This window comes from Panthera pardus, unplaced genomic scaffold (genome assembly GCF_024362965.1).
Source record: "Panthera pardus isolate Hobbes unplaced genomic scaffold, ASM2436296v1 HiC_scaffold_25, whole genome shotgun sequence".
Taxonomy (NCBI): Eukaryota; Metazoa; Chordata; class Mammalia; order Carnivora; family Felidae; genus Panthera; species Panthera pardus.
In genome coordinates, this window is record NW_026526821.1 from 24,005,867 (window position 1) to 24,063,036 (window position 57,170).

Here is a 57,170-nt window from a genome sequence, read left to right on the forward strand (position 1 = left end):
AAAGGAGAAGTAATACAACATGCTCGAGACATTAGCAGTACTTAAGGATGGCCAAAACAGAACAGTGGTAGGGAGGGAGATGTGACATGAAGAGGTAGGCAGGAGTCTGATGAAGAGTTTGTCCTCTAATCTAAGGAATTGAGACTTTATCTTGAGGTGATTCTCACCTCTTTCTTTGGTCTCCCTACCACCTATCAGAGTAGGTGCCACCTACTCTAGGAAGCTTTCCCTGACTTCATACTCACAGTTTGAGTTGAATATTCTTTCTGTTCTACTATAGCCCTTTCTTTGGCCTCGTCATAGCCCTTAATTCTTTCCATGATAATTGTCTGCTTAAGCATCTGCCCCACACACCAAAAGCTATAAGATGGCAGGGAATGTATTTTAGCATTTTTGTATCACCAGGCTAGCAGAGTACTTGGCACACAGTAAGTGCTCAATAGATATTTATTGGATGAATGAACAAATAAATAGGACATCCAGGGAAGGAGAAAACTGTGACTCACAAAAGAATTGGCCCTTAAAAATTATCTAATCTTTTTTGTACCTCAGATTTCTCATCTGGAAAATGGGGATAGAATAGAAATTTCTCTCAAAGGGGTTTCATGGGTCTGTGAATTGCTTAACCCCAGATCTTATATTTAGTGTCAAGGATAATTCTCAACATGCAAAAAACATCATTCTCGTACAAATAGACAGGGAGCATGGGTCAAAGTTTCATTTAGCTCGTTAATAAAGGGACTAGCAGGATGACAAAGCCAGTTCAAAATAGAATATAAAAACTGAAGCTTTTATAGTCAATGAAAAAGAAAAAAATGTTGAAAAAATGAGACTGATAAATTATGTACAAAATGGATTAATGTCTTACAGGGTAATAAAACCATAATCTTTGGGATTGTCTTTTCTACAGACAAAAAGGAAATCATCATGCTTTATTACTTTACAGAACTATAAACTGTCTATGCTCTAACCGATTGTGTAAATAATGTAGCATTGAAGATGACTCTTAAATAGACTTGACATTCAAGACTTTATTATGACATTAAAAGGTCACATAATCATCTTTTTATTTTAGTAACACGTTTCAGATGGTTTTTCTTAACACTGGTAAGTTTAATTTAATAGTTGCTGTTATTATTATAACGTCAGTAAATGTTTGCTGGGGGCACTTGGGTGGCTGAGTTGGTTAAGCATCCGACTCTTGGTTTCAGCTCAGGTCATGAGTTTGAGCCCCTAGTTGGGCTCTATGCTGGCAATACGGAGCCTGCTTGGGATTCTCTCTCCCTCTCTCTCTGCTCCCCCTTCACTTGCACTGTCTCTGTCTCTCTCAAAACAAACAAACAAACAAACAAATAAATACAATGTCAATAAATGTTTGCTGAAAGGATTTTCATTGGATTAGACTTTTTCTTTTTCTCCAGCAGCAGAATTTGGGGCCTACAGGGCAGATTGGCCGAAGGGGGATCCCTGCAGGATATCTATATTCTTCCCTCCCTCAAGCTGGGGTGGTATCTGGCTAATTCTGTATCACCAAATAGGCAGAGAGAAGTATCTGGTTTGGACATCAGCGGAGGAGGTACCCCCACCCCCATACGGACATATTTTCTTTGAAAGAAATGGATATTTCCAAAGAGCAGTGAAGTAGACCATGGAAAAGCCAGAAACGTATTAGACCATATCCATTTATTTTTTCCATTGTTTTAATTAAAAAATTGTGGCAAAATACATATAACATAAAATCTACTATTTAACCATTTTAAGTGCACAGTTCAGTGGCGTTAAGTATAGTCACGTTGTGCAATCATTACCACCATCCATCTCCAGAACTCTTCATCTTGCAGAACTAAAATTCTATACCTATTGAACAATAATCCATTTCCCTCATCCCAAGTCCCTGGAAACTACCCTTCTACTTTCTGTCTCTATGAATTTGATTACTCTAGATGCCTCATATAGGTGGTATCTTGCAATATTTTTCTTTTGTGGTTGGCTTATTTAACTTAGCATAATGTCCTCAAGGTTCATCCATGTCGTTGCACATAGAACTTCCTTCCTTTTAAACGGTGAATAATATTCCATTGTATTTATATCACATGTTGTTTATCCATTTGTGCATCAGTGGACACTTGCACCACTCCCACTTTTTACCTATTGCTTCCATTTATTTTATAGTATAGAATTATTATTGTTTTGAATTGCACATCAAGGATGGACACCATTTTCAAGGCTTGAGATCTCAAAGATTGTAATCTGGCCCAGGGCCTGGGACTGACCGAACTACGACACCACCTGTGGTCACTTCTTGACTCTGTACTTTTGCCTAAATACACCCAGGATGGTTAGGTTTCTCTAGGCAAATTTAGCCACGGGTCTGAGTTCACTCAGAACACGAGCATTGTAAAACATGTTCCTAGGGCTCTGACTGAGGAATCAGTGTTCTAAATGCATGGACATGCTGGAGACAGTGGAAATCCAAACATTTCTACAAACAACAGATGGAAAGTTTCCCAGGAATAAAACTAGTTATCTCTTGGCAGACCCAAAGTACGTAGAGCACAAGCTTTTCGCTGGGAGTTGGGAGAATCTGCTTGAACCACATGGCCCCAGATGCTAGAAAAGGAATTCTCAGTGCTTGCTTTGGCAGCACATATACTAAAATAGAAAAGGAATTCCCAGAGACTTTCTTGCTAAAAGTAGTCAAGAGAACCGGGTCAAAAGAGAACTAAAGTGTCTTGACTTCCAGCTTCGGAGAGTTGAACTCTTTTACTCTCACTTTCCAACAAAAAGGAAAGGAATGTTGAATGTAGAATCATATGAAGCTAAGGCAGAAGGGCATTGTAGAAGTCAATCAAATCTCTACTTTTCTATTCTGTATTGGCCTTTTATCTATGCCTTTGTGATTAATTTCATCAATGTAGGATAGACTGGGTCCAAATCTTGCCTCTACCACTTATTCAGTGTGAGGTGGTTGTTACTAAATCTCTCTCCAGTTTTCAAAATCTGTGTTTTTATTTTTTAAAATCTGTAAATGGTGATAATAATACTGTCTCAGAGGGTTGTGGTGATGATTATTGGTGTTGATACATGTAAAGTACTAAGAACAGTGCCTGAAACATAGTAAATTGCTCTATAAGTGATTTCTATTATCAATATATTTTTTAATATAATTTATTGTCAGATTGGTTTCCATACAACACCCAGTGCTCATCCCAACAAGTGCACTCCTCAATGCCCATCACCTACTTTCCTCTCCCTCCCACCCCCCCATCAACCCTCAGTTTATTCTCTTTTAAGAGTCTCTTATGGTTTGCCTCCCTCTCTCTCTGTAACTCTTTTTTCCCCCTTCCCTCCCCCACGGTTTTCTGTTAAGTTTCTCAAGATCCACGTATGAGTGGAAACATATGATATCTGTCTTTCTCTGACTTAGTTCACTTAGCATAATACCCTGAGTTCCATCCATGTTGCTGCAAATGGCATGATTTCATTCTTTCTCATTGCCAATTAGTATTCCATTGTATATATAAACCACATCTTCTTTACCGATTCATCAGTTGATGGACATTTAGGCTCTTTTCATAATTTGGCTATTGTTGAAAGTGCTGCTATAAATATTGGGGTACATGTGCTCCTAGGCACCAGCACTCTTGTATCCCTTGGATAAATTCCTAGCAGTGCTATTGCTTGCTCTGGAAAACAGTGTGAAGGTTCCTCAAAAAATTAAAAATAGAACTCCCCTCCCTATTATCAATATATTTTGGGCATTTTCTTATTAGCATTATTCTGGTTATTATTCAGTTGGAAAATAGTTAAATGCCATTTGGAGTGTTGTCCTACAGTTTTACTCTGCTTTATGATTGTTTCTGGAAGAAAATTCTGCAGCTGATGCATGTGGAATTCTGTTTTCCAACTTTTTTTTTTTTACAGTAACTCTGCATGAATCTGTTAATATTTTCCTTACGCTGAGAGGCAGCCTCATTCTCTAATTTTTCAGATATGAAAACTGAATCCCCACAAGGGAGAACTACTTGCTCAAGATCACACAGAAATGATGGCTAAACCATACAGAACCAAGGGCTTCTGACCACTAGTCCAAAGCCTATTCTGCTTGGCACAGAGACCAAGAACATTCACCTTGGGAACTGATACAATCTGAGCATCCTCAAACTCTACTCACCCACAGGAAGACGTGAACACTCTATAATTCCAAATATTCTCCAATAGACACCTTTCCTTTTTACCCAAATTGCAAGCACTTCAAAAGAAAGGATTGTGGCTTGACTACTTTGGACTTTTCATTGTATGCCACACACTGTCCTTCAAGTTCTTGAGGGCAGAAATTATTGCCTATAACACCTTGGATTAATAAGGGTAGGGGTGCCTGGGTGGCTCAGGTCATGATCTCATGGTTCGTGAGTTTGAGCCCCATGTGGGGCTCTGTGCTGACAGCTCAGAGCCTGGTGCCTTCTTCGGATTCTGTGTCTCCCTCTCTCTCTTACCCTCTTACTCGTGCTCTCTCTCTCTCTCTGTCTCTCTCAAAAAATGAATAAACATAAAAAAAAGGGGGGGCAGATGCTCTGATACTATAAACCCGAACGACTCCACCAAAAAAAACCCTGCTAGAACTGATAAACAAATTCAGTAAAGTCTCAGGATACAAAATCATTGTACAGAAATCTGTTGAATTTTTATACACCAGTATTGATGTCGCAGAGAGAAAAATTAAGGAATCAAATCCATTTACAATTGCATCCAAAATAGTAAGATACTTAGGAATAAACCTAACCAAAGAGGCAAAAGGCCTGTACTTTGAAAACTATAAGACACGGATGAAAGAAATTGAAGATGACACAAAGAAATGGAAAGACATTCCATGCTCATGGATCAGAAGAACAAATATTGTTAAGATATCTATGTTACCCAAAGCAATCTACACATTTAATGCAATCCTTATCAAAATACCAACAGCATTTTTTACAGAGCTAGAACAAACAGTCCTAAAATGTACATGGAACCACAAAAGACCCCGAGTAGCAAAAGCAACCTTGAAAAAGAAAAGCAAAGCTGGAGGCATCACAGTTCTAGACTTCAAGTTATATTACAAAGCTGTAGTAATCAAAATAGTATGGTACTGACACAAAAACAGACACATAGGTCAGTGGAACAGAATGAAAAACGCAGAAATGAACCCACAACTGTGTAGTCAATTAATCTGCAACAAAGCAGTATAGAATATCCAATGGAAAAAAGACTTTCTCCTCCACAAATGGCATTGGAAAAACTGGACAGCAACATGCAAACGAATGGAACTGGACCACTTTCTTACACCGTACACAAAAATAAACTCAAAATGGATTAAAGACCTAAATGTGAGACCTGAAACTATAAAAATCCTTGAAGAGAATGCAGGCAGTAACTTTCTTTTTTTTAAAAGTAGACTCTATGCCCAATGTGAGGCTTAAACTCCTGGCTCCAAGAACAAGAGTCACATGCTCTACCGACTGAGCCAGTCAGGTACTCCAGGCAGTGATACTTGCCATAGCAGCTTCTTTCTAGGTATGTCTCCTGAGGCAAGGGAAACAAAACCAAAAATAAACTATTGGGAAAAATAAACTACATCAAAATCAAAAGCTTCTGGGGTCCCTGGCTGGCTCAGTGTCGGGAGTTTGAGCCCCACCACTGGGTGTAGAGATCATTTAAATAAATAAAACTAAATAAAATAAAACAAAAAGCTTCTGCACAGTGAAGGAAATAATCAACAAAACTAAAAGGCAACCTATAGAATAAGAGAAGATATTTGCAAATGGCATATGTGGTAAAGGCTTAGCATCCAAAATATATAAGGAACTTATAAAACTCAACACCCCAAAAATGAATAATCGAACTTAAAAATGGGCAAAAGACACGAATAGACATTTTTCCAAAGAAGACATACAGATGGCTGACACATGAAAAGATGTTCAACATCACTCATCATCAGGGAAATGCAAATCAAAACTACAATGAGCTGTCACCTCACACCTGTCAGAATGGCTAGAATCAACAACACAAGAAACAAAAGGTATTGGCAAGGATGTGGAGGAAGAGGAATCTTCTTGCACTGTTGGGGGGAATGCAAACTGGTGCAGCCACTTTGAAAAAGAGTATGGAGTTTACTCAAAAAGTTACCTTGTATTACTCAAGTCGAACCTAAATGCAATCACAAGTGTCCTTATAGGAGGCAAGTGGAGGGGGTAGTGAGACACACCCACAGAGAAGGAGACGGTGATGTGAAGACAGAGGCAGAAATTGGGGTGATATGGTCACAGGCCAAAGAATGCCAGCAACTTTCTCTTCTCCAGGAGAAGCTGGAGAGGTAGGGCTCCCCTTGAGCCTCCAGAGGGAATGTGGCCCTGCCAACATTTTGATTTTGGCTCAGTAAAACTGATTTCAGACTTCTGGCCTCCAGAACTGAGAGAGAATCAATTTCTGTTGCTTTAAGTCACCAAGTTTGTGGTAATTTGTGACAGTAGTCACAGGAAACTAATAGAGTGCCCTTGTGCTGTTATCCAAGTCTCAGTTTACTGTTGCCTCCTTTCCCTACCATCTGGCCCTTCCAAGAAGAATTTCCAAAAACATCCTATTTTTTTTTTTTTTTTTTTTTTTTTTTTTTTAGTGTTTCCTCTTCCCGGCACTATGACAAGCACTTTAGCTCACTGAATCCTTATAATCCTGTTGGGAGTGGAGGTACTGATATTATTCCTATTTTACAGATGAGTAAAATGAGGCTCAAAAGACAAAATGATGGGACCACACTCCTAATAGGTGATGGAGCTAGTAGTAACTCCAAGTGAGGTTTGTTCAATCTAAAGCCCACAGTTTAAACCTCTATACTGTACTACCTCAAGCTGTCTCCGTGAAGTCAGAGTTTTAATTTTATTTTTTTAAATGTTTATTTATCTTTGAAAGAGAAACAGAGCACGAGTGGGGAGGAGCAGAGAGAGAGGGAGACATAGAATCTGAAGTAGGGTCCAGGCTCTGAGCTGTCAGCATAGAGCCTGGTGTGTGGCTCGAGTTCACAAACCACGAGATCGTGACCTGAGCTGAAGTTGGACCCTTACGTTACTGAGCCACCCAGGTGCCCCCAGAGTTTTACTTTTCATATCGACTGATGGCATTTGGGGACATCTATCTGAGGGATATTTTTAAGGATGATGGACCAAAGGAGAACAAACTCACCTTCATTCCAACTCAAAGGAACTTAGCTGCCACTTCTATTTGGCTTTTCAGCAAACAGCATGGCCATCCTAGCATCACAGATAGCTCAAGTTAAAATGATCTCATATATCCATTTGCCCAAACTCCTCATTTTTTAGATGAGAAAGCTGGGTCCAGATAAGGGGACAGGCTTGCCCGGGATTACATAGAGGCTGTAAGTGGTAAAGTTGAAATTGAAGTCCAGATCTCACTTCAAATCCAGGACTGATTCTACTGCACATCACACTGCCGAAACTCATGGGTGTTGCTATAAACTAACCATAGTCTGGGAACTGACCAAAATCTGGGAAATTGCCAAAAGGCAAATGGAAAAATTGGTCTCAAACCTCTCAAAGCTGTAGCGCCCCAGGGTCTTCATTCTCATCTGGGATGCTCTAAATGCCTGCAACCACTGAGATGATCCAGGGGTTTGGGAGAGGGAAGCTTCTGAGTTGGGATGGAGACTGAAGAGACCATACTTACGTGACCTCATCCGAAATGGGAGGAAAGAAATGACAAGAATTCGTCAATTCGTAGAACTTAAAGGGATTTCTGGAAATATTGAGTAGCAGCTTTGGACAAATAAATGGAAGTAAGTTGTACCTCACACAATCATCAGGGAACTGCCTTGGGAAACTCAATATGCCTAATAATGGTAATGTCTGAACATTATTCATCCATTCTTTATATACGTCCACTCAACGTTGAGTCCCTGTTGTCCTGTCTTTATGTCTATAAGGAGGTTGGAAAAAAAAATAATGTATTTAAAGTATTCAATACAGTCTTAGTACACAATAAGCGCTTAACAAATGCTGTTACTAAAACATTAATTAATCATAGTATCTGTGGTAGCCACTGTTTTTCAGCCACGTTGATTTCCACTTCAGAGACTGTCCCAAGATACTCTTTGCCGACGTTCCGCCTCCCATTGTATCCTGGGACTTGTAGTCCGGAAGTGGGTGACTGATTTTTTTTTTTTTTTTTTCCCCAGCGCGCAGGCGCAGTGGCGCGGATTCCCGGAACAACCCGCAGAGGCTCCCAGGATGAGCGGGTGGCGGTGGCTGCTACCGCGGCGGCGGCGCTGACAGGACACGGGCTCTATGCCTTTCCCACTGCTTGTCCCGCTCGGCCTCCTGTGCGCGCTGCTGCCCCTGCACCATGGTGCGCCAGGTCCAGGTGGCACCGCGCCCGACCCCGCCCACTACAGGTGAAAGGGGTCAGGCTCCTATCCCTTCCAGAGTTGGGGAAGGGGAAGCGCAGACCCGGTCCCTTTCCTTTCCCAACGTTCTAGGACTCCCCCCGCCCCTCCCCTCCGACACCCCGACCTGCTCAGACCCCGCCACTGGGCTCAGGTGGTGATTCCCATTTTCCGCTCTATTCTTGTCCTTTCCCCTGCCTCATTTTTCATACCCCAAACCAGGGAGCGAGTCAAGGCCATGTTCTACCACGCCTACGACAGCTACCTCGAGAATGCCTTTCCCTACGACGAGCTGCGACCTCTCACCTGTGACGGGCACGACACCTGGGGCAGGTAGTGCGAGTGGAGGAGCAAGGGGGCGGCTGGGGTCTGGCAGTATGGTTCCTAGGCGGGCGGGTCACTTGGGGCCGGTGGCTTCACGGTCTCCTCGCCAATTCCAGAAAAGCTAGCGAGGGTGAGGCTACGTTCCCTCCAATCCACCAGGATCCACCCAGCCTCCTGGAAAGTTGGATCCCACTGTGGAAAAAGCCTGGGTTAGCCTGGTGGACTGGACCTTTGAGCTCCAACCATGACAGTACCAGGCACCAGCCTGGGGACTTGGACAAACCTCTGGAGTCCTAGGCTGTCGAGGAAGGTTTCCAAGAAATCAGAAGACCCAACCCCTTCATTTTGTAATTGGTTAAACTGGCCCAGGAGGGGATGTAACTCTTCAGAGCATTTGTTGGTGTAACTGAAACACACTCCCCCATTGCCCTCACATTACTGACTGCTTCTTGAGATTTCAGCTCAAAATGTCACCTAAGTATTAGCTCCCTTAACTACCCACCCCCTACAGGTCACTCTCACAAATCACCCCTTTTATTTTATTTTTTTATTTATTAGCACTTCTCACTCTCTGATGCTATCATTTTCACTTGTTTGTTTTTCTTACTTCCACTAGAATAAAAACTTATGAGGTGGAATTCTTTGTCTTGTTCCTTGCTGAGTGAAAGATCATTGCGTTTAGCTGAGGATGACATTGATTAAACACTGTGCTAAGCATTTTACTTGTGTTTTCTCATTTAATTCTCTCAACACCCCTAGGGGTTAAGTGTTGTTTTGTCCATTTTACAAATGAGTATGCTAAGGATTGGAGAAGTTAAGTAATCAACAAAATGTGTGCTGGTTTTCTTTCCTTTTTCTTTTTTTTTCTATTTAGTTGGAAAATATATATAAGCAAAAGGCAAATTCAAACAGTAAAAAATCATATACAATAAAGTAAGTCTCTTACATACCCTAGAACTCCAACCACTATTAACTTTCTTGTGTATCCTCCCCAAAATATTTTTGGTTTCTACCATCATATGTGTATGTGTATCTTTTTAAATTAACTCTTTAAAGTCATAACTTACATGTAATAAAATGTGCCCATTTGAAGCATCTAGTAACCACTATCACAGTCAAGATAGAGAACATTTCTGTCATCCTAAAAAGTTCTCTGTGCTGCTTTATAGTTCATTCCTCCACCACCACTGGCCCAAACAACTGCTGATCTGCTTTTTGTCTATGTATCTCTTTTTGAAAATGCAGATATAAACATACCTCACTGCCTATTCTATCCTTTGTCTTTTTTCATTTAACGATATAATTTGAATATTTTAATATTAGCCCATAGAACAATAGATAACAATTTTTTGTTACAACTTCATAGTTTTGCTCTGTTTAAATGTACTACAATTTAATCACTCTTCAACTGGTATATTTTGTGTTATTTCTAGCTTTTTGCTTTTCTAAACAGTACAGCCATGAGCATTCTCAAGCATACAGCTCTGTGCACATTGAGATAAATTCCTAGATGTGGAAAAGCCTGTGCTCTTAGCCACAATCTTATACTGCCTCCCCATGGCAGAGAAGAACGCCAGTGAATATAGGTGATATGTTTAACCACAGTTGAGCTACATCAGCCCATCCTCCCAAGTGCATTAAATGGGTCAGAGCTTCTTGGTAATTTTCACTAGGGTTTTTCTGTTGTGACTGGAAACTGGGACGGGAAGAGTCATCACTGTGCCTCACTTACTAGTTTTGGGGGTATCTGATCTGGGGCAACCTTCATAGCTTGTGTTGATTTTCTTACTAAGCAGCTGGAATTTCTGTCCTTTTACAGTTTTTCTCTGACGCTAATTGATGCCCTGGACACCTTGCTGGTAAGTGTCTTGATTGTTCCTTTACCTCACCATGGTTGTGCAACCAATATCCTTCCTCTTTTGGCAGCTTGACTGTGGGCGAAAAACAAGTTCTTCACTTGGGCCTTTTATTTTCATCTCCGTATTCCGAAGCTTCAGATTCTGGTTGCCCAGCTAGATAGAGGGAAACGATGAATTCCAAATGTATTCAGGGTCATTTATTTAGCAGATGTTTACAGAACACCTGTCATGAACACAGAACTGTGACAGGCCTGTATAACTCTCTGGGGGATACAGAGACTTTGAGACCCTCCTTGTTTTCAGAGACTTACATTCTAAACATAAATGTGGTGTTTTGTTTTTTTTTTTAAGTTTATTTATTTTAGAGAGAGTGAGTGAGTGTGTGCATGCATGCTCAGGGGAGGGGCTGAGGGAGAGAGAGAATCCTAAGCAGGCACCACACTGTCAGCGCGGAGCCCACTGCAGGGCTTGATTTCACGAACTCTGAGATCATGACCTGAGCTGATATCAAGACCCAGGTGCTTAACTGACTGAGCCACCCAGGTGCCCCTTCAGAGGCTTACATTCTAATTGGACATGTTCAGTGATAAAAATAGCAGTGACTAGTTAGTGTGTTATGTGTAGGGCTTGTGCTAAGCACTTTGTGTGTATTATCTTGTTTAACCCTTCTAACAACCCCATAAGGTACATCCTTTACTCCTTCTTCAAGTCAGGAAAGCTATTGCTTAGAAAGGTAAACTGGCAGGGGCGCCTGGGTAGCTTTGTCGGTTAAGAGTCTGACTCTTGGTTTTGGCTCAGGTCATGATCTCGGTTTCGTGGGTTTTAGCCCCACATTGGACTCAGCACTGACATTGCGGAGGCTGCTTGCAATTCTCTGTCTTCCTCTTTCTCTGCTCTTTCCCCACTCATGCTGTCTCTGCCTCTCTCAAAATAAATTTTGAGAAGAAGTAAAATGGCTTGGCCAGGGTCCACAGCTATGAAGTAGCAGAGCTAGGACTTGAGTTTAATTCTGTAGGACTCCAAGTCTTAATCATCTTCCTTAAAAAGGCCACAAGAGAGGATTTAACAACTTTATCCATATTTCACTATTTCTGGTCTGTCACCCCTTCTCATTTTTATATAAATTAATAGTATTTACATGGTTATGATCACCTTGAAGATATAATTTTTCTTTTTTTATTTTTTCTTAAGTTAATTTATTTTGAGAGAGAGAGAGAGAATGAGAGTAGGGGAAGGGCAGAGAGAGAAGAAGGGAGAGAGAATGACACTTAAGTTGGGATCTGAAAGAGAAGCAAGTGTCAACTAGGGAAGTGAGGGAGGACAGAGTGTTCCAGGCAGAGGGAACAGCCTGTACAGCCTGTACAAGGGCCTTATGGCAGGAGAGAGTGTGGCAAAGGCAGTGAATTGAAGCGGGGCCATTATGTCTGGGAGGTGGAGAAGGAAATTCAGGAAGAAAAGTGGAGCCGGGGGTCTGGTTGGGGACCAGATGATGGAAGCCCTTGTTCACTGTGTTAAGGATTTTGATTTCTAATTTAACAGCAATGGAAAGCCACTGAAATATTTGAAGTAGAGGGCAGGAAATGCTGAGATTTCTGTTTTGAGAAGATTACTAACTGCAGTGTGGAAAAAGATTCATGTAATCATTCAGTAAACATTGAGTAATTGCTTCATGGGCTGCGCTTGGCACCCTGGGGGAATGCAGGAAAGAATGAGGCTCCTTCCCAGGCAAGATTCTCTTCATGTGGAAAGAAATAGGTGCCCTAAGAGTTGTGTGGGTAAAGTTATTGGAGTCTTTTAACGGACGAAGAGGGTTCCTTTTAGCTGGAGGGATCAAAGGCTTCCTGGAGACATGACATTTAGACAGTCAAAGATAGATTGGATTTGGAAATGGGCAGACACAGGATGGAGGGATTTCTGGTAAAGGAAAGAGCATGTCTGAAGGCAAGAAAGTGGAAAATAGTGGTTATAGTTTTCCTGAAGTAGATGAAGATAGGTTAGATGAAGATGAACAGCGAGAGACATGGTCAGAAAGGTAGTTTGAGTCCAAATCATCGAGAGCCTTGAATGCTGAGACAGGATTGTTTTGGTTCCTTGTTCAAACCAATATAGACAAAGAAGGGAATTTACTGAGTCAGATAACTAAAAAGTCCAGGTAAAGGCTGGCCTCAGAATCAGCTGGATCCAGGCACATGAACAAGTCTTCACGAATCTTTCCATCTCCTATCTCTGCCTTCTTTGTTAGCTGTGTTCTCAGGCGCTCCTTATGCTGGCAGAGTAGCCATCAGTAGTTCCAAACTTACTTCCCACTCAGTCAGGAACCTGTGTGGGGGGGAGGAATCAGCCCTTTTGAATTAATTCCCGAAGTTGAGTCTCATTGATCTGGCTTGGGTCACACACTCATTCGTGAACCAGTCACTGGCCAAGGGATACAGTCCAGTGGTCCAGATCAAGTACCCATTCTTGCTACTGAAGGACTGGGATCAGCCTCTCCCAAACTGCAAGAGTGACTGTGGAAAAAGAGTGATATCTCAAATTGAGGCACTACTATCAGAATAAAAGATATCAGAATTGCATTTGGCTGATGGTTTAAATGAAAAGGGTTTAATTTTCTCAAGTAAAAGAAAGTCTGGAGGTAATTTCTAGCATTGGGTTGGCTGTTCAGTGATGCCGTCAGAGACCCAAGCTCTTTGTATCTTTCCATTCTACTATCATTAGAGTATTGGCTTTCATTCTGATGCTTAGTACCTCATGGTCTAAAATGGCTGCCACAGCTCTAGATGTAGTCTGCTTTCAAGGCAGAAAGAAGAAGAGTAAACACCATGCCAGCGGTATCTGTCCCTTTTTATTAGGAAAACACAATCTTTCCCCAGAAGTACCCCCAGTAGACTTCTCAAGGCTTAGCATTGGCTGGGTAACACATTCACCTCTAGCAGCAAAGGAGGCTGAGAAAGCAAGTATCTGGATTTTCAGCCACCACCCTGGGAACCTACCAGGGTAAAGGAGATTGGGAATCTGTGTTGGGCCAACCAACCTTCAGTGTTTTCCACAAGGATGAACGTGACCAGAGAAGTTTAAAAACAACAGATATCTGCTGCAAATGTCAAAACTATGCAGTCTACAGTCTCTATTGTTTCCACTAAATGGGTACATAAGGACTCTTGAATTGGTAACTAAGAATTGACTTAACCAGTCTCTTGGTATTGGCTCTCCATGGTTTCTAGATCTCACTGTTTCCTTCTCCTGTCACCAGTACTAGAACAGAAACTATAGATCTTAGTTGAATAAGTGATGGCCACACCAGCATAGGATCCCAGACTCTCGATTTTCAGTGCCTTCAAGCCTCAGAGAGCCTCACTGTCAAGACCTTCTTCTCTTCCAGATTTTGGGGAATGTCTCAGAATTCCAAAGAGTGGTTGAAGTGCTCCAGGACAATGTAGACTTTGATATTGATGTGAATGCCTCCGTGTTTGAAACCAACATCCGAGGTGAGGGCTGCCTGCTGGGGTTTTGGAAGAAAAGAGTGTGGAGTTTTTGCCTCTGTGTAAACCAAGAGGTGGTAAATAGAATCTTAAGGGTCAACTCTGCCAGGGCACTTGGCCAAAACCAGTGACTGAAGAGAGATCTTTTTTCCTCCTAGAGGGTGGGGTGTGGAGGTCTCAGGATCCCCCATCAGCTTCAGACATGAGCAGGGGGCAGAGAAGAGACTGGAAAGAGATGTGCCAGAATTACTCACTTATTTAACATGTATTTGGTGCTAGGCATACAGCCATGAACAAGAAAGATGTAATCCTCGCCTTCTTGGAACTTATTGCCTAAGAAGCGCTACCCAATAGAACTTTCTGTGATGACGGAAATATTTTATATCTGTGTTGTCCAGTGTTGTAGCCAGTAGCTGCACCTGGCTAGTGAACATTTGAAATGTGTCTACTGCAACTGAGGAACTGAATATTTAATTTCATTTAATTTTAACAAATTTAAATTTAAATAGCGACGTGGTTCACGGTTCATGATTATATTATGTAGTGCAAGTCTAGGGCATTAGTTTCCAAAACTTGCTGCCCATCAGAACTATTTGGGACCTTTTAAAAAGTTGAATTGTGGGGCACCTGGGTGGCTCAGTTGGTTGAGCATCTGACTTTGGCTCAGGTCATGATCTCATAGCTTGTGAGTTCGAGCCCCACGTCGGGCTCTGTGCTGACAGCTCAGAGCCTGGAGCCTGCTTCTGCTTCTGCTTCTGTGTCTCCCTCTCTCTCTGCCCTTAACCCACTTGCATTCTATCTCTGTCTCTCTCAAAAATAAATTAAAATTTAAAATAAATAAATAATAAATAAATAAATAAATAAAAGTTGAATTGTCTAGGTTTCAGTCTAAACCTAATGAATTTGGATTTCTGGGTTGGGTCCTAGAATCAATATTTTTAGCAGGTTTCCAGTGATTCTCATAAAGCTACTACAACCCTTATTTGCAGTGAACTCCTAGACCACCAGTGGCTTAACAAACTGTCACTTCTGGAGGCTGTTATTTTTTGCTCCCTCATTTTGCTCATCTTTATTTTGTACGTATTTTGCAATGAAACTTGTATTACAGACATGTGATAACAGTTTTTTAAAAAATTAAGGAACAAAGACAGCATGATATAAAATCCTGGTTTAGGGATCAGATGGGAGTTTGAGGCCATGCTCACTGCTGGCCTCAAATTTTCTTCAGAGCCCAATTTATCTTCTGTAAGCTAAGATTGCCTTATACCTTTGTTATACCTTATACCTTTGTTGCTGATATGAATATTTCTTTATTGCTGATATGAATATACCAGCATATGTACATGTATACATATATGCTGGTATATTCATATCATATGTATATAATTATATATATTTATATAATTATACCAGCTTTCTTTTGGTTGGCATTTGACTGGTATCTTTTTCTACTCTTTTACTTTCAATCTTTCTGTATTTTTATGATCAGATATATCTTTTATAAATTATATATTATATTTTGTTTGTTTACCCATCCTGACGATCTTTTAACTCAAGCATTTAATCCATTTACATTTACTATAATAACTTAGGTATTTGCATTCATTTCTGTGGTTTTATTTTGTGCTATTTGTCCCATCTTCTGTGTTCTTTTCATCCTCTTTTGTGTGTGTGTGTGTGTGTGTGTGTGTGTGTGTGTGCACGTGCCTTCTTTAGGTTGACTTTTCTCCCCCTTATCCATTTTCCTCTTATTAATGACTATGCTCAGTATCTGACTTTTTAAATAGTTTCCTGGAAAATTTAACAAACATTACAAATTTAACAAACATTACGGAATTAATGAAAATCTTTATTTTCCTGAATAGTACAAAACCTGGCTCTGAGAATATCCTGACCCACATGCTATAGATTATGTATTTTAGTTTTTTATCTTAAGCCCTCCATACATTATTGCTGTTCTATACATTTGATGTTTTAGATTTACTTCTATATTTACTTGTATATTTCTATATTTATTTCTTTGGCCATCTTTCCTACCTGTGTCTCAGACTTTACATCTGTGATCCCTTTCCTTCTATCTGAAGTACTTCCTTTAGAATGTCCTCTAGTGCACGTGTGTTCTTGGAAGATTTTCTCAGCTTTTGTTTGTATAAAATGTCTTTTTTTTTTAAGCTTATTTACTTATTTTGAGAGGGGGCCGTGGGGGAGAGAGGTACAGAGAGGGAGGGAGAGAGAATCTCAAGCAGGCTCTGAGCTGATGTGGGGTTCCATCTCACAAACCATGAGATCATGACCTGAGCCTACATCAAGAATTGGACACTTAACCGACTGAGCCACCCAGGAGCCCCTATATAAAATGTCTTTATCTCACTGCCTTTGTTTGGTCTTTGAGGGATAACGTTGCAGGACATATGGTTCTAACTTGATAGTATTTTCTCTTAGCACACTGAAGAAATCTTTCCATTGTCTTCTCATTTCATTGTCGTTATTAAGAAGTAATCTGTCAATCTAATTGTTACTTTGCAAATGATTGGTTTTATTTATGCTGGCTGTTCCTTCATTTTAAAAACTTTTATTATGGAAGTTTTAAAATATATATAAAAGTAGAGAAAATATATATAATAAACTGGGTTACCCACCACTTAGCCTTAACAATCATTATTACACAGACTCTGCTTTTGAAATCTTTTTTTTCTTTGGTGTTCTGCAGTTTTACTGTGACGTGCATAAATGTGGATTTCTTTTTATTATCTTGCTTGGGATTCCTGCATCTAAGAATTTGTGTCATTCATTAGTTTTCAAAAGTTCGTAACTATTTTCTCTTCAGGTATTGCCTCTCCCCATTTCCTCCCTCTTCTCTTTTTAGAACTCTAGCCAGATATTTGTTATACCTTCTTACTATATCCTCCAAATCTCTTTGGTATGTTTTAAAAATAATTTTGTTTCTCTGTGTTGCATTCTGGGTAATTTTTTGAAATCTGTTTTCAAGTCTACTAATTCTCTCTTCAGATCTATTTTATTTGCTAATAAACCTATCTATGTAGAAATGCCCTGCTGGCTCAGAAGAGTGTGTGACTCTTGATCTCGGGGTCATGAGTTCGAGCTCCATGTTGGTGTAGACATTACTTAAAAAAAAAACAGTAAACTTGGGGTGCCTGAATGGCTTAGTCGGTTAAATGTCCAACTTCGGCTCAGGTCATGGTCTTACTGTCTGTGAGTTTGAGCCCTGCATCAGGCTTTGTGCTGGCAGCTCAGAGCCTGGAGCCTGCTTCAGATTCTGTGTCTCCCTCTATCTCTGCCCCTCCTGCTCACACTCTGTCTCTCTCTCTCAAAAATAAAAAAAAACATTTAAAAAATTTTTTTAAAAATGAGTAAACTTAAAAAGAAAAACATGCCTATGTAATTAAAAAAAAATTTTTTTTAACATTTATTCATTTTTTGAGAGAGTGAGACACAGAGTATGACCTGCGCCAAAGTCAGGCACTTAACTGACTGAGCCACCCAGGCGGCCCTAGGCTTGGTCATTTTTATAATTTCTTGCTACTTACTCATCTATTCCAAGCCTTTCTTTTATTTCTTTAAACATTTCTACATAATTACTTTGTATTCTGTGTCTGATAGTTCCAGTATTTGATGTGTTGGTAAGTCTTGTTCTACTGTCATTTTTGCTGGCTCGTACTCCTAATGCTTTGTTTCTTCGTATGTCTTGTGATTTATTTAGATTTTAATGTGCACTCATTCCCTAGACTTTATCCCTGGGCTTCTTTGAGGCCTAGATTGAAGGTGAATTCTTTCAGCTAGAGTTTTTGTTTACTTCTTCCATGTGGCTGAGGCATTGTCTACCAAAAACTGACTTATGCTAAAGGTTTGAGTTTTCCTGGACTACTTAGTTGGTATGAATTCAGGTTGTAAACCTTAGTACCATCCTGTAGTTATTAATTCTTAGTGGAGATTTGTTTGTTTGTTTGTTTGTTTTTCTTCCCTTTACTTGGCATCAAGATTTGAGGCCTGCAGTTTTCCTTAACTGTATGCTAGGGGAGGTGGGTAGGGTTTATTCTGATCCATCCTTACACAGAGTATGTAATTCTTTCAGATCCCAACTTTATGGAGGTTATCTTTTATCAGACTCTCCACTTTGGTAGGTCTTGCCTTTGTCTCTTGTTCCCCCTCTGCCAAGAGGAGGGGAAAGCTGAAGCTCAAGGTCACAAGATTTTTTTGCAATGAGAGGGCCATTCAGGATATCTATTTAGCCATGTTTCCAGATACAGAACATTTATGGCTTTTTACAAGTCCTAAGTATTGTGTAACAAATTCAAATAGGTTAATTAATACAATGAAGGTAATAACTACTCTGCCCCTCACCCCAGGTCTTAGGGGGATTGGGAGACAGAGTGACTGAGTGGAATGAGCACAGGCTTTGTAGTCAGACAGACCTGGCCCTACCACTTACTAGATGGATGACCCAGGGCAAGTCACTTTACCTCTCTGAACCTCAGTATCTTCATTTGAAGAGACAGTAGTACCTAGTGCTTGGTATACAGTAGGGACTTTAAAAAAAAGTGATAGCCATTGTTTTTGTGACCCACCAAGAAGAAGAGAATTTGTGAACTTAACACTGCACCAATATGTGGGATTAAGGGATTCTTTCACTAGGTGGCTCTAGCCCCTTCCCAGCAAGCCGCTCAACAGAGTATGTAGGTTTAATTGACACAAGGGAAAAACTGGTCCTTGGGACTCTGACACTTGTGTTTTGTGCCATCTGTAGTGGTAGGAGGGCTTCTGTCTGCTCACCTGCTATCAAAGAAGGCTGGAGTGGAAGTAGAGGCCGGATGGCCCTGCTCTGGACCTCTCCTGAGGATGGCTGAGGAGGCAGCCCGAAAACTCCTCCCAGGTAAGACCCACACTGACATGCGGGAGAAATGCAGTCCACTGGATCCTGCTTCTCTTGCTGGAGACAAGAGTGGCAATGCCGAGCTATTTTCTTCTGTTCCTCATCCAAACAGTTAGTATTTCTACCTCTGGCCACCCACCATGGAAGTCAGGAGAGTCCTGGGCATTTTGAGGGCTTGTCAGACCATGGCCCAGGATGGATGAGCTGATCTCATTACTGTTTGCAGGAGAGGGCTGAAGGCCGGCCTGGTGGGTGGAAGATTCTTGTTCCTATTTGAGTGAGCCCTTTTGCCCCCTCTCAGGCCCACACACTGCTGGAATAAAAGGGTTCCAGAGAAAAGCCTTGAGCTGCACATTAGGAGCCCCCAGTTCTGAACTAGCCAATGTCTTGACCAAGCCATTCTTCTCTCCTTGGCTCAGTTTTCCCATCTCTGAAAAGGGATTCATAATTCCTGCTTGCATGCCACATTGGCTTTTTGGGAGGCAGAAAATGAGGTCAGAAAGGAGAAAGTGCCTGGAGAACCTCAAACGCCACTGAAATGGGAGGGACACGTTTTGGAGCTAAGCTGTGTCCAGGGCAGCAGGTCAAGCCTCAGTGTGTTTGTCTGGTGGGGCAGCAGCTGGGCTCGATAGCATCAGCTGGACACTGTGTTCTCTTCAGGGCGTGGTGGAGACTCTGGGGCTGTTCACACCCAAACACATCACTCTGTGCTTTCACCAGCCTCTGGGCCATCACTGTTCTCCCTTTCTGGAGATGACTGGAGGACAGTGAGTGAGCTGGGTTCGGATCCACTCACGGCTCACGGCTCATGGCCTGAGTGTCTCCTTCCAAACATCATATCCTGTGTGAGTCATCCATAGAGCACACTGCTTAGTTGCTCCTTTTTTTTTTTTTTTTTTTTTTTGAATCATTAAAAAACATTTTGTATTGAGAAATGTACATACTGGAAAGTACATATTGGAGCAAGCCCCAGGGTATCTGCCATTCAGGTAAAGAAATAGGATTTTGTCACTCCCCCTCCTTTTTTTTTTTTTTTAACTTTTTTTTTTTCGTGTTTATTTATTTTTGAGAGAGACAGAGACAGAGCATGAGCTGTCAGCACAGAGCCTGACGTGGGGCTCAAACCCACAAACCGTGAGATTATGACCTGAGCTGAAGTCGGATGTTTAACCGACTGGGCCACCCAGGCGCCCCTGTCACTCCCCCTCTTTTTAACACTGCCTGACTTTTCTGAAATATTCTTTGAGCCCTTCTTGGTTGTGACTTGCATTCTCCTTCCTTGCCACTGGTGCCTGCCACTCAGCAAATTTATCACTTACAAGAGTAGCCAGACCTTACAGTTCTTGGAAGTTTTGATAACTTTGTTCACAGTTTGGTGACGCACAGGCTGCTCTGGGGTTATTTGACCTTTTGGCCTAGAGAGGAAATCTCTGCCTTTGGCTGTTTGTCCAGTTCCTTGCCTTGAATCAGAAGGCACCAGGGTGGGATGGGCAGAGCATAAAGGAGTGGGCGCATGGCAGGCATTCCCATTCCAGCTCTGTTTGACTCTTTCTGTATGACCTTTGAGTCACTTCTTACAGGCATGACTTTTCCTACCTGTAAACTGAGGATTGGACCACATCAGTAGTTTAGTGATTTATATCCTTAAAAAAAAAAAAATAATAGTTTACCCCCTAAACTATTTGTTTATTTTTTAATGTTTATTTTTGAGAGAGAGAGACAGCATGAGCAGGGGTGGGGCAGAGAGAGAGAGGGAGACACAGAATCAGAAGCAGGCTCCAGACTCCGAGCTGTCAGCATAGAGCCTGATGCAGGGCTCGAACTCACGAACCATGAGATCATGACCTGAGCTGATGTCAGATGCTCAATCAACTGAGCCACCCAGGTGCCTCTCCTCCTAAACTATTTAGAGCAGGGACCCCAAACTGGCTCTTCTGGGGCTGTTTAGGGTCTGCAGATAGGTTTCATTTGGTTATAATTGCCCTTGGAAAAGTATATGAGGGGAAATTGGATGAAAGTGGTCAAAAGATACACTTCCAGTAATAAGTAAGTACCGGGGCTGTAACATGCAACATGATGACTATAGCTAACACTGCCATGTGATATATTTGAAAGTTGCGAGGAGAGTAAATCCTAAAAGTTCTCATTGCAAGGAAAAACCAAAGTTTTTCTTTTTGTATCTATACGAGGTAATGGTATTAACTCGCTATGTTCATCATCTCGCAATATAGGTTAAGTCAGGTCTTTATGCCATACCCCTTAAACTCACACTGTGCTATATGACAATTATATCTCAATAAAACTCAAAAAAAAAAAACCAAAACAGAGAAGTGTACGAATGGATTCTAATGGAACATGCTCTTCAGTGTGCCACAAGCCCCATCACTTCCTGTGGCTTCAACCCCACCTGCTTCACACTGAGTTACCTGGCTGGCCTCTGAGAGCATGGTGTGAATTAAATAAAAGTAGAGCTACTCTAGCTAAAGTGAGCGTGCGTGGGTGTGGCAGCCGGGAGCATAGCCCACTGCTTTTCTCCTCATCATAGGCTAGAGGGTCACGTCGAGCAGTGCTTGATAACACTTGGGTTAGGTGGCCACTAAGGACCCTCCAGTCATGACCTGTATCCTTCTCTGGCTCAGTCTCTAGCAGATCATCCAGGAGATAAAGAGGGAAGTGCTGGCTCAGGCCTCAGGCTTGGGTCTGTGTTGAACCATCCCTATGTTCCTGCTCCTGTCTGGGATCATAATTTTGTGATTGTTCAGCATTTCAGACCCCCACTGGCATGCCGTATGGAACGGTGAACCTGCTTCATGGCGTGAACCCGGGAGAAACCCCTGTCACCTGTACAGCAGGGATCGGGACCTTCATTGTAGAATTTGCCACCCTGAGCAGCCTCACTGGTGACCCCGTGTTCGAAGATGTGGCCAGAGTGGCCCTCATGCGCCTCTGGGAGAGCCGGTCAGATATTGGGCTGGTAGGTCGGCTGCCACCCTTTCCATCTGAGTCAAGTCGGCCACCTTAGCCCCTGCTTGTAAGATTTGGGGCCCTGAGCAGCAAGTTGCAGCCCAGCCAAGAGACACTTAGGGTGACCTCAGCAGTGGTCTAGGACTTAGCATCAGGACACTGAAAGTTAACCAAACCTCTAATTCAAGTTTCGGACAGGGGAAGAGAGCATGAGACAAAGCACATCCTCTGGCAGGGAAAGGGAGCTGTGTTGTAGAGGTTAGGTTCCATGAACTTCTCTGACTTCTAGGAAGCAGGTTGTAGGCTTCATGCCCCTGACTCACATGGCAACCTTAGATTGCCAGCCCATCTGACCCTCATTTTCATGGTCTATTTGTGTTTGTTAAACTGTGTTTCTAGAACACCAGTGCTGAGACATGTTGAATGGTGGGCCATTGTATGAAAAGGTAATTCCTGGTCAATTAAGTCTGAGGAATACTAAATATACAGTTGACCCTTGAGAAACACGTTTGTGAACTGCATGGGCCCATTCACACACAGATTTTTTACAGTACAGTTCTATAAACATATTCTCTCTTCTATATGATTTTTTTCAAAACATTTTCTTTTTTCTAGCTTACTTTATTGTAAGAATATGGTATGTAATATATATAACATACAAAACATGTGTTAGTTGACATTTATATTATCAGTAAAGTTTCCACTCGAGCAGGCTATTAGTAGTTAAATTTTTAGACTGTCAGAAGTTATACGCAGATTTTCAACTGTGGGGTTCAGCACTCCCGACACTTGCATTGTTAAAGGGTCAACTGTTGCATCCTTTTTTTGGAGAATCATAGCGAACACAAACAGGTGAAAGGTTATTGTGAAATCCTACAGTAAGTAAAATCTATTTAACTTTGCTTAACTCAACGTTTTCTAAGCTTATTTGAACCCAGAGCTTCCCTTTCTTCTCCAATACCTATTAACCCATGGAAATTGAACATGCTTTGGGCCAGATGATCTCTAAAGTTGGTTTCAGCTCTTAAATCAGATAATCCAGTGAAACTAACAGTAATGGAGCCAAAGCTGTCCAGGAAATAGCACTAGATTTAGTCAGAATTGGTTTTGACCCCAGGCCTTGCTACATCGAAACTATGTGACCCTGGACAAGTCACTCAACCTCTCTGATCGTCAGTTTATTTTAGCAGTAATGTTGATGTATTAATACTTCCTCCGGTGAGTCATTATGACTTGCAAAGACTGAGTTGTCTGAAAGTATTCAGGTAGAGACACGGTTTGTGCAAGTCTGGTTCTAAGCTTGAAAGTGAAACTTATATGGGGAATTCTTGAAAATCCCTTAAGAAGATGCCACTCTGGAGACCTACGGTAACTCCCTTAGTAAGTCCAACACAAGCAGGTTTTTCTTCAGCACTGGAACCATAGTGGACCCCATATCCTCTCAACCCCTACCATTTCTCTGTGCACACTAGCCTGTCTTCTGACAGTGTCTCTTTCCCTATGGGCCTTCTCTGGCCTGGAGCCTGCTCTGCATGCCTTTAGCTGGAAGTTCCAGGATGTAATGCTACCTGGAGCAGTTCTCAATCAGTGACTGATACTGATAAGAGTTTGTGGTCTTCCAACCCCACACCCCAATAGCCTGCATGTCTCCCAAGAGCACTGGGGTGCCTGCGTTGCATCTGACTGGCCAGTCAGGGGTATGGGGAGATCCTTGTTTGGTCTTGAGCCCTCTTTTGGGACTAAGTTTCTCTCTCTCTCTCTCTCTCTCTCTCTCTCTCTCTCTCTCTCAGGTTGGCAACCATATTGATGTGCTCACTGGAAAGTGGGTGGCCCAGGACTCGGGCATTGGGGCTGGCGTGGATTCCTACTTTGAGTACCTGGTGAAAGGAGCCATCCTACTTCAGGATAAGAAGCTCATGGCCATGTTCCTAGGTAAAAAGGGCGGGGTAAGGAGGCCTTTGCCATGATTTTTCCCATTGTCATGTGTATAAACTTTCAGTTGCTCCCAAGTGCCTACAGAACCAGTTCTGAGTATATGAGTCTGTGTTCAGAGCCACCATGGACTTCTTTTTTTTTTTTTTTAATTTTTTTTTTAACGTTTATTCATTTTTTGAGAGACAGAGACAGAGCGTGAGGCGGGGAGGGGTGGAGAGAGAGGGAGACACAGAATCCGAAGCAGGCTCCAGGCTCCAAACCAACAGCACAGAGCCCGACGCGGGGCTTGAACCCACAAACTGTGAGATCATGACCTGAGCCGAAGTCGGATGCTTAACCGACTGAGCCACCCGGGCGCCCCTACCACCATGGACTTGTACTGCCTACTTGAGGCCCACTATACCTCTTCAGGCCTTCCTGCAAGAGCCAAGTGAACTATGCTGCATTCTCCATGTGTGACCCTGGATTTCTTATTTCCAGGCCATTGCACATGTGTTTCCTTTGTCAAGAATACCTTTTTCCTGTCTTGATGTGTCCAAATGTTATTCACCCTTCAAGGCCCAGCTGAAATGTCACCTTGCCCACAAAGTAGCTTGATCCTCCTTCAGAATTTAGGGCCTTCAGCACCTTTTGCGCAGTCAGCTGTCATCCACAGTTACAGCTCTTCCTACCGAGCACAGTGTCTATGCCTTATTCATCTTTCTGCTTCCCACAGTGCTTTGGACGAGGTAGGTAGTTGATTCATGCCCGTCAAATAAAAGCATTTTACCCTCTAGGCCCTTGGACACTAATAATAATGATATTGAGGAATTGTTGGGCACCTACCTAATAATAATTATTACAGCAACCACTCATTTATTCAGCAGATATTTATTGAATACCATTATGTGAAGTGCTGTGCCAAGCACCAAACATGGACTATTTAATTTAATTCTTACAACACTATTTGAGATTGTCTCATTTATTTGCATGTGTATTTGGTACTTTGTTAAGATAATAACTTATTGTGCATATTTATTATGCAGTATCCTAGTGCTGGGGATTCTACAATAAACAAAACGAAGTCCTGGCCTTCATGGATTTACATTCTAAGGGAAGGTAAAAGTTCAAGTTCCCACTAGAATGTAAATGCCCTGAGGGCTGGATTTTGTCTTGTTTGCCACCCGTAGGTTCCTGTACCTAGTAGATGTGCAGTGAGTATTGTTGAGTGAATGGGATTGAGCAATCCTGTGAGGTGTGTATCATTACTCTCCCCACCTTAGAGAAAATGAGACTGAGACGTTAGAAGGAAAACTTTGCCCAAGGTCACAGCTAGCAAGTGGTAAAGCTGGAGCTGGAATTTGAGTCTGGACGTTTGGCTCCAGAACCCATGCTCCTTCCTCTGTGCCTTCTTGCATCCTAGGGTGCTTTGAAGCTACACCAAAATATGGTCTTTCAAAAAGTGTAAGGCCGTGCTTCTGTTGTCAAGACCTGCCTTTCATCTCCCTCATCACCGACGTGTCTTCTTGCATCTCCTTTGCAGAATACAACAAAGCCATTCGGAATTACACCCGCTTCGATGACTGGTACCTGTGGGTGCAGATGTACAAGGGGACTGTGTCCATGCCGGTCTTCCAGTCCCTAGAGGCCTACTGGCCTGGTCTTCAGGTAGGAATGATCAGAGAGGTGGCCATTTTTCTCTGGAACTGGCAAAGCAAGCTCATTCTGAGGTATAAGTCAAATAAGGTACTTCAGTTGCTGGAGTATTTGTTTTCTAAGGGTGGGGTGGAGAGACAAGAGAGACTTAGAGTGAATGAGACAAACTTCAGATTCTGCCAAGCTGAATTTTCCAAGGGGAGTGTTAAGGTATCGGGTACTGAGCTTCCAATTTGCTGTGAAATGTTATACTACTTAAAGTGGAGAGTGTCTTTCCAGGCTGTGTGGTAATAGCCATTGGCAACAACTGTTTCTCCACTGGACATTTCTGTCACATCTCCTCATTCTTCACTTGATCTTAGCCAAAAGGCCGAGAAGCGATCACATCTCCTCATTCTTGACAGCAGGCCTGAGAAAGGGTGTGAAAGCAGCTGGGGCTGCTGTGCGTGCCATCGTTATTGTTTTCCATTACATGATCTGATGGAGTTGCAGTGGGAAAGGTGGGATCTTGGAGTCCATTTAACCAGCATAACATATGCATGTTTACATCCACCTTTTTTCTTTACACAGATAGAAATATGCCATGTACCTTTTCACTGAATATGCCTTAGAGATCATTCCTTGTTGATACATCTAGATTACTTTTACTTTTTTAACAAATGCATATATTATATTAAATTGATACAATTCAGTTAACTAGTGCAATTCATTTAACTAGTCCCCCATTATGCACTTTTAGCCAACCTTCTTATTTTACAGGTTTACTTTTATTTTTTTAATGTTTATTTTTATTTTTGAGAGAGAGAGAGAGAGAGAGAGAGAGAGAAAGAAAGAGAGAGAGAAAGAGAATGGGGTAGGGGCAGAGAGAGAGAGGGAGACACAGAATCTGAAGTAGGCTCCAGGCTCTGAGCTGATAGCGTAGAGCGGGATGCGGGCCTCGAACTCACAAACTGTGGGATCATGACCCGAGCCAAAGTTGGATGCTTAACCAACTGAGCCACCCAGGTGCCCCTAATCTTACGAGTTTGAATAGTCACATACCATTCCTTTTTCTCTTTGAACTCCTATTTTCATTCTTCTCCCACAACAGAATTTTATCCTAATTGTTACATTTTTATGCTGGATAAATTTTATTTATACCCTATTATATGTCTCTGTAATAAAATTTCTGTATACATAGAGATTTAAAAGACTTTTAAATTTCCTGTGTGACCACAGGCTCTGAGTATTATTAAATTTGTTTTCTTCTTGACTTAGTTATCATTAGTACATAAATGATTAAAGCCACATTAAGAGCTTACAGTTTTTGATAAATAATTATAAAACATAAAGGCAATTTAATCAGAAATACATTTCTTAGTGAGAGTTTGGGGCCTTTTTATTTTTTATTTTTATTATTATTATTATTTTTAATTTTTTTAACGTTTATTTATTTTTGAGACAGAGAGAGACAGAGCATGAACGGGGGAGGGTCAGAGAGAGAGGGAGACACAGAATCTGAAACAGGCTCCAGGCTCTGAGCTGTCAGCACAGAGCCCGACGCGGGGCTTGAACTCACGGACCACGAGATCATGACCTGAGCCGAAGTCGGACGCTCAACCGACTGAGCCACCCAGGCGCCCCTTATTTTTATTATTTAAAAAATTTTTATTTTAGAAAGAGAGTATGAGTGGGAGAGAGAAGAGTCCGAGAGAGAGAGAGAGAGAGAGAGAGAGAGAGAGAGAGAGAGAGAGAGAGAGAATCTTAAGCAGGCTTCATGCTCAGCATGGAGCCCAACATGGGGCTCTATCCCTTGACCCTGGGATGATGACCTGAGTCAGTCACCCAACTGACTGAGCCACCCAGGCGCCCCATGGGGGCTTTTTTATTTTAAGTAGTTTGTGTATTTGTGTGTGAATAATACATATTGCTGAAGTGGGACATGGTTGTGTATCAAAAGTTTCATTCATTCCTATTTTCATTTTTGTAGATGTAAGTGCTGAGGAGCTTATACACATAAATAATTAGATGGAAATGGAAGGAGTTTGATTACTGCATTATCATTCAGTTCTTTGTAGTCATTGAGTAAATAGATTGAACCATACAAAACTACCAGTATCCAACCATTCAAAACTGGCAATATTATATGGTTCTTTCTTTATATGATAAAAATAATCATTTAATCTGTCATCAAAAATCATTTTTAATGATCTCTCTGCTGACAATTTGACCAGTTCCTCTTTCAGTTTTTTGCAGGCAGAGAATTGGAAACCCTCTGATATGCAAAAGACTTGTTACACAGTGTTCAGAGGCCTTCCTTTTTTTCAACACCTACACCGATCTTTTATTTTATTTATTTTTTAATATAATTTATTGTCAAATTGGCTTACATACAACACCCAGTGCTCATCCCAACAAGTGCCCTCCTCAGTGCCCATCACCCCTTTTCCCCTCTCCCCCAGACCCCCACCCACCCTCAGTTTGTTCTCTGTATTTAAAGAGTCTCTTGTGGTTTGCCTCCCTCCCTCTCTGTAACTATTTTTTTCTCCTTCCCCTCCCCCATGGTCTTCTGTTAAGTTTCCCAAGATCCACATATGAGTGAAAACATGATATCTATCCTTCTCTGACTGACTTATTTCATTCAGCATACCTTCCAGCTCCATCCACATTGCTGCAAATGGCATGATTTCATTCTTTCTCATTGCCAAGTAGTATTCCATTGTATACGTAAACCATATCTTCTTTGTCCATTCATCAGTTGATGGACATTTAGGCTCTTTCCGTAATTTGGCTATGGTTGAAAGCGCTGCTATAAACATTGGGACGCATGTGCCCCTATTCATTAGCACTCCCGTATCCCTTGGGTAAATTCCTCGCAGTGCTATTGCTGGGTCATAGGGTAGGTCTATTTTTAATTTTCTGAGGAACCTCCAAACTGTTTTCCAGAGCGGCTGTACCAGTTTGCATTCCCACCAACAGTGCAAGAGGGTTCCTGTTTCTCCACATCCTTTCCAGCATCTGTTGTTTCCTGAGTTGTTAATTTTAGCCCCTCTGATTGGTGTGAGGTGTTATCTCAGTGTGGCTTTGATTTGTATTTCCCTGATGAGGAATGACGTTGAGCATTGTTTCATGTGTCTGTTGGCCATCTGGATGTCTTCTTTGGAAAAGTGTCTATTCATGTCTTCTGCCCATTTCTTCACTGGATTATTTGGTTTTTTTGGGTGTGGAGTTTGGTGAATTCTTTATAGATTTTGGATACTAGCCCTTTATCCGATATGTCGTGTGCAAATATCTTTTCCCATTCCATCGGTTGCCTTTTAGTATTGTTGGTTTTTTGCTTTGCAGTGCAGAAGCTTTTTATCTTGATGAGGTCCCAATAGTTCATCTTTGCTTTTAATTCCCTTGCCTTTGGAGATATATTGAGTAAGAAATTGCTACGGCTAAGGTAAAGAGGTTGTTGCCTGCTTTCTCCTCTAGGGTTTTGATGGTTTCCTGTCTCACATTTAGGTCTTTCATCCATTTTGAGTTTATTTCTGTGTATGGTGTGAGAAAGTGGTCTAGTTTTATTCTGCTGCATGTTGCTGTCCACTTCTCCCAACACCATTTGCTAAAGAGACTGTCTTTTTTCCATTGGATACTCTTTCCTGCTTTGTCAAAGATTAGTTGGCCATACATTTGTGGGTCCAGTTCTGGGGTCTCTATTCGATTCCATTCGTCTGTGTCTGTTTTTGTGCCAGTACCATACTATCTTGATGATTACAGCTTTGTAGTAGAGGCTAAAGTCTGGGATTGTGATGCCTCCCACTTTGGTTTTCTTCTTCAATATTACTTTGGCTATTCGGGGTCTTTTGTGGTTCCATACACATTTTAGGATTGTTTATGCTAGCTTTGAGAAGAATGCCATACACCGATATTTTAAATTTAACCTAGTTTGGTGCTCAGGAAATCTTTATTCCCCAGGACAGTGTGCAACAGGAAGGTTAGACATTGCTGGTAGGTCCATCTTTCTTTTGTCAAATGGCAGAAGGATAACTGCGAAGGAAACAGTGATAATAGATAGCCTGCCTTTGTGTTAAAAGTATCTTTTCAGGCAGATCCATTTTAGGAAAGCAGAGGATCTGGAAATCTATTGCCTTAAAACTATTTGTGACTACATTCCTCTTGGGAATCCTTCTTATGCAACCCAGGCATATCACAGATCACACCCTTTGACTTCCATTTCTGTGGATGTTCCCCAAGAAAATAATTCAAAAGGGAAAAGATGCATACAGATATTCCTAACAGCAAAGTTCATGACAAAGAAAACTTAGAAATGATCCAGTACCCTATAATGGAGGAACAAATAAATGATTGTATCTTAATGAAATGGGTCATTATACAACTTTAATTTAAAAATGTATATATAAATTCCTATGTTACGTGAAGAGGTAGTGAACAAGAATTAAGAAAACATGAAGGAATGAAATGTACTGTTAGGAATGAAATGAACAAGAATTAAGAAAACGTGAAGGAATGAAAGGTACTGTTAGAAATTAGGAGTGATAATTAAATTTTTAAAAAATTTGATTCTTTAGAATTAACAATAACAAAAAAAAATACATGAGGCATTATATTAAGTATACTCTGATTACAACTCTATAGAATTCTGTTTTTGTGTGTTAAGAAATAGAAGACAAAGATGCAAACAGCAGGTACTGTAAGATTAAGAGGATAATTATCTTTTTATTCCTCTCTGTTTTGTTTTTTTTTTTAATATTTATATAACTCTGAATAGAATACATATTGCAGGGAGGCACCTGGGTGGCTCAGTCAGTTAAGTGTCCAACTCTTGATTTCTGCTCAGGTCATGATCTCACATGATCGAGCCCCGTGTCATCTGTGCTATCAGCACAGAGCCTACTTGGGATTCTCTCTCCCCTTCTCTCTGTGCCTTTCCCCTGCTCACACATGCTCTGTCTCTCAAATAAACTTTAAAAAAATGAATACAAAGTGGAAAGGTAGATATCAAAACTATTCTATCTGTGTGGTGAGGTTAAAGGTGGTCTCTTTATACCTTTCTTTTTCTTTTATTTTGAGAGAGAGGGGGAAAGTGAGTAAGGGACAGAGAGAGGGAGGGAGAGAGAGAGAGAATCCCATGAGGGGCAGGAAGGGCGAGAGAGAAGTGGGGCTCATCCGAAGTGGGGCTCGTGCTCACCCGATGTGGGGCTTGAGCTTACCCAATGCAGGACTCGGACTCATGAACCACGAGATCATGACCTGAACCAAAGTCTGATGCTTAACTGACTGAGCCACCCAGACACCCCAATATACCTTTATTTTTCAAATTTCCTAAAATAAAAATTAATAAAAGAGAGGGTTTGATAAGGAAAGAGTTTCATGTCTGTTTGTATGGTGGTTTTCCTGGCCTGAGCAGGGATCATGGGTTCTTTCTCTGTGAGATTATAATCACACTAATAACCAACATTTACTGAACATCTAATCAGTGCCTGGTAATCTGTCTGACACATGAGGGTGATAAATTAAATATTTACGAGAGAACGATTTATGTGCCAGGCATTTTACCAGAATTATAACATACTGAGGCAAATGTTTCTTTGTAGATGAAGAAAGGAGGCTTAGATATGTTCAATTTGTTAATTCATTTATTCACCAGTATTTGAATGCTTGCTGTGTTCCAGGCCCTGTCCTCATGTAGTTTGTAGAGGGTAAGACACAACAGAAAAAAATAAAACAGACAAACGCATAAGTTACAATGAAGGAAACAGATGAGCGGCTGAGAGAGAATGTTGGATGGGGACCTCACTTGAGAGAAGAAGGCCTCTCAGAGGTGTGATACTAAAGCTGATACTTCAAGAATCAGATGTGGGCGACGATGTTCTAGACAGAGGAAATATCATGTGTGAAGGTCCCAAGACAGGAAGGAGTTGGGTGTTTATCAGAAACAAAGAAAAGCGGTATGGCTACAGTCCAGGGGGGGCGGGGGGGGCGGGGGGAGGACGGGGCAGAGATCAATCAATGGAGGTCAGCACTACCGAGATCATGCAAGGCTTTCAGAGCTACAAGGAGGTGTCTTGACTTTATGCCGAGCCCATGGGAAGCCCTGAGGTCTGGTATATGCAGTAAGGCAGTTACTTTGGCTGCATGGGGAAAATGGCATGAGGGCAAGTGGTTGGAGCAGTGAGAAGACTGTGAAAGTCATCCCCGTATAAGATGCTGGTGACCAGACCAAGTGGTGTCACTAGAGATAAAGTGAGATAAATCTTGATGTTTTGGAAAATGGAACTGACAGGAGTTGCTGACAGAATGGATGTGGGGGTAGGGGGGAGGGAAAGGGAGGAGTCAAGGATGACTGCCATTTGCTAAGTGCCATGCACTAAGAAGGGAGAGATGATGGTAGGGAGGCAACTTTGTGGGAAAGTGAGGGAACCAAGAATCCTGTTGGGGAAATGTTAAATTTGTTCTATCTGTGAGGCATCCTTAGGAAATGTCAAAAAGGCCAGCTGTTTCCCTGCAAGCTTGTGTTAATAGCTACTTCACAACAGCTAGTAAAATTACAAATACATGTATTTTTGGAGCCAGCAATCCTAATTCTGGACATTTGTCTTACAGGTGACAGGTAAACTTTGCAGGTTTGAGGTGACATATGTACAATGCTATTTACTACACTATTACTTGTTACAGCAAATAACAAAACATTGGAACCAATCCAACCAGCAGTTAATAGGGAACTAGTTAACTTATGGTCCAAGCAGTGGAATACTATGCAACTATGTAATAGGAGGAAGGAGCTTTTTATGTGCTTACATGGAAAAATCAAGATCTATTGTTAAATGAATGAAAGAAAGTGCAGAACAGTATATTTAATAAGCTATTTTTTACGTGGGAAAAATAATATATACTCACACATATTTATGTTTATAAACTAATACAAATTGATTTGGGGTATAGGGTAAGAGTGAGACTTAGTAAAGTCAATTTCCTATTCTTAAAATTCTGAACCAGATGGCTGTTTAAAAACCATAGTGGCCAGCATTGACTGAGCAGGGACTTGGAATACAACCACTCTCCCTCACAATAATTTAACAAGAAAGACACTTTGTATTTTGCATCAGATGGATGCGGCTCAGAGAAGGTAAGTGCCTGGCCCAAGGCCACACAATGAATAAATGGCCAACTCAGGTTTGATTGCAGGCTTTTTTGGCTCCAGAGCTTTTGCTCTCTCTTCCCTGAGGTTGTATGTGAGGTTTGGTACGGAGTTTCTTTTGTATGTGGGTTTTTATGCCTGGTGGCTGTCTGCCTGACAACTGCTTGTCTCCTGTAGAGCCTCATTGGGGACATTGACAATGCCATGAGGACCTTCCTCAACTATTACACTGTATGGAAGCAGTTTGGGGGGCTCCCGGAATTCTACAACATTCCTCAGGGATACACAGTGGAGAAGCGAGAGGGCTACCCTCTTCGGCCAGGTAAGCAGTATCTCTGACCTATCACGACCTGCAGGCTCTTGTTCTCTGAACCACAAACCCTCATTTGTATGAGCCTCCATGCCTCACAAGAGCTCACAAGTTCATTTTTCCTCTTATGCTTCCAGTGGCTCTCGGTGGTTTTCCTGGTAGGAATTATTTATCCACATATTTATCCCCAGATAAGGAACTGAAACCTAGTGGGCTGAACTGACTTGCCCAGGGCTAAGCGTAGGAGATAGGACTGAAACCCAGGCCTCTTTACTAAATCTTAGGCTCCTTCAAACTTGGGCAAGTGAGTGCAAAAGGGAGAGCCAATTTGATTCCCTTTGAGTTCCTGCCATCAGGATTTCAGAAGTGTAGACAAACTTCTTAAGTCACTGGGTCAGGTGAATTGTGCTTTTATGGTATGGAGTATTAGAACTCTGGAATGGACCTTAGGAATGAATCATCTGATCTTGTCCACCACCTCATCTGCAGCTCAGAAATCAAGGCGCAGAGAAGGAAGGTATTACACGCTAGATAACTGTCTTAAAGTTCCTTTCCAGCCCTGATCCTCTGATTCACTAGAGGAAAGTTAAACACTGTGAGGAGGAGAAGGGAAAGGGGGCCAGAGGAAGGAAGTTTAGTCAGCACACACAGTCATCCCCCACCCCAAAGTGGGTTACATTTCCATTGTTAGACTCTTCCCATCTTCCCACCTGAATGCCTTTGAGCTGTGGGAGGCCTTCTGGTGGCTACTGCCCATTCTGCCCACCCCCCCAACCCCATTTCCTTCCTTCTCTAGCTCAAGAGATTGTTGTGGGAGTTGAGGAAGGGGGAACAGAAGAAGATGTAAAACAGTGACTGAAAAGAATAAATTAGTCACTTCGATTCCTAGAGGCTGCTGTTATTGGTATTTCTCATGTGTTTATTATCCTAGCTTTTTTGTTTTTGTTTTTTTAATTTTTTAATGTTTATTTTTGAGAGAGAGAGACAGAGACAGAGCATGGAGAGAACAAAGGAGGGGGGAGGAGCAGAGAGAGAGGGAGACACAGAATCCGAAAAAGGCTCCAGGCTCTGAACTGTCAGCACAGAGCCTGACCATAGGGCCCAAACTCAAGAACAGCGAGATCATGACCTGAGCTGAAATAGGCTGCCCAACCCACTGAGCCACCCAGGTGCCCCTGTTTTTGTTTTTGTTTTGTTCTATTTTGTTTTGTTTTTAAGAGAACACTCTCAGAAGGTATTATACCCAGTGTTACCAACAGATAAAATGAAGACAGTTTGGGACTAAATGTAGGACGTAGGCTTGTGCATTGTCAGAGTTAGAGGGGAACTGAGAGGACTTCTAACTGGAATCGCCCTGTCATTGCCCTGGCAAGTGGTTTTCTAGTCTTTGTTGAGTTCGCACCATGACAGGGAGCTCACTACTTACAGAGGCACCCTGTTCCATTTGCAGGATAGGGTGGCAGGAAGGCATCAATGGAAAGTAAGGCACCACAGCCAGGAATCCAATAATGCCTTAGTCCAGTCACCCTTCCTACCCTAAAACAATAGCGAATGGGAGATAAGGTGCTTCTCTTTCATTAGATTGGCCAGTGTGTTACGCTCTGGTACATGTATCTGATCAGCAGTATTGAAGCACAGAACCTAGTCTAAAGGTCTCAGAGGGCTTTTACCTCCCCCTAAATCCAAATCTAAGCCTGAGTTGTCACCTTGTTCTAGAGAGTTGGCCAATATACAAGAAATTAAAGCAGTGATAGCATACATAGGCCTATGTGTGAGGAAGAGAAAACAAGATGGCTGGTTCTGGGTGCACTGAGCCAGCCAGCTGCGAGCAACAGAAGAGGCTTCTGGGAGCACTGTCTTTTCTTTCTTTGAATTTAATTTTTTTTTTTAAGGTTTATTTCTTTTTGAGAGAGAGAGAGAGAGCGTGAGCAGGGGAGAGGCAAAGAGAGAGGGAGACACAGAATCTGAAGCAGGCTTCAGGTTCTGAGCTATCAGCACAGAGCCCGACACAGGGCTTGAACTCCCAGACCACGAGATCATGACCTGAGCCAAAGTCAGACGCTTAAACGACTGAGCCACCCAGGCACCCCTCTTTTCTTTCTTTGAACACACACAGTGTGTTCACTTAACAAGTAAATGTACCCCAATCTGTGTCTTAGAATATGAGCAGTTAGATCAGTAATTGTCTATAGACCTGTGGGGTAAAGGGAGGGAGAGGTGGGAGAGAACTGGGAGACAGGCAGAGATCTTTTTTCCTAAAGGAAGAAATAGAACTTGCAATAATAAATCAAAAGGGAGACAAGTGCTGGTCAAGGCCCAGGAGGAAACAGGGAAGGAGATTGGGAGGAGAGATTGGTCTAGGGAGGGGAGAGTTCTCTCCTCTCTGAGAAAAGACAGGTGAAAAAATAGAAATGTCTGTTGAGCTGTAGCTTCCACCCACTGGGACCACCCTAGAAGTCGAATCTTTTCCATACTAGCTCTTCAGATATTTGAAAGCAGTAAACATAGGTTCCTGGGTTTTCTTTTCTCCAGAATAAACTTTCTCTTCATGACAAACTCCTTTTGGCTAATATTCACCTGAAAATGGGGCCTCTGCCTGTCAAATTCCAGTTGTGGTTATAGAATAGGGCAAGACTATTGCCTTGTTCTGGGCCCAGTGAACTGGTAGCTGTTCCTTTGTTAGATTGAAGATTGGCTCTTGAATATCTTAACCTTCATCTTTTTGTCCATCCCATCTCAGAAAGGGCCTCATAATGATAGGCTTATACTCTTAAACTTTAGGATTAAGTTAGGTTGTTAGTGACAGAAAATGAGTAGTGCTCAATTAAGATAGACATTTCGGAGTGCCTGGGTGGCTCAGTCCGTTAAGTGTCCGGCTTCCGCTCAGGTCATGATCTTGTGGTCCGTGGGTTTGAGCCCTGCGTCAGGGTCTGTGCTGACAGCTCAGAGCCTGGAGCCTGCTTCAGATTCTGTCTCCCTCTCTCTCTGACCCTCCCCTGTTCATGCTCTGTCTCTCTCTGTCTCAAAAATAAATAAACATTAAAAAAACATTTTTTTTTGAATAAATAAATAAGATAGACATTTCTTTCTCACTTTTGGCCTCATATGGCTCTTTGTGTTGTCAGGGACCTTAATCCCACACCTGGCTGCTGGGAATAGTTGTCAGTCTAAGCAGTTGCGTGCTTGGCTATAGTTAAGGATTCTGTTACTAAGGAAGAAGGAAGGGACAAATATGGGGAGACATGGAGCAGCCTTTGCCACCTCTCCATCCCACAGCCTAGCTCGCTGTCTCTCCCTTGGGGTGGGAGTCCATAGTCAGTTTTAATCCTGATCTCCACTAAGCTTCAGGCTTTGGGTGTGTTGGCTCTGAAAACTCAGCATTGAGTTGTCCTGTGTTCTTCCTGGTTGGGGCCCTGTGGACAAGGTAGGGAGGGAAGGAGTCTCACCCCCTGAGGTGGGCCCCGAGCCTTCTCTGCTCAGCCCCTGGATGAGAAGGGTCTGCCTTGGACTTTACAGAACTCATTGAGAGCGCAATGTACCTCTACCGTGCCACGGGGGATCCCACCCTCTTAGAACTTGGAAGAGATGCCGTGGAATCCATCGAAAAAATCAGCAAGGTGGAGTGTGGATTTGCAACAGTAAGTGTTTCCATTGGCCCAAGAGTTGAGAAATGTCTCCCCCTGCTGATAAAGAGACTCTGGAATATTAACACTGAAGGTACCTTAGAAATGTACATATGCCTTTATTTTATAGATGGCATGACTGAAGAACAGAGAAGCCAAGAGTCTTGCTAAAGGTCACAAAGCTAGTAGAGGTAGAACTAAGGGTTCATTCTCAGGGATTTGACTCTATGCTCTTGTCATTGTCTCTGCATCAGGGGTCCTCAAACTGTCTCATAAGCTACTGTACAAGGGTGAATTTTGTGAGAAGTTTTGTGGAAAGTCTTGTTAGGTGGATTTTAGAAGGGAGATATAAAGTCCCATGGCCTTATATTCACACCACAGAGTCCTTAATGAAACTGTCCTAGTAGTTTCACAGATGTTTATTGAATGTCTTTTATGCACCAGGCACCATGCTAGGCTAATGGTTCTAGCAATGAACAAAGACCAAGCCCCTGAGCTGGCATTTTAGTAAGAAAAACAACGAATGTGTATCTGGGAGACAGAAAGAAGACCAGTATGGCTGGAGTAACATGAACACAGAGGAAAGGGGAAGAGATAATGTCCCAGAAGGAGGCAGAGGTTATATCATGTAGAGCTTTGTATAAGCTGTGGGAAAGAATTTGCATTTTGTTCTACTTAGAACAAGAAGCCTTGGTAGGATTGACAGCAGAGCAGTGACCTGATCTGATTTGTATTTTAGAAAGATCAGTCTGGCTGCTCTGTGGAAAGGGGATTGAAAGGGTCAAGGGGAAGAGCCATGTCACATCCTTAGAGGACCCAAGCAGGCAAGATGTAAATAAATGATCATTACAGATATGTAAAAAACAGATGTGTAAGAAAATTTTCTGGAAGAAAATTCACCAAAAAGTCTACAGAGGAATTTTAGGGTACGGGATTAAAAACAGAACAAAAAAAAAAAAAAAAAATCCCTCTCTTTAAAAATTTTGTGTTGTGGTTATATTCTGTAAGGAGAATATATATACATCTATTTAAAGAAAAGACCTATATATGTAGAGGGAAAATAAAGCAGTGATCTGTTTTAGTTTCTAAATGTGTTGTATTTTGTGAAAAGCCAAAGTGGTTAAGTCCATTGGGGCCTTCTTATGAACACTTGACTGATTTCCATGAAAATGAAAGCCTTCTGGAGGTCTTCCAAGGCAAATGATGGGAATAGGCGTCAGACTCCTTGGCCTTTGACAAAGAAGGCAAGAAAATAATAATTCTTGGCACATCAAGTCCATATTTTAGTCATTTTTTTGTGTGAAAAATAGATGCCACTGAGAATTAGTTTTAAGAAAGTATATCTCAAATTCTGAGAGGATAAAATAAATGTAGGAAGTAAACTTACTCATCCATGACTGTAAACTTAGTATGAATTTTTCTTCATAAAGACTTCTAGTTAGTTATTATAGTAGCAAAAACTTGGATTAGCTAAGTAAATGATGCTACATTTTTACAATGTCATTAAAGGGGATGATTAGATGTGTATGTGTATGGTCACAATAAAGGCAGGTTAATGGAGATAGGAATTGTCTTGTCCCTAGGGAGGTTAGGGAAGACCCTGTGATCAGGCAGTATTTGAGCAGAGACCCGAAGGCTGTGAGGGAGCAAGCTGTAGGAAGGGTAAGTGATCCAGGTAGAAGCAATGCAGAACCAGTGGAGTGCAATGCAGAAAGAACAAGCATTGCAGAGAACCAGTGGAGTGCACACATGTGCTCACAGAAGAGGAAGGCCATTCGCCGGACCCACAAGAACAGGGGAGAGCATGTAAGAGAGGTCAGGAAGAGAGCAGGGGCCAGGCTGTGAGGACCTGTTAAGCCATGATAAGGACTTTGGTTTTTAGTCTGCCATGAAGTGGGATGTCAACAGAGGGTTTTCAGTGGAGGAGTGACAGCTAAGACTTACCCTATAAATAAGCTTTAGGGTTAAGGATGGAAGCGGGAAGCCCTGTTGGAAGTTGTGCCAATCCGGGTGAGAGTCAGTGGTCCAGGCTTGGGAAAAGGTGAAGCTCTGAAACGTAAAGTGATTTTCCCAAAGGCCCTTAGCTGCTCGGTGGCAGGGCAGGAATTCCTAACGTGGTCCCCTGGCCCTCTCTGCTGCCCTGTGATACCACTTCTGACTTGCTGCCTTCTTCCTCGTGGCAGATCAAAGATCTGCGAGACCACAAGCTTGACAACCGTATGGAGTCTTTCTTTCTGGCCGAGACTGTGAAATACCTCTACCTTCTGTTTGACCCAACCAACTTCATTCACAACAATGGCTCCACCTTTGACGCGGTGATAACCCCTTATGGGGAGTGCATCCTGGGGGCTGGGGGTTACATCTTCAACACAGAAGCGCACCCCATCGACCCCGCTGCCCTGCACTGTTGCCAGAGGCTGAAGGAAGAGCAGTGGGAAGTGGAAGACTTGATGAGGGAATTCTACTCTCTCAAACGGAACAGGTCGAGATTTCAGAAAAAAACGATGAGCTCGGGGCCATGGCAACCTCCAGCAGGGCCGGGAACGTCCTCCTCTGAAAACCAAGACGAGGCAAGGGAAAAGAGGCCTACCAAGCAGAAAATCCCACTCCTCAGCTGCCCAAGTCAGCCCTTTACCTCCAAGCTGGCATTACTGGGACAGGTTTTCCTGGACTCCTCGTAACCACTGGATTACTTTTTTGTTTTGTGTTTGATATAAAATATGACAGTAACTCTGCTTTTGACTGTCATGGTTTTCTATTTTACATATTGGGTTGTCTCAGGAGATTTCATTCAAAGAAAGTATTCATGGCTTAAAAAAAAAAAAAAATGTGAGTCTAATTTATTTTTCTCATACAGTTGAAGGAACAGCTGAACCCGTAATCAGCCGGCTCCATAGACCCCAGGGATTGATGGTTGAATCTTCCTTCCTTTGAAGGCTCCCTTCTTCCAGTATCTCCAGGGAGAGTGTTGTTAGGAATGTGTTCATCACGTCTTGCCCCTGCCTGTGCTTCTGCCCTTGAAGGTACCCACCTGTCTGTCCATGCAACACAGACTGATGAAGCACCTTTGTGTGCCAGTCTCAGCCTTAGTGTTCAGCGTGGACAAGGCAGTTTTTATTCTCGGGAAAACAAAATTCTAGCGGAGAGAAATAAACTACTAGATACATAAGATAGCATTGTGGAAAGTGCCATAAAGATAATGGGATGTATGCTAGAAAATAAAGGGGACAAGAAATCTACCTTAGACAGGGTGGTCAGGAAAGGCCTATAAGGAAGTGAGTTTTTAAACATTTAATTATGGAAAATTGACAATAAACAGAAGTGAGGAGAACAGGATAATAATCCCCCTATGTGCTCATCACCCAACTCTAGCAAACCCAGCTTCAAAGATGGTCATCTCATAGTCCTCTTTATTTCATTTATATCCACACTAGATCATTTAGAATGAAATCCCAAATATCATTTCATAAGTATTTCAGAATATACCTCCAAACACACCTATGAAAATCAATAATTCTTCCTTGGAGATTATAATCTCCAAATCTTTAATTATGTTCAACATTTTTATTGCTTTATAAATATAGTTTGTTTGAATCAGGATCCAAATAGGGTACATGTGTTTGGCAATTAGTTGATCTGTCTCTGAAGTCTTCTAGTCTATAGATGTTCTCTCTCTATTTTTTTAATTTTCTAAAATTTATTTATTTTGAGAGACAGAGCACATGCTTGTGTGAGTGGGGGAGGGGCAGAGAGGGAGAGAGAGAGAGAGAGAGAGAGAGAGAGAGAGAGAGAGAGAGAGAGAATCCTGAGCAGATTCCAGACACTGTCAGCACCGAACCTGATGTGGGGCTCGAACCCACCGCCAAACCATCAGATCGTGACCTGAGCCAAAACCAAGAGTTGGACATTTAACCAACTGAGCCACCCAGGCTCTTTATTTTTTTTTTTTAATCAATTTTGTTGAGATATGATTTACATACAATAAATTGTACCCACTTCATACATTTTCATAAGTTTTGGCAAACTTAGTCACCTGTGTAACCACCACAATCAAGATACAGAACAGTGCTCTCCGATAGAACTTTCTGGGATGATGGAATGTTCTAATAGAACTATTTAAATGATTGCAGTGTCCCACTGAGTAGCAACTACATGTGGCTGCTGTTAACCCCCCGAAACGTGGCTCTGTGACTAAGGAACTGAATTTATTAATTTTTAGTAGACTTTATATTTTAGAAGAGATTTAGGTTCGCACCAGTCTTGAGCAGAATGTACAGAGATTTCCCATATACCCCCTGCTCCCACACCCCTATAGCCTTCCCCCATTACCAACACCCCCTACCAAAGTGGAACATTGTTACAATTGAGATACTACATTGACACATTGTTATCATCGAGTCCACAGTTTACATTGAGGTTCACTCTTGGTGGTGTACATTCTCTGGGTTTTGACAAATGTGTAATGACATGTATTAACCATTATAGTTTCATACAGAGTAGTTTCCCTGCCCTAAATTCCTTTGTGTTCTCCTGTTCATCCCTTTCTCCCCGCAACTCTGGCAACCAGAGATTTTTTACTGTTTCCATAGTTTTGCCTTTTCCAGAATATCGTATCCAGATTAGCTTCTATCACCTAGTAATATGCATTTAGGTTTCCTCCATGTCTTTTCATTGTTGATAGCTCTTTTCTTTTTAGTAGATTCTCTGGATGTACCAGTTTATTGAACCATTCACCTACTGAAGCATCTTGGTTATTTCTTTTTTTTTTTAATTTTTTAAAATCTTTATTTATTTGAGAGCGGGGGAGGGGGTGGAGAAAGAGAGGCAGAGTGCGAGCGCGGGAGGAACAGAGACAGAGGAAGACACAGAATCCAAAGCAGGCTCCGAGCTGTGAGCACAGAACCTGACACAGGACTCAAACTCACGAACTGTGAGTTCATGGCCTGGGCCGAAGTTGGACGCTTAACCGACTGAACCACCCTGGTGCCCCTTGGTTATTTCTAAGTTTTGGTGAATTATGAATAAACCTGCCATAAACATCTGTGTGTGAGTGTTTGTGTGGGTATAAGTTTTCAACTCCTGTGGGTAATTATCAAGGAGCATAATTGCTGCATCATATGGTAAGAGTATGTTTAGTTTTTTTTTTTTTTTTATTAACTTGTTTTATTTTTTATATTTTTAAATTTACATCCAAATTAGTTAGCATATAGTGCAACAATGATTTCAGGAGTAGATTCCTTAGTGCTCCTTACCCATTTAGCTCATCCCCCCTCCCACAATCCCTCACACAACCCTCAGTGTGTTCTCCATATTTATGAGTCTCTTCTGTTTTGTCCCCCTCCCTGTGTTTATATTATTTTTGTTTCTCTTCCCTTATGTTCATCTGTTTTGTCTCTTAAAGTCCTCATATGAGTGAAGTCACATGATTTTTGTCTTTCTCTGACTAATTTCACTTAGCATAATACCCTCCAGTTCCATCCACATAGTTGCAAATGGCAAGATTTCATTCTTTTTGATTGCTGAGTAATACTCCATTGTATAGATATACCACGTCTTCTTTATCCATTCATCCATCGATGGACATTTGGGCTCTTTCCATACTTTGGCTATTGTTGATAGTGCTGCTATAAACATGAGGGTGCCTGTGTCCCTTTGAAACAGCACACTGTATCCCATGGATAAATGCCTAGGAGTGCAATTGCTGGGTCGTAGGGTAGTTCTATTTTTAGTTTTTTGAGGAACCTCCATACTGTTTTCCAGAGTGGCTGCACCAGCTTGCATTCCCAAGAGTATGTTTAGTTTTGTAAGAAACCCCCAGACAGTCTTCCAAAGGGGCTGTGCCATTTTTCATTCCCACTGATAATGTATGACAGCATTCCTGTTGCTCCATGTTCTCACCAGCATTTGTTATTGTTAGTGTTTTAAATTTTGGCCATTCTGATAGGTATGTGGTGGTATTTCATTATTGTTTTAGTTTACATTTCCCTGATAACATATCATGTGGAGCATCTTTTGATATGCTTTTTGCCATCTGTGCATCTTCTTTGGTGAGGTGTCTGTTAAGGTCTTTGGCATTTTATAATCAAGTTTTGCTGTTGTTCAGCTTTATGTGTTCTTTATATATTCTGGATAAAAGTTCTTTATCATATATGTCTTGCAAATATTTTTTCCCAGTCTGTGGCTTGTCTTTTCATTCTCTCGAACTCTGTCTTACTTTCATTGAAATTTGTTTGTTGAAGAAACTGCATTGTTAGTCTTACAGAATTTCTGATATAATGAGTTTTGCTAATTTCACCCCTGTGGTATTATTTAATATATATCTGCTTTTTTTTTTTTTTTTTGTAAATTGATACTAAGATTTAGAGGCTTCATCAGATTCAGATTTTTTAATTTTGTTTTTCTTTTCCAAGAATGGTTCATAAGTGGTGTTGTGTACTTCAGTCAGAAGACATGTATGTTTAGTTGTCTTTATAACAGCCACTAGTTTTTTGTTTTTGTTTTACTTTTTTTATTCAAGCATAATTACCATACAGTGTTACATTAGTTTCAGGTGTACAATATAATGATTCAACAATTCTGTACATTTCTCAGTGTTCAAGATAAGTGTACTCATATTTTTTTATTAATTTTGTATCTTAATTACAGTATGATTAGCATACATGTTATATTAGTTTTGGGTGCACAATATAGCAATTCAACCATTCTATAATTACTCAGTGCTCATCACGATAAGTGTACTACTCTTTAATCCCCATCATCTATTTTATCCATCCCCTACCCACCTCCCCTCTGATAATCGTCAGTTTTCTTTTTTTGTTTTAATTTTTTTTAATGTTTATTTTTGAGAGAGACAGAGACAGAATGCGAGTGGGTTAGAGGCAGAGAGAGAGGGAGACACAGAATCCAAAGCAGGCTCCAGGTTCTGAGCTGTCAGCACAGAGTCCGACAGGGGGCTCGAACTCACGGACCGTGAGATCATGACCTGAGCCGAAGTCGGACACTCAACTGACTGAGCCACCTAGGCACCCTTGTCGTCTTCTTCTTTTTTTTTTTAATGTTTATTTATTTTTGAGAAAGAGAGAGACAGAGACAGAGCACAAGCAGGGAAGGGGTAGAGAGGGAGACACAGAATCTGAAGCAGGCTCCAGGCTGTGAGCTGTCAGCACACAGGGCTCAAACTTACGAACTGCAAGATCATGACCTGAGCTGAAGTTGGACGCTTAACTGACTGAGCCACACAGGCGCCCCACCATCAGTTTGTTTTCTATAGTTAAGAGTATGGGGGCACATGGGTGGCTTATTCGCTTGAGTGTCCAACTCTTAGTTTCTGCTCGGGTCATGATCTCACTGTTCATGAGTTCGAGCCCCACATCAGGTTCTGTGCTGACAGCATGGAGCCTGCTTAAAATTCTCATTCTCTCTCTCTCTCTCTCTCTCTCTCTCTCTCTCTCTCTCAATAAATAAATAAATAAGTAAATAAATAAATAATTTAAGAGTCTATCTCCTGGTTTGTCTTTGTGTATGTGTGTCTTTCTTTTGTTCATTTGTTTTTAAATTTCATTTATGCGTGAAATCATATGGTATTTGTCTTTCTCTGCCTTACTTCACTTGGCATTACACTCTCTAATTCTGTCCATCTTGTTGCACGTGGCAAGATCTAACTTTTTTGTAGCCAAATAATACTCTGTTGTATACATACCACACCTTCCTTATACATTCATCTATCAATGGAAACTTGGACTGCTTCCATAATTTGGCTGTGGTAAATAATGGTGCAATAAACATTGGGGGGAATTAGTATTTTTGTATTTTGGGGGTAAATGCCCAGTAGTGCAATTATTGGATTGCAGGGTAGTTTTGTTTTTAAGTTTCTGAGGAAGCTCCATGCAATTTTCTATAGCGGCTGCACCAGTTTGCATTTCCACCAACAGAGCATGAGGGTTCCTTTTTCTCCACCTCTTTGCCAACATTTGTTGTTTCTTGTACTTTTGATTTTAGCCATTCTGACAGGTGTGAGGTGATATCTCACTGTGGTTTTGATTTGCACTTTCCTGATGACAAATCAGGATCAAATGATGTTGAGCATCTTTTCATGTGTCTGTTGGCCATCTGTGTATTTTCTTTGGAGAGATGTCTGTTCATGTCTTTTGCCATTTTTTAATTGGATTATTTGGGCGGTTTTGGCATTGAGTTGTATAAGTTCTTTATGTATTTTGGATATTAACCCTTTATCAGATATGTCATTTGCAAATACTCTCTCCCATTCAGTATGTTGTCTTTTAGTTTTGTTGATTGTTTCCTTTGCTGTGCAGAAGCTTTTTATTTTGATGTAGTCCTAAAAATTTATTTTTGCCCCGTTTCCCTGCCTCTGTAGACATATCTAGAAAGATGTTGCTATAGTTGATGCCAGAGAAATTGCTGACTGTACTCTCTTCTAGCATTTTTATGGTTTCATGTCACAGATTTAGGTCCTTAATCCATTTTGAGTCCATTTTTGTGGATGGTATAAGAAATCAATCCAGTTTCTTTTGCATGTAGCTGTCTAGTTTCCCCAACATCATTTGTTGAAGACACTGTCTTTTTCCCATTGCATATTATTTCTTCCTTTGTTGAAGATTAATTAACCATATAATTGTGGGTTTGTTTCTTGGTTTTCTATTCTGTTCCATTGACCTTTGTGTCTGTTTTTGTGCCAGTGCCATACTGTTTTGATTACTACAGCTTTGTAATAAAAGTCAGGAATTGTGATGCCTCCAGTCTTATTTTTCTCTTTTTCAAGATTGCCTTAGCTATTTGGAGTCTTTTGTGGTTCCATACAAATTTTAGGATTATTGTTCCATGCCCATGAAAAATGATCTTGGTGTTTTGATAGGGATTGCATTAACTGTGTAGATTGCTTTGTGTAGTATAGACATTTTAACAATGTTAACAGTCCATGAATATGTGATGTCTTTCCATATCTTTGTGTCATCTTCAATTTCTTTCATCAGTGTTTTATAGTTTTCAGAGTAGAGCTCTTTCATCTCCTTGGTTAAGTTTATTCCTAGGTATTTTATTCTTTTTGATGCAGTTGCAAATGGGGATTGCTTTCTCAATTTCTTTCTCCCCACTTTATTGTTTTTTCTTCTCTTTTTTTCTCTATCTCAGGATCTACCAACATCTGGAATTCTGATAGATATTTTATAGTTTTCACAATATAGGCATTTCACTTCTTAAGTTTATTCCTAGGTATTTTATTATTTTTGATGCAGTTGTAAATGGGATTGTTTTCTTAATTTCTCTTCCTGCTGTTTCATTATTAGTGTACAGAAACACAACAGATTTCTGTACATTGATTTTGTATCCTATGACTTTACTGAATTTATTATCAGTTCTAGTAGTTTTTTGGTGGAGTCTTTATGGTTTTCTATATATAGTATCATGTCATCTGCAAATAGTGAAAGTTCTACTTCTGTCTTACCAATTTGAATGTCTTTTATTTCTCTGTGTCACCTAATTGCTGTGGCTAGGACTTCCAGTACTATATTGAATAAAAGCATTGGGAGTGAACATCCTTGTCTTGTTCCTGACCTGAGGGGAAAAGCTCTCAGTTTTTCACCATTGAGTATGATGTTAGCTGGGTTTTTCATATAAGGTCTTTATTATGTTGAGGTGTGTTCCCTTAAACTTACTTTGTTGAGAGTTTTTATCATGAACTGATGTCAAATCAGTTGGACTGGACTTTGTCAAATGCCTTTTCTGCATCTATTGAAATGATCATAAGGTTTTCATCCTTTCTTTTATTGATGTGATGTATCATGTTGGTTGATACACAAATTTGAAGCACTCTTGCATCCTAAGAACAAATCCTACTTGATCATGGTAAATGATTTTTTTTTTTTTAATGTATCATTGGATTTGGTTTGCTAGTATTTTGTTGACGATTTTTGCATCTATGTTCATCAGAGACATTGGCCTGTAGTTCTTTCTTTTTTGTGGTGTCTATCTGGTTTTGGTACCAGAGTAATTCTGGCCTCATAGAATGAATTTGGAGGTTTTCCTTCATTTTCTATTTTTTGGAATAGTTCAAGAAGAATGGGTTATTTTTTTAAAGATTTTATTTTTAAGTAATCTCTACATCCAACATGGGACTTGAACTCACAATCCCAATATCAAGATTCGTATGCTCTACCAACTGTGGCAACCAGGAGCGCAAGAAGAATAGGTATGAACTCTTTATATGTTTGGTAGAATTTGCTTGTGAAGCTCTCTGGTCCTGGACTTTTGTTTGTTGGCAGTTTTTTTGATTACTGAATAAATTTCATTGCTGGTAATTGGTATGTTCAAATTTCTATTTCTTTCTGCTTTAGTTTTAGTAGGTTGTATGTTTCTAGGAGTTAATCAATTTCTTCTAAGTTGTCTAATTTTTTGACAATATAGGTTTTCATAATATGCTGTTACAATTGTTTGCATTTCTGTGGTATTGGTTGTTTCCTCTCCATTTATGATTTTGTTTATTTGGGTTTCTCTCTCTCTCTCTCTCTCTCTCTCTACCTCCCTCCTTCCCTTCCTCCCTCCCTCCCTTCCTCCCTCCCTCCATCCCTCCCTTCTTCCCTCTCTTGATGAGTATTTTCTTTTCTTCTTTTGATGAGTCTTGTCAGAGGTTTATCAATTTTGTTAATCTTTTCAAAGAACTAGCTCCTGTTTTCATAGATCTGTTCTATTGTTTTTTAGTTTCTATATTATTTATTTTTGCTCTAATATTTATTATTTCCTTCCTTTTGCTCGGTTTGTGTTTTATTCTTCTTTTTCTAGCTCCTTTAGATGTAAGGTTAGGTCATTTATTTGAAATTTTTCTTGCATCTTGAAGTAGGCCTGTATTGTTATAAACTATCCTCTTAGAACCACTTTGGCCATATCCCCCAAATTTTGGACCACTGTATTTTAATTTTTATTTGTTTCCATGTACTTTTTGGTTTTTTCTTTGATTTCTTGGTTGACCCATTGATTGTTATTTAACCTCCTTGTGTTCGTGCTTTTTCCAGATTTTTTCGTATGGTTGATTTCTAGTTTCATAGCATTGTGGTCAGAAAAGATGCATGGTATGACTTTGATGTTTTTACATTTGTTGAGACTTGTTTTGTGGCCTAATATGTGATCTATTCTGGAGAATGTCCCATGTGCGCTTGAAAAGAATGTGTATTCTGCTGTTTTAGGATGAAATGTTCTGAATATATCTGTTAAATATATCTGGTCCAGTGTGTCATTCAAAGCCAGCTTCCTTGCTGATTTTCTGTTTGGATGATCTGTCCATTGATGCAAGTGAGTATTGAAGTCCCCTACTATTATTGTATTACTATTGATTATTTCCTTTATGTTTGTTATTAACTGCTTTATGTATTTGGGTGCTTTCACATTGGGTGCATAAATATTTACAATTGCTATATATTCTTGTTGGATTATCCCTTTTAGTGTAATACAGTGTCCCTCTTTGTCACTTGTTACAGTCTTTGTTTTAAAGCCTATTTTTTCTAATATAAATATTGCTACCCTGGCTTTCTTTGGCATCCATTTGCATAATAAATATTTCTCCATCCCCTCATTTTCAATGTTTGTTTATTTTTGAGAGACAGAGACAGGGCGCAAGCAGGGGAGGGGCAGAGAGAGAGGGAAACACAGAATCCGAAGCAGCCTCCACGCTCTGTCTGAGCTGTCAGCACAGAGCCCAAGGAGGGGCTCAAACTCATGAACTGTGAAAACATGACCTGAGCCAAAGTCAGATGCTTAACCGACTGAGCCACCCAAGCACCCCTCCATCCCCTCATTTTCAGTCTGCCAGTGTCTTTTGGTCTGATTTGAGTCTCAAATCAGTATATAGATGGGTTTTGTTTTTTTATTCATTCTGTCACCCTATGATTTTTTTATTGGAGTGTTTAGTCCATTTACATTCAAAGTAATTATTGATAGATATGTATTTATTTTCTTACTTATTTTCTGGTTATTCCTATAGATTTTCTCTGATCCTTTCTTCTCTTGCTCTCTTTCATGGTTTGTTGGCTTTCTTTCGTGGAATACTGGGATTCCTTTCTTTTTATTCTGTGCATATGTTTTTGATTTGTGGTTACCATTAGGTTTATATATGACATCTTCTGCATTAGCAGTCTATATTAAGTTGATGGTTTGCTTAAGTTTAAGCCCATTCTTACTCCTCTCCCTGCCATGGCTTAGGTATACAGTGTCATATCCCTTTTATTTTATGATTCCTTTGACTGATTTTTACAGAAATATTTATTTTTACTGCTTTTGTATTTTTTACTTTTCATATTCTCACTTATTATGGTCTTCCCTTTCCACTCAAAGAGTCCCCTTTAATATTTTTTTGTAGGGCTGTTTTAGTGGTCATAAACTCCTTTAGTTTTCGTTTGTTTTGTTTATCTCTTTTTCTATTCTGAATGGTAGTCTTCCTGGATAGAGTATTCTTGGCTGCAGGTTTTTTCCCTTTCAACACTTTGATTATATCATGCCACTTCCTTTGACTTGCAAAGTTTCTGCTGAAAAATCCACTGATAGCTTTATGAGGTTTCCTTTGTATGTAACTGTCTTCTTTTCTCTTGCTGCCTAAAAAATTTTTTTCAAGGTGCCTGAGTGGCTCAGTCGGTTAAGCATCTGACTTCAGCTCAGGTCATAATCTCATGGTTCATGGGTTCGAGCCCTGCATCAGGCTCTGTGCTAACAGCTCTGAGCCTGCAGCCTGCTTTGGATTCTGTGTCTCCCTCTCTCTCTGCCCCTTCCTTGCTCATTCTCTCTCTCTCTCTCTCTCTCTCTCTCTCTCTCTCAAAAATAAACATTAAAAAACTTTTTTTTAAATAATTTTTTTTTCTTCATCACTACTTTTGCCATTTTAATTACTATGTCTTGGTGTAGACCTCCTTGGGTTGAATTTTTAGGGGGTTCTCTGTGCCTTCTGGATCTGGATACCTGTGTCCTTCCCCAGATTAGGGAAATTTTCAGCTATTAATTCTTCAAATAAATTTTCTGTCCCCTTTTCTCTCTCTTCTTCTGAGATCCCTATAATGTGAATGTTATGCTTGATGGAGTCACTGAGTTCCTTAAGAACAGTTATCAATTTGCATAATTTTCTTTCCTCTCCTTTGCTCAGCTTGGATAATTTCCATTACTGTCTTCTGGGTTGTTAATTTTTTTTTCTCTGCTTCCTCTAGTCTGCTATTATTCCATCAAGTGTATAATAAATTTCATTTATTGTGTTCTTCATCTCTAATCGGTTCCTTTTTATCTCTGTGTTAATGGTCTCACTGATGTCTGCCACTCTTTTCTCAAGTCCAGTGAGTATCGTTATGAGCATTAATTTAAATTCTCTATCAGGCATATTACTTATATTTGTTTTGCTTTGATCTCTTGCTGTGTTATGGTGCTATTCTTTCATTTGGGAGATATTTCTTTGTCTCCTCATTTTGTCTTTCTGTGTCTGTTTCTCTATGTTAAAAAAGTTAGCTATTTATCTTGGTCTTAACAATAATAGCCTTATGAAGAACAGTACAGTTTCCCCTGTTTCCCAGGGCCTGGCACTTCAGGGAGTGTCTCCTATGTATGTTGCATGTGCTTAGCTATTGAGTCTTGGCTTCTTTTTCCTTCAGTCCAGTTGTCTGCAGAGGCTCTTTTTACCTATTGTGGGCAGCGTTTGGTCCCCAGCATAAGCGAGGCATATTTTTTTAAGTAGACTCCATGCCTAGTGCAGAGCCGAAGACGGGGCTGAACTCATGTCCCTGAGATCAAGACTTGAACTGAGATCAAGAGTCAGATGCTTAACCTACTAAGCCACCCAGGCACTCAGGAGCATGTTTTAACAAGTTGTGTGGTGGTCAGCTTGAGAAATGAGACCTTCCCTGACTGCTGCAGGAATTGTGATCCCACAAAATGTGCATGTTGGGAGATGTGGTGTTGGTAGAGTTTGCCCTGGTCTTCTGGGTGAGGGGCTCACAGTGTGAGACTAAGGCAAGTGTGACTGGGAAGGGCAGATCCACTATAGTGTGGGTAGGTGGGGCTTGGTGTAAGCAAGTTAGGTAGCCAGTGCCTGTGTTGGCCTGGTTCCCGCAGGTGGCTATTGTTTGTGCCGGGGGGCAGGGAGGGGAAATGGTTCCTGCCAGGTCCTTTGTTCATGGACAGGTCTTCTCGTGACCCCTGTCTCTCTGGGGCATGTTCTGAGATGAACAAATCACTCTCCCTGCCATCTGATCCTAGCATTTTTCAAACTGCTGGTTCTGCACTGTGTCTGCATGGGTTGTTTGTCCTACTATCTCTTTAAGAGCAAAGACTCTGTTTCCTAAGGCCTCCTGACTCTCCCAGAGCCATGGGTAGATTTTTAAAATTCCAGGCTTTCAGTCCAAAGGTTGTAGGAACTCGAGCTTTCAAAGGCAAATGTTATGGGGATTTGTCCTCCCTGTTTTCCACCCTTCTTCATGCCGCTGTGGATGGCCCCAGTCCATTTTGCTCCCAGACTGCATCTCTGCCCTTCCCACCTTCTTCACTGTGGCCTCCTCTTTATCATTTAGTTGTGAGTTTCATTCTGCCAGTCATCAGGTCACTTTCTGGGTTATTTATGCTGATGTGAGTGTTATCTAGTTGTATCCCTGGGATAAGGAGAGCTTAGGGACCTCCTACTCCACTATCTTCTCAGCTGACCCTTATTATTATTTTTTTCAAGAACGAACTTTTGACTTGGTTATTGCTGTCAGTTATATGTTTTTTTTTCTATTGTCCTACATTGGGCTTTTATTTTATTATTTCCTCCCTTCTACTTTCTTAGAGTGATTCTGATGAAGTTGCTGTTACTCTGGCATAACCTAGTGTGTAGGATATCTTCCATTTGCCCCTCTAGATGTACTGTCCACCCTCTTCACCCCAAGAGGGTGAATTGTTCTCTATTCCTGCAGTCCTGTATGAATTATATCAATGGGCTCACTTGCTCTCTGCCTTCCAACCAGTTTCAGCCAGTGGGGTGTCCAGACAGGAGATTGGAGGGAGAGAGTAGAGTGTGGTCAAGACATTTATTCCCCTGGCTCCTTTCTGGCAGGGTTACTTCAGACTGGCTAGTTTCTCAGTTGAAGATCTTCTCTCTCAACTCTTTCTTTTCTTGTAATGATCACCTTTCTAATTCCTTTGTTCCCTCAGCTTAGGGATGGTAATGGCCGTGCTATTTATTACTAGCCCCAGATTACTGAGTTATCCCTTGTGGTTCTCCTACACTCTGCCCATACCTTTGTATATAGTCTTTTTTTATTAAACCCCCCTCTAAACTTCCTAATTTGAATGAGCTCTCTGTTTTCTCTCAGGTGCTTGACTGATACACCTGGAGACCATTATAACTAGTGTATGTTATTAATTTAAAGTCTAAAGTTAATCATTAACTTCACATTCTCCTAAATGAGAGAAAAACATTAGATCAGCAAGGTTTCAGGATACACAAGATCAATACACAAAAATCAGTTTATTTCTGTACAATTGCAATTAACAATCCAGAAATGAAATCAAGAAAACTGTTCCATTTACAATAGCATAAAAAAGAGTAAATTACTTGGGGATAAATTTAACAAAAGAAGTATGAGAAAATTTATACATAGAATACTATGAAGAATTGTTAAAATTTTAAAAACCTAAATAAATGGAAAAATATTTCTATGTCCATGGATTAGAAGACACAGTATTGTTTTGTTTTTAATGTTTATTTATTCTGAGAGAAATAAAGCTCCATCACTCCAATTAGTGGTTTGCATCTCTTCCTGGGAGCTCTAAAACGCCCTGCTGATCCATGAAGGCTCCCACCTGGTCAGACTGGAGGAACTGGCTCAGCAAGCGATAGATGCATGAATTCAAGCTCGGTTCAGAGCTCTAATCAGAGCTGAGGAAGATGGATACAATATTGCCTCAGTCCATTCAGGCTGCTATAATAAACTACCACCAACTAATAGCTTACAAACAACAGAAAGGTACTTCTCACAGTTCTGAAGGCTCTGCCTACCAGGTCATTTTACTGCCAACAGACCCTCCTCTAGAGAGTTATTTAGCATCTGTTTGTATTTCAAGCCATCAAGCACTCACACTGGCTGAGAGTCAGACCTTCTCATTTTTCTACTGCTCCAGTTGTTCCAACCGTCCTTAAGTTGAAGCAAAACCTGTGTGTCTGTTAGTTTAGTGCCAGTACTGCTTTTTTGGAACGACAAAAATAAGTATATTTTTTTCTTCTATGGGACTGCCCTTAAAAAATGCATAGCTCCATTTATTCTTTTCCAATATAAACTCCCTAAATCCACCTATTTTCTTGAACCATTGAACCAAGGAAAATTTACATTTCTCCTGTGTTGGATAACTTGGTATTTAGATCCAAAGGCAGTTTTTAGTGGAGGTTTAAATTTTTTTTTTAAATAAAATCATGCATTTTTGAGACTAAATATAGTAGCTTTGTACTGACATGTAGAAAAAAATGTGGGTCTTTTACATAAATTTATACTGTAAAATGAAGGTATACAAGGGCCTTCTTTGATTATCTAATAGCTAGATTATTATTTTCTAGAATTTCTGAACTCTCCTTTATTTCTAAATTATTAGGTAACTCCTACCTAAAATTTCTGCTTTGCGTTGTTGAATGTTTTACAAGGGCATTTCATTTTCTCTTCTGGTTTTATTTTGCTGAATTAAAGCTGTTAGAAAGGGGAAAGAAAAATAAATAAGAATGTTAAAATAATAAAGAAAACAAAAGACATTATCAATAATGTGAAAAAGATAACCTATAGAGTGGGAGAAAATATTTGCAAATAAAAATATCTGATGAGGGTCTAGTATCCAGAATATGTAAAGAGCTCTTACAAATTACAATAGGGGCGCCTGGGTGGCTCAGTCGGTTAAGCGGCCGACTTCGGCTCAGGTCACGATCTCGCGGTCCGTGAGTTCGAGCCCCGTGTCGGGCTCTGTGCTGACAGCTCAGAGCCTGGAGCCTGTTTCAGATTCTGTGTCTCCCTCTCTCTCTGCCCCTCCCCTGTTCATGCTCTGTCTCTCTCTGTCTCAAAAATAAATAAACGTTAAAAAAAATTTAAAAAAAAACAAACAAACAAAAAAAAAAACAAATTACAATAAAAAGACAACCCAATCAAAAAATAAGCAAAGGTGATAGATGGTTCTCCAAAGAGGTATGCAGATAGCCCAAAAGCACATGAAAAGATGCTCAACATAACTAGTCGTTAGAGAAATGCAAATCAAGACCAAATGAGGTACCACTTCATACCCACTAGGATGGCACCTTATTCTGCTTGGGCTGCTATAACAAAATAGCGTAAACAGAATGGCTTATAAACAACAGAAATTTATTTCTCACAGTTCTGGAGGCTGGAAAGTCCAAGATCAAAATGTTGACAGATTTCATGTCTGGGAAGAGCCTGCTGCCTAGATGGCCATCTTTTCACTGCGACCTCACATGTCAGAAGCGGTGAGAGATGTCTCTGGCACCTCTTTTATTAGGGCATTTATCCCATTGATGAGGTCTTTGCCCCATGACCTAGTCATCTCCCAGAGGGTCTGCCTCTTAATACCATCACCTTGGGGGTTAAGATTTCAACATTCAAATTTTGGGAGGACATAAACAATCAGTCCACTACAGATGGCTATAATAAACAATAAGGACAAACAAATGTTATCAAGGGGGAAGAATTTGGAACCTTCATGCGTTGGTGGGAATGTAAAATGGGGCAGCTGGTTTGGAAAACAGTTTGGCAGTTCCTCAAAAAGTTAAACCCATAGCTTAACCATATGACCCACCAATTTCACTCTTGAGATATTATGCCCAAGAGAAATAAAAACATATGTCCACATGAAAGCTTGTACACCAGGGCGCCTGGGTGGCTAGTTGGTTAATCACCACACTTCAGCTTGGGTCATGACCTCACGGTTCATGAGTTTAAGCCCCCTATCAGGCTCTGTGCTGACAGTGCAGAGCCTGCTTGGGATTCTCTCTCTCTCTCTCTCTCTCTCTCTCTCTCTCTCTCTCTCTCTCTCTCTTCCTCCTCTCTCTCTCTGCTCCCCCAAGCTGCACACACCTGTGCTGTCTCTCTTTCTCTTTCTCTCTCTCAAAATAAATAAACTTTAAAAAAATTTAAAAAAAAAAGAAAGAAAGAAAACTTGTACACCAAAGGTGAAAAAAAACCCTAATGGCCATCAACTGACCCATGAGGAAACAAAATGTGGTGTGTCCATATAATGAAATATTATTCAGCTGCAAAAAGAAATGAAGTGCTGATAAATATGGCAACATAGATAAACCTTGAAAATGTATGTTAAGTGGAAGAAGCCAGACACAAAAGGCCACATATTGTATCATTCCTCTTATATGAAGCCTCCAGCAAAGACCAATCCATAGAAATGGAAAGTAAATTGGTAGTTGCCAGGGACCAGGGGGAGGGGAATGAGGATTTACTCCTAGTGGGATAGGTGGGGGTTTTTTGGTGGGAAATAACAAGGTAATAGAATTAGATAGTGATGATTGTTACAGAGCTTTGTGAATATACTAAAAAACACTGAATTGTACACTTTACTATATTTGATCTTAGCCAAAAGGCCAAGAAGCAATTGAATTGTACACTTTAATAGGGGGAGTTTTATGCAATGAATATCTTAATTTTTAAAAAGACAAAAAAGAGGAAAAAATAAAGAACATATACACATCCCCTTACAAAGCAGCAGCAGTTTGCAAACACAATGTGGTCTAAATACATACTTGGAAAAAAAATGTTTTTAAAAAACACCAAAAAACCATTCTGCATGCAGAAAGGCAAGCCATTGTTTATATATGTTTAAACAAATTTTCTTGCTACATTAACAGGCTAGAGCCTTAGAGCAGTGTTTTTGAGACTTGGCTTATGACCCTTTAGTAGGTCAAGAAAATAAATGTTACTGTGTCAAACTAACTTTTATTTATTTATTTATTTATTTGTTTATTTTTCAATATATGAAATTTATTGTCAAATTGGTTTCCATACAAACAACTAACTTTTAAAATAATGAAATTGCGGCGCCTGGGTGGCTCAGTTGGTTAAGCGTCTGACTTCAACTCAGGTCATGATCTCATGGTTCATGGGTTCGAGCCCTGCATCGGGCTCTGTGCTGACAGCTCAGAGCCTGGAGCCTGCTTGAGATTCTGTCTCCGTCTCTGCCCCTCCCCAGCTCCCACTCTGTCTTTCTTTGTCTTTCTCTCAAAAATAAATAAACATTAAAATTTTTTTTTTCAATAATGAAATAGGAAGCATTGGAAACTATTAGAGTACATCACATTGGTCCTTGACAAGAACCAAGGACATTGGCATAATACTAAGGCTAATTGCTTCATGTTGTGGGAGAGAGACAGAGAGGAGATGTGAAACATATACACACTGGCTCAAAGCAGATTGTTTTATTCAACACACTGGCATCTAATTTAATTTTCTGGTATATGATTGTCAATATGACCATCACCCAATAATGGGAGAATTAAGCCTTCTTAAATTTTACATCATAATTTGAAAATTAGTTGTGAACTGAAGTGTGGGAGAATTTTTTTTCATTTTTGGCAGCATTGTCGTGACTTTCAACTGATTTTGGTTAGGAATTTACAGTGTGGTTCTTCAGAAAGTGCATAATCTGGAAAATGTTGAATGTGTCACAAATGCAGCATTTTAATTGAATTAGTCCAAATTGCGCTTTAATGGGTTGTTTTAATGCTGCAAAAAACGAGAATGAGAAGGTGAAAAATATGGGATGAGTGAATAAGGATATTAGGGAAAGTATTGATGTTAATCAGCAGCATTTGCGCATCATTTAAAAAGAGTCAATGTAAGACCGCTTTTAAAAAATAGTTTTGTCAAGTGTGCAGACCAACAAAATGACATATACGAATGTATTATCTGTAATAATATTCTTGAAAATGAAAGCTTAACAAAATGACATATACGAATGTATTATTTGTAATCATATTCTTTTTTCTAAAGATTTTTTTATTTTTGTTCAGTTTTATTGATATGTAATTGACTTATAACATTGTATAAGTTTAAGGCTTACAATATAATGATTTGATATATGTATACATTGTGCAATTATTACCATAATAAGTTTAGTTAATATCTATCACCTCCTATAGTTCCAAATATTTTTTCTTGTAATGGGAACACTTAATATCTACTATTTTAGCAACTTTATTTATTTTACTTTATTTTTTATTTTATTTTTTTATTTTTAAAAATTTACATCCAAATTAGCATATAATGCAACAATGATTTCAGGAGTAGATTCTTTAGTGCCCCTTACCCATTTAGCCCATCCCCCCCTCCCACAATCCGTCCAGTAACCCTCAGTTTGTTCTCCATATTTATGAGTCTCTTTTGTCTTGGCTCCTCCCTGTTTTTATATTATTTTTGTTTCCCTTCCCTTATGTTCATCTGTTTTGTCTCTTAAAGTCCTCATATGAGTGAAGTCACATGATTTTTGTCTTTCTCTGACTAATTTCACTTAGCATAATACCCTCCAGTTCCATCCACATAGTTGCAAATGGCAAGGTTTCATTCTTTTTGATTGCTGAGTA

General features: G+C 40.6%; 1 protein-coding gene across 3 annotated transcripts; it reads left to right on the forward strand.

Moving 5' to 3' along the window:
• Nucleotides 1–8,239: 8,239 nt before the first annotated feature.
• On the forward strand, nucleotides 8,240–39,309 carry EDEM2 (ER degradation enhancing alpha-mannosidase like protein 2). Of its 3 annotated transcripts, XM_019458698.2 has the most exons (12): nucleotides 8,240–8,440; nucleotides 8,654–8,764; nucleotides 10,575–10,614; nucleotides 13,994–14,099; nucleotides 18,187–18,231; nucleotides 18,859–18,984; nucleotides 21,747–21,958; nucleotides 23,739–23,880; nucleotides 25,406–25,530; nucleotides 32,819–32,963; nucleotides 36,468–36,589; nucleotides 38,758–39,309. In XM_019458698.2, the coding sequence occupies exons 1-12, from the start codon at nucleotides 8,334–8,336 to the stop codon at nucleotides 39,253–39,255; spliced, it is 1,779 nt and encodes a 592-aa protein (XP_019314243.2). In that variant the 5' UTR covers nucleotides 8,240–8,333; the 3' UTR covers nucleotides 39,256–39,309. The 3 variants fall into 3 exon arrangements, with proteins under 3 accessions (XP_019314243.2, XP_019314245.2, XP_019314244.2); XM_019458699.2 differs by lacking the exon at nucleotides 18,187–18,231 and having other exon boundaries at nucleotides 8,241–8,440; XM_019458700.2 differs by lacking the exons at nucleotides 18,187–18,231; nucleotides 18,859–18,984.
• Nucleotides 39,310–57,170: the final 17,861 nt, after the last annotated feature.

Bases quoted from the DNA above. Each gene is read 5' to 3' on its own strand.
- EDEM2 (XM_019458698.2), top strand. From the start codon at position 8,334: ATGCCTTTCCCACTGCTTGTCCCGCTCGGCCTCCTGTGCGCGCTGCTG. The intron at 18,232-18,858 runs GTAGGTCTTGCC...TGCCATCTGTAG, and splicing joins TTATCAGACTCTCCACTTTG to TGGTAGGAGGGCTTCTGTCT. The intron at 18,985-21,746 runs GTAAGACCCACA...GTGATTGTTCAG, and splicing joins AGCCCGAAAACTCCTCCCAG to CATTTCAGACCCCCACTGGC.